Consider the following 72,089-nt stretch of genomic DNA (forward strand, 5'->3'; position numbering starts at 1 on the left):
ACTATCTAAATAAAAAAAAGTTCAGCATAATTTTTTTTTAAATTAATTATTGACCTAGAGAGTCCAGAGATTTGTACTAGACAACGCTTGTTGTGATTGAGAAAAAACTTAGGACTATTTCACAATAGTTTTTTTTTTTTTTTTTTTAATAATCACAAATATTTAATGATTTGCTTGCCACCAGGGGTTCTTGAGGCAAAATTGTTAAGTATTATGAGGTCTAATATATTATATGAGTAAGGTGTGTGTGAAACATTGCATAATATACAATAATTTATAGATATGTAACATGTGGTAGCGCCTCCCAGTGGCCAATTTAAAATACAGCATACACAATTCAAAATGTCCAATGTCCAAAATGACTGACATAGTAAAATTGGGTATAATTCAACTCGATATGCTTCCAGGAGTTTAGTGGTGCTGTTCCGAAGGTCATGGATGTTATAAGATACACCAAACTAGCTGTCAATAGACTAAAGCGTTGCAGAGATATAACATCATGGTCATTTTGGTCTATCAAAAATCTTTGAAATTAAATAGGAAATATATGTTTTGCTCGGGATTGCCAAGGATTCCAATGATATAAGACACTTGAATCTGTGACAAACGGTTCAAAAGTTATGACCGTTTTTGTAATTTATTTTGTTTTGATCACTGTAGTGCCATCGTGTGGCTGATCAGGGTTGTTATAGACTGGTGGAGTATTACCATCCCTCAAAGTTTCGAGTCTCTAGGCCTTACAGTTTGGTCTGAACAATCAGTTGTAGGGCAGGAAAAAATATTTTTCAGTAAAAATGAATAAAGAAAAAGATAAATAAATAAATATAGCCACAAGCAGCAATCATCAGGGTCCAAGCGGTATGGCAAAGTGGAGAAAATGTCTAAAACATTCTAATTTAAAAGAATTGTTGTGTATAGGGCATGAAATTACTTCTTGGGAATAACTTGGCATATAGAAGAGGCTACAATGAATAGGTTTATTAAAAGGATATGTCTGTTTTTTTTAGTTTAGATTTTTTTTCTGATCAACAATCAGAATCATTATATTAATTATATATGAGAATAGTCAGGGAAGACACCTGCACAGGCTGTTGTTATGAACCCAAGTTCTGATAGCCTGATTATTGCTATTGATAATAGCAGACGCAGGTGAGAAGTAGCAAAAGTGGATGATAACAACAGGATATGAGAGCAATATATGATAGTAACAATTGTAGAGAATTAATGAGTACAAACACAGGTAAGTATACCAAACTGGAGGAGACGAAGATGAGGAAGGACAGTTATGGAAGCAGTCTGAGCACAGAGGTAAGTGTGAGGTGATTATTTTTGGAGTCCTTGATGAACAGAATAATTGATGGGAGGTGTGTATGATTAGTAGTCCAGAGAGAGGGAGTGGAAAGTGGGAGGAGGCTGAGTCTGATGGAGGCTTGACAAGATTTACGTGGGTTATATGAGAATGGTCTCTCTGTACGAACACTTTTATTCTTGTACCTCAGCACATAAGTGTTCATTTTATTATTGCTATTGACACAATAAATAAGTGTGTCTACACAAATATGAATCTATATATTATATTAAAAATACAATAACATTGTATTTTTCATTATATTTACTGTCTTATATTGTCTTCATTATATTTACTCATGTCTGCTAATTTGACAGATGTGTTTTCAAAATTATGACATAAAAGATAATCAGCTTTAATTTAATTTAATCATCTCTGACCATTTCACACATTTGTTTGCAAACTAATTTTTTATAAAACTTATTTTTGGTTTAAAAATTGCAAAACAAAATACAAATAAAGACATGTTCATTAATTTTTTGTTTCAATATTGACAATTATATTACTAATGAACTATGTTTAAACCCATTTTTGCTCAAAAATGCAAAATATTTCAAATATGCCTCATTTATAGTTTCTTGAGTTCTTATTCTTTGAATTGGAGATATTTCTATTTAAGGCATGCTTGCAAAATGTTCTGACGCAGTATTACAGCACAAGTCGCATAAGGGACTGTCTGGCGATTCCACCCACTAAGTTAAAACATCGAAGTTAACACGCATTAGTTAAAATGACATACGTTGTAACATACAAAAGTCATTTAAAAACACACATTTTTACATTCTAAAGGCTGTAGCAATATCACAATGAGATTCACCTCACCTAAATGTTTTAGAGATATAATTCACATAAATGTTTTTTTTTTTTCACATTCCAAAAGTTGTAGAAGTTTCCTAGTGGCCAGAATGTACTACAGTTGAGATATTTCCAATACCTCCCTATATACAAATACAATATTCAATTATTTTAATAGGTCAGGCATCTCATTGTGAGTCTGCTACAGCCTTTAGAATGTAAAACATGTGTTTTAAATGACTTTTGTATGTTAATAGTTATAAGTCATTTTACTTAATGCATGGACAATGTCGACGTTTGGGGTTGGATCTGAGCCCACCCAAACGTCTGTCTTTTGGACAGAACATAGGCAAAGACAACATTAATCTTTTTTATGATTTGTATAGGCCTATTGATTAAAAGTAATCTGAGGTGGGCTGTGTGTTGAGAAGTTTCAGGAAGGGCAGTAGGCTACCACAACCAATCACAAAATAACGCAAGCAAATTGCAGTATTTTTCTATGTTTTTATTGGCTGAAAGCAACTGCGTGTTCTACACTCACGAGACGGCTTCAGTCTGCCCGCCTTCTTTAGCTGGCAAGAACTGGGCCTGTCGACGTTTTAACTCAGTGGGTGGAATTGCCAGGTCCCTTGTGCTGTGATATCGGGTCAGAACATTCTCAGGTCTAAATATGCAGCTCTAATAAGTGCTGGCATTTTTGACTAGATGTTTTATGTCCGTATATAATAATTGAATATTATTCAAACTAATGGTGGTATTGATATCTGTGTAAGACTTTTGCCTCTATAGAACAAGGGCAGGGGAAAGTGAATATCCAGCGAAAATCAAACCTCAAACTAACTTTATTGCTGTGAAAAATCCGGCTAATTTTCCCGGTGGACGTCATCCTCCCTTACAGTAACCCTCTTACACTGCGGTCCCTCTTACTGCCTTTGAAAAGCATGTTTAAACATGTTTGACGAAGCCACTGATGGATTCTGCACGTTTTTCAGTTAGTTACATCACTAAAAAAGGGTGGAAACACTTACGGAGATGCAGGAGGACTCTGGACAGGAAGCACCCCACAGTACAGGAGACCTCTTAGCATTTGTCCCACCCCGAGGCCACAGAAGGGATTGTACTGTTGCTACAGGGGCGGCTGTGGCTTAGGTTGGTAGAGCGGGCTGTCCACTAATCATAGGTTGGCGGTTCAATTCCTGGCCCACATGACTTGGGAAAGACACTGAACCCCAAGTTGCTCCTGATGGCAAGCTAGCGCCTTGCATGGCAGCTCTGCTACCATTGGTGTGTGAGTGTGTGTGTGAGTGAATGGGTGAATGAAAATCAGTGTAAAGCGCTTTGTAGAACCACTAAGATTAAAAAAGCGCTATATAAGTGCAGACCATTACCTTAGATACCCAACCTGCAGTGAAATGGCCCTCTGCAAATGGTAAGACACGATGGACCCAGCTAGATTAGGACCTAGATAGAGTTCTAGTAGGAACCGCTGAGCAGAAAATTGTTAGTATGACAAAAATCCTTTTCAGTGTGGCCAGAGAATGCTTTGGCACAGAGGAGAGAAAGGGAAATATTAATTCTGTGGAGGAATTAAGCTGCCTTTCGCCAGAGAGTGTGAACAGAGGGCATTGATAAATATTAATATGGCATGCTGTCTTACTTTAGCTCATGAGTTTATGTGACTTCTCTCTCTTTTTCTTATCCTCATCAATTTCATAATTTATATTTCCTACATCAAGATTTTCTAACAGTGCCATGTTGTGAGGATCCTGCTGCCTTTCTGTTAGTGAGTTTGAGGCAAGTGTTTAGATTTTCTGTCATTATTCTGAAAAAGCAGAACCATGGTAGGTCATCCCTGCTCCAACAAGAATTGCCATAGAAAATCACACCATCATTCAGGGAGAAAACTGGACAATGGAAAAACATGAAGGAAAGCTGGTTGAGGAGGTGACGAAAAAAATTATCAGCATTGTATACAACAAATACAAAATACTGTCCAAAAATGCCAATCAATATGGTTCGGCCATGTGAGTGTGAAAATGTGATTCTTAGATAAAGTTGTTACAGTTTGCTGTGCTCTGACAAACATATGTCCAAGTGTTGTGCAGTGATTACTAAAAATTGTGCTGCAGCCCTGTGGATTTGTTGTGATTTTACATTGGTCGATTTTCCCAATTTAACTCAATTTCAGTTTTGGAATTCTTGTTCAGTTCCTGTTATCCAGACACTACAAGCCAGTAAAGCCACGCTACATTACAGGAATCTAAATAAATTTATTTTGAGTGGTTTCAATGAACAGCTGTTGTTTAAGTTTGTACATGGCTTGTTTCTATGGTTCTATTCTATTATTATGTACGAACATAATAGACTTTAAACAACTTTCCTCTACTTCCACAAAGATCCTTTGTTAGAAGACATTACTTGATATTTATGATTAATTAAGCTTGTATTTCATCACAAGCCCAAAACTTTAACCTGTCAAAACACACATAAATAAATATAACTCAGGCCTGTGTCACGTTTCAAGGTTGGAGTTCGGAAGCAATTGCAGAATTTCAAATAGTTTATTAAACTAACAACAAAACAAAGACACCAAGACAACTTGGCATAGTACTGTGGCAAAACTAAACATAAACTAACAGGATCAAGAAACATGGTAACATGGAACATGGTCTAAGACAAACGAAGCACACACACACACACACACACACACACACACACACGAATCAGGTGCAGGTGATCATGTGACATGCAGTCCAGCGTTTCCTTGATATATGACAGAACCCCCCCCCAAGGGCACTTCTCCTGGACCGCCCAAAAATACACGCCCTCCATCTGGTGGTCCTGGCCCCCTGGGCAAAATGTCCCCAGCAAAACTAGGAGGCTGAGCGGCGTCCACGGTGGGACAGGAAAGCAGAGCGACATCCTTGGCGGGGCAGGACAGCGGGACAACTTCCTCCGTAGAACAGGAGAGCAGGAAAGCTTCCTCAGCAGGACAGGGCAGCAGGATAGCTTCCTCAGCAGAACAGGGAGCAGGATAGCTTCCTCAGCAGAACAGGGCAGCCAGACAGCTTCCTCAGTGGGACAGGAGAGGGGATCGATGTTCTCCGCGAGGACCGAGGGAAGCTCAAAGATTTCCGCGAGGCCATAGAGGGGAGTGAGGTTCTCCGCGAGGCCAGGGAGAGGAGCGAGGTTCTCCCCGAGGCCAAAGGGAGGGACGATGCTCTCCGTGGAGCATGAGGGGGAAAACGATGTCCTCCATGGAGCAGGAAGGGGGAGTGACATACGGTGCGCAGCAAAGAAGAGGAACGACATCTTCAGTGGAACATGGAGGCAGAGCGATGTCCTCCGTGAAGCAGAAAGGCAGAGCGACCTCCTCAGCCGAGCAGGGAGGCGGAGCGGCATACTCAGCGGTGCAGGCAAACAGAGCGGCATACTCAGCGTTGCAGGAAGGCAGAGCGACGACCTCAGCTGTACATGAAGGCAGAGCGACGTCCTCAGCTGAACATGAAGGCAGAGCGACGTCCTCAGCTGAACATGAAGGCAGAGCGACGTCCTCAGCTGAACATGAAGGCAGAGCGACGTCCTCAGCTGAACATGAAGGCAGAGCGACGTCCTCAGCTGAACATGAAGGCAGAGCGACGTCCTCAGCTGAACATGAAGGCAGAGCGACGTCCTCAGCTGAACATGAAGGCAGAGCGATGTCCTCAGCTGAACTGGCAAGCACAGTGGCGTTGAGTGCGGGGTTGTTGAACAGAGGGGAGTACTTGGGTATGTCAGGACACAGAGCAACGTCTTCAGCCAAACCAGGTGACTGAGCGGCGTCCTCAGCTGAAGCGAAAAGCTGAGCAGCGTCCTCAGACGAGCAGGGAGGCTGACTTTCGTCCTCCGCTGACTCAGTTTGCCGAACTAGATCCATTATAGGGGAGGGAGGGTGGGAGATGGTACTAGCCCCAACCACAGACTCCCCCTTGTACCCGGACTGCTCCTCCTGTTGGCGTGGCGTAGTCCTCTGTGAACATAGCAGGTAAGTTGAAGCCCAGATAATTCCTGGCGACCTGCTGCTTTTGAAGCGCCGCTTGGTACTCCTCCGCCTGTTGGCGTAGCGTAGCAAAGTATTCCACAATCATCGGTGGCATCCTGACGCCCCAGTCCATCCTGGTGATCTGCTGCTTCCGATTGTAAGTCTTTCGTTCTGTCACGTTTCAAGGTTGGGTTCAGAATTTCAAATAGTTTATTAAACGAACAACAAAACAAAGACACTAAGACAACTTGGCATAACACTGTGGCAAAACTAAACATAAACTAACAAGATCAAGAAACGTGGTAACATGGAACACAGTGATCTATGACAAACAAAAGACAGGGAAACAGTGCAGACAATGGCTATATATACACAAGTGTGCTCAATTAACAAACGTGAATCAGGTGCAGGTGGTGCAGGGGGGTTGTTTTTGTGTGTGCATTGTGCCATGTTTGTGTGCAGGTCCGAACTCCCTCCCAGCCTGCCTTGCTCCCGCCTTGCTCCCGCCTCCCATGATGACATCACTGAATGGCGACCATATTTAAAGAGGAATAGTACAAGTCAGAAGGAGGCTTTTGTTGGTGGTTACGGGTGATTTGGTGTTAGGAGATTGTGTTTGGTTCGTGTTGCTTGCCCTTGTGGCAAGTATTCTGTGTTCTGACTGCTGTTCTGGGTTTGACTTTTGCCTGATTCTGACTGTGAGTTTGGTTGTCCCTGTACCTGTTTATGTGTTTTATAATCACCACTGTATATATGTTTTACTTGATTACCGGCAGTAGGGGTGGGGCTGCCATTTCCTTTGGGAGAGGGGTCCTTTTGTCTCTGTTTTTGGCTTAGGGAGTTAGGGAAGTACATTTTGTATTTTTATTATTTTTCTTCTAGGTAAACTAGCTCTCTAACAAAGAATTCTTGTTTATTATTTTGGCCTTGGCCCATGTAGCAAGCCTAGACCGTGGTGAGCTGAGCACAGACACACAGGAGGCCGTTTAAGTGACAAATGTGGAGAGTTTTATTCACTGTTGTGAGCATGTGGGTGGAAAAGAGGTGCAGTGGGGTGAAGTGCTCAGGGGTTGGTGTAGTATTCAGGGCTGTAGAGGGCGTGCTGGGGTCTTCCAGTACAGCTGAGATCTCGTTTGGCGGTCAGGGCGCTCTGTGGGTGCAGCCAGGGAACGAAGTGCTCTGTCGTGTCTGAATCTTCTAGAAGAAACACAAAACATAGCATTAGTCATGTTTCGGGAGCCCTCTCTCTCCTTGCTAGTGGAGGTTGGCCCTTTTTATATGCTTTTATATGCTCCCACCGGCTGCTAGATGGTGGAGAGTGACTGCGCTGATAATTAGCCTCCATCCGTGTGTGTCTGTCCGGCTGTCCAAAACATTGGTGGCGCTGAAGCAGAGACGTCCTTTCAGCACCCTAGCAGCAGTCGCGGGAGGAACGCTGTTTCTCTTTTGTGCGCCGGCCGCCGGCCTGCCGTCACACCAACCCTGAAGATACACCTGGTGTTGTGTTCTATGTATGGTTGTGTATATACACTTGCGATTGTACAGTACAGTGTATATACACTTGCGATTTGTACACTATACCACAACTTTGTAGAAACCTGTTGGTGTTGTTCCTGCCTGGCTTCCTTTACTTAGAGATCATTTCCTTTGAATCATGAGCTGGTTACTCTGTGGGGCCTAACCTAGACTGGGCTGTAACAAGGTTAATGGAATATGGCTGTGTACCAACTTCCCCTGCCTTAAATCTTTCATGTTTACACTTCTCTTTTGTTTTACTTCATTAATTTCTTGTTTTGTATTTCTTTATTTCTTTTGCTTTGTCTCTTGAAACTGGCTTCCTGATATGCAGTGCTTTCATCCTACATTCCTCTGTCCACATCCTCCTAATATTCTGGCAGTTATTTGTTCCTGGCCATTTAAACCAGTTAAATATTTGCCTTTTTGCACAGTGGCATATGAGGAATATGGAATAAAATGTTCTTATTTATCTGCAGCGGGATGCAGATTTTTCTGGTGATGGCCCTGTCACCTGTTTGTAAGTGAAGTGGGTTCAATGAAGCGGCAGAGAGAATCAAGAATCATGATCTTCTTGCAGGACTTCATTCAAAGCATTGAAGACAAGGGTAACATGATTACCATGAATTCTCAAATACATTAAAAACCAGTTATATTTGACGCTTATCTTTTATTTATAGTTTACACAGCCACTGGCATGATGTCTCTAATTTTTTAAAACAATAATTACATGTGTTTATGCAGGCACAGTAATTTTTTATTATTATTATTATTATTATTATTATTATTATTATTATTATTTTAATGGTGTTTCAGAAGAAGCGGTCTCAGGAGATAAAGTTAGGTAGGGAGAGAATAGCTGAAGATGAAGACAATGACCAAAAGAGGGGAAAAAACAAAGGAGGGGAAAAACAAAGAAGGGGACAGATGGAGAGACAAGACAAGATCACTGTCAGTAGCATCATGCAATGGATTACTGGTCAGGCAGCAGAGCAAGAGAAATTTAAAATCTATGTAGAATTTGATCATGAGTGTCAGCTATACTATGGTGAACACTGCATATGCTATCCTCTTCTCACTGCATGTTCTTGTTCTGTGACCTTTACTGCACAGCACCTGGGGACTTGCACAGAATTCCTTTGCATAATGAGGCAGGCTATAAACAACAGCTGGGAATTTGGTCGTTCATGAGTCCTTCTATACTGTAGTTGTTACTGTTAGTGTACTATTGAAACATACTAACTCTACAGTTGTGTTGCAACTGGAACAATTTGGCAGCAGCATTGGCTTCATCAAAGTTCTAAAATTAAGATGTATTGTTAAAAATACAGCAAGCTACACTGCAAAATAAAATTCCATACTGGCTACACGCTTGATTTAAAAACAAATAAAAACAAATAAATAAATAAATCTTTCCAGAAACAAATTCCTGACAGAGCAAGTACAATTCTTTGAGATTGGGACCAGTTGAATCCAACAGGTTTTTAGCGAACTCTCGCTAGAACTTGAGGGAGTAGAGTGCTTGGGGGGGAAAGCATACAGATGTGACCTCGGCCACATGTGCACTTTGACTGAAGTAGATCCAATAGGGCTTCGCACCAGCGGTGCTCAGGCCCTAATAATAATAATAATCTTCTCGTGTCGAGGTTCCACTTCATAGTGGAACCATCATGGTGGAAGGATTAGCCACTCAGCAGTATGATACTGAACGTTGCCCAGGGTGCGCCAGGGGAGGCTCCTTCCATGCACACGCGTTCACACACCCATTCATACACTACGGACACTTTGGACATGCCAATCCAACTACCATACATGTCTTTGGACAGGGGGAGGAAACCAGAGTACCCGGTACACCAAAGATTCTCCTCCAAAATAAGCATGCCAAATTTGGTGAAGATATCTAATTTTTTTCATGAGTTATAGCCATTTATATAAAAGTGGCCATGCCTTCTTCCTGTGTTTTTGCATACCATAGCTACCTCAAGTGGAAAGTTCAAACTTTGTTTTTGATAACTTTTTATATTGAGACTCCAGAGAATCATTTGCCAGTGATTGGGTCCCAATCAGATGAATTTTAGGGCAGAATAATAATAATACATTTAAATAATTAAATTTTAAAAATCTTTACAATTACAATAGGGTTTCAGCCCTTCAGGCTTGAACCCCTAATAATAAATAAGACAATTAACGATTACAATAGGTGCCTACACACCTTTGGTGCTTGGCCCTTAATAATAATAAGAAGAAGAAGAAGAAGAAGAAGAAGGTGACTTTCAATGTTGGCAGAACACTATGCTGTTCACACTACACGACTGGCTGTTTTGTAATCGTGAGTCATGAAGTTGGTGGGGTGTTCACACTACGTGATTGCTTGGCACCAGGGGGTCACACACTACACGATCTGACAACGACAGTCATCCGATGATGCTATCTGGTGTCCAAACTACGTTTTGTCATGAAAACACACGCAATAATTGACGGATATATGATGTGAAAACCACACGCAAAACAGCAATTGTTTATTTGAAGATGGACGTAGGACAGAAACAAGTGGTGCGAGCTGTTTGCACGATGATTTGTGCTGAAGAAACCCCAAAAAAGAAAAGACAAAGAAAGCAGGTGAAAGAATGGATTAACACACGCAGCCAGGATTGTTTGTGCTACAGAGAGAATTGGAGGTGAGTAAAAAGGTTTCGTGGGTTCAGTGCTTGGCCCCTAACAAGAAAACTAACAAAAACAATGGGGAACGTCACCCCTTCGGGCCTAATAATTGGATGCCAATCTGTTAATACGTCTTACTTTAAAAATGGCTAGACGAGTCAGTTGATGAAGAAAACCTTGTTTAGGTTAAAGCATGAACATTTAAGCATGTGATCTACACATGTACAGTGGTGATTGAAAGTTTGTGAACCATTTAAAATGTTCTATATATCTGAATAAATAGGACCCAAGACAATCAGATTTTCACACAAGTCGTAAAAGTAGACCAAGAGACCCCAATTTAAGAAATGAGACAAAAATATTATACTTGGTCATTTATTTATTGAGGAAAATGATCCAATGTTACATATCTGTGAGTGGCAAAAGTATGTGAACGTCTAGGATTAGCAGTTAATTTGAAGGTGAAATTAGAGTCAGGTGTTTTCAATCAATGGGATGATAATCAGGGGTGAGTGAGTGACGTCCTGTTTTATTTAAAGAACAGAGATCTATCAGAGTCTGATCTTCACAACACATGTTTGTGGAAGTGCATCATGGCATGAACATAGGAGATTTTTGAGGACCTCTGAAAAAGTTGCTGATGCTCATCAGGCTGGCAAAGGTTACAAAAGCATCTCTAAAGAGTTTGGACTCCACAAATCCAGTCAGACAGACTGTGTACAAACGGAAGAAATTGAAGACCACTGTAACCCTCCCCAGGAGTGGAGACCAACAAAGATCTCTCAAAAAGCAAGACATGTAATAGTCTGTGAGGTCATAAAGGAAGCCAGGGTAACTTCTAAGCAACTAATAGCCTCTCTCACATTGGCTAATGTTAATGTTCATGAGTCCATGATCAGGAGAACACTGAACAACCATGGTGTGGTTGCAAGGAGTAAACCACCACTCTCCAAAAAGAACATTGCTGCCCTTCTGTAGTTTGCTAAAGATCACATGGACAAGCCAGAACGCTACTGGAAAAATGTTTTGTGGATAGATGAGACCAAAATAGAATTTTTGTTTTAAATGAGAAGCGTTATATTTGGAGAAAGGAAAACACTGCATTCCAGCATAAGAACCTCATTCCATCTGTGAAACACGGTGGTGGTAGTATTATGGTTTTGGCCCATTTTGACCTGTTCTGGTCCAGGACGACTCGCAATCATAGATGGAACAATGAATTCTGAATTATACCAGCGAATTCTAAAAGAAAATATGAGGACATCTGTCCATGAACTGAATCTCAAGAGAAAGTCGGTCATGCAGCAAGATGATGCAAAGTCACACAAAACACACGTTATTCTACCAAAGAATGCTTAAAGAATAATAAAGTTAATGTTTTGGAATGGCCAAGTCAAAATCCTGACCTTTATCCAACAGAAATGTTGTGGAAAGTCCTGAAGCAAGCAGTTCATGTGAGAAAGCCCACCAACATCCCAGAGTTGAAGCTGTTCTGTACTGAGGAACGGCTAAAACTCCTCCAAGCCGATGTGCAGGACTGATCAACAGTTACTGGGTACGTTTAGTTGCTGCACAAGAGGGTCACACTGGATACTGAACGCAAAGGTTCACATACTTTTGCCACTCACGTATGTAATATTCAATCATTTTCTGCAATAAATAAATGACCACGTATAATATTTTTGTCTCATTTGTTTATTTGGATTCTCTTTATCTACTTTTAGGACTTGAATTGAAAATCTGAATATTTTAAGTCATATTTATGCAGAAATATAGAAAACTACAAATCCATTGTCTGTTTTCAGTTTTTTAACAAAGGTGAAATGGCTAAAAGAAAAAATGATGACTAGTATCTTTCTTCCAGTCCGAATGCCGCAAACTTTTTTTTTTAAGTACCTAGAACAATGAAGTCTAAATTGGAACTGTCTGCTAGTTTGTTGGGGGACTCAGACACAGATTCAAGTCTAGTTTGGAAATCTCTTTGTTTAGTAATGATTTTTGATAATAGCTTTTCTCTTACGTAAAGACAGATCTTGAGGGTAGTTGGCACAAAGTTCTAATAAACCAAGATCTTGTGATGCTGTTGCTCCACTTGTGCCTTACATTTTTGTGAAAAATGTAACCTTAAACAAAATATTTAGTGTAACAGATTCTTATTGATACAGATATATACTCGCATGAGAATTGCTTACCGAAGGAATGTTATCAGATTTTTTTTAAACATTAAATTTCTTACAATATGATTTATTAAATAATAACTTGGTTACATGTTCAAATTACTTCTGCACAAAGCTTAAAAAAGATGAACATTACTAAAAAAAAAATCTGTAATATAGAAATTTTTAGAAATGTGTCACATTGTACCAGTTATTTTTAACATACAAAAGTTATCATCTGGCCAATAAAAACATGTGTTGCTGTCTGCAGTGCATGCACTTTGCATTCTAAAATCTCTGCCCTGAGAAGAGTAGGAACACTAAAATCCACAACAGGCATCTAATATTGAAGTGTTACAGGTACAATATGTGTGACTTCAATATACAGTAGTGTCATTTGTCAAACCAACCCTGGAACATATCTTTGCTGAATAAAACGCAGAAGACTTTTTTTTTTTAATTGATCCAAAACCACTAGCATATCATTAGGCAAGATACAGAAGAATGTTTCTTGGTGAAAGAAGTATAAAAATGCTAACATGAACATGCCTCGCAGCAATTTAAGCCCATTCAGCACAGCCTATTTTCTTGAATTGACTGCTGGTCAACAAAGCAAACAAACTTTCCATGGAAGAAACACTGTTTTGTTTTCACTGCATCAAATAATTCTTTGAACCCAAACGCAAAACAATAACTGAACACAAATGGTCTTATTTGCCTGGTCTCTTTAGATGACCCAAACTATGCTGTGGGGAAAAACTGTCACACAATTCGTGCATATCTTCTGTAGTATTAGACAGTCTTGGACAGAAAGGGTAATAGTCCAAATTAAAACTAATTAATTCATATGTACCTCATTAGAAAATGTTATGAGCAATCAATACAGTATTATTTTGAATGGAACGGTCTTGGAATGGAACTATCAAGGCTGTGCAGTCCGCACTGCATGTGCATTCTGTGCAGCATAGTGCTAGTAGCACAATTCATTATCACTGGGCAAACTCAATTCTTTAAGAAATACAGCATCAATTCTACCAACTATTAGGATTTTGAAATGTCCATTGCTCCAGGATTGCTCCATTGATCCTGATGCTAGTTAAACACTGATCCGAGTGTCCTGTAGTCAATCAGTTATGCATGTTCAGCGTTTCTGTTGTGCACTCTTACACTTGGCACAGCACTGAGTCTCTGGCACCACAAGGAACTCACAGGTGGCTGCCCGAACCTGGACAACAGGCTCAGAGCCAAAAGGAGGCTCACTCTTAAAGCCTCGGCACACAGAGTAACGCTCTAGGTCTTCCAGCAGAGTGGCAACCTGTGCCACTGAGGTGAGTCGGGCTGGGTGAGCATGGTACAGCCAGTGTGTAGGCAGCAGAGGCTGTCCCTGAACACTGATGTGGTAACGAAAGGTTGGTTCAATCTGCACTGTTGTGTCTGCCATGGCTGAGAGCTTGGAGCACTGAAGGAGCTGCAGGCGCGGACCCTCGGCCAGCACGGCACACCATAGCACAGGTAATGGAGCGTCGCGCAGGGATGCCAAGAGCTCCAGCAGCTCCAGGTCCAGGCCATCATCATCAACACTGTCGCCCCCCAGGCTAAAAATTTGTGTGATCTGTAAAAAAAGTTTATTACTCGATAGGTAAATACAAGGATGAGTCAAATGAAAACCTTATTTTTTATTTTGCATTGTTTACTGCAAATAGGTGTTGTAAATGTTTTCTGCATAATTGTGTTCAATGTTCACTGAGTGCAGTGTTTCAACTCATTCAAACTAATCAGAAGCACTGTCAAATTACACACAGAAAAAACCCCAAAAGGCTATAAAATGTGTGGTTGCTACATTTTGTTATTAACACCATTAACACTGCTGTGTCTGCTGGAACGCTTGCCTTCATGTAAATATATGAGGACGCACATGTACATATGGGGGAGGGGTAGTTGTATTTTCTCACAAAACTGTATTTTAAATTTGAAGTCACGGACAAAAAAGCTCGCATTAGCAAACTAACACTAAACTGCATACAAAAATATTTATTTGTACATGAATTCATTTTTGATGCTACAACCTCGAACATGACCTCACATCATAACCTCTTTTGACTGGTCACGGATTATGTCTCATCCCCACTGCCCCTGCCCACAGTTCTGATTCTTCAGTGAAGCAATGCACACATCTACACAAAAAAAGTGCACAAATAGTTGCAAGAATTAATTAATGTACAAATAAATAGTTTTGTATGTATCTTTGTATTAGCTCACAAATTTTGAGCCTTTTTGTCTGTGACTTCAAATTTAAAATACAGCTGTCGGAATATTTTCTACAGGGTTCATACAGATGCTTCATAATAAAATTCCAGGACTTTCATGCACTATCTTTTGTTTTTATGGACTATACAATAGATGTCATTCAAACATACTGTTTATTTCTTCTTTTAAAATTCCAAAACAAAATTAATAATAATAATAATAATAAACAAGCAATTTTCATATAGCACCTTTTCCACCCATGCTGAACTAAATTTGCATTTCCCATGCATTGCTTTGTCTTCACCATAACATCAATATACCAACAATTTTCAATGGAAAGTCACTAAATGTCGCTAGATTATGGCATGCGCTAATTAGCATATCATTACGTCATCATATCGTATTTGCATTCTGCCCAGAGTCAGCCATTTACATCTGTTTGCTTCTTTCCTACTCTTTGTGCTCGCATACGGTATTTTAAAACAGTCGAATTCCCAAAAAGCTGTTCTCATTTACATATTTTCTGTTTCTGTTGTCAGACAGCAGAATGAGAATGAAATAGTGACTGAAACACGTCACATTAAGACTACATGTTAACCAGCAGTTACTTCCAAGCTGCTGCTCTGCACTACTAAAATCCTTATTTTATAGCCACAATATCATCTGACAAAATCATCATACACAAGTTAAAGACAACAGCTGTGCTGTGATTTAGGCGGTGTTGGAGAAGGTACCTTGAAACTGTAGCTTTTCAAGCTACAAGCTACTCATAGTTTGAAGTAGTTAAGCTACAGTCAAGCAAAAAGTAACTAACTACATTGAAGCTACTTAAAAGGGCAACATTTTTAACTGTGTCATGATTGCGAATCAGCTTATGAATCACTGTATAATTCGGCATAAAGAAATTAAACAATTTAAAAATAATTCAGAACAATTATGAATTTATAATGTGCACATTAGGCTACTGATTAATTTCATGACAATCATGTTCATTTATATATGTGTCCTTAGATTTGTGCCTGAACTCTTTGATGCCATATTATAATCGAAGTATTGGACAAAGTATTTTAATCTTTGATTTGCAAAGATTACATATAAAAGGTGTAAGATTTATTATTTGATTCCTTAAGGCACATGAACTTCGATATGAGTCATCATCTCCCGCTCCATTATAGATAATAAGGATGAATAAGCTTTACTTCCGATAGGGCAATAATAATACATGCAACGATAAATCATCATCATCATCGTTTTTTAACCACTGATTAATTAATGAATCATGGAAATAATAATAAATAAATAATAAATAAGATAGGAACTTTCTCTCTTGCAGCTCCCTTAGACAAGATGCTATGAAATACAATCAGACTGTTGTTTTCAGAGCATACAATAAATCCTGCAGCATTCACTAATAAACTTATTGAATTATTTTATTTATAAGTAAAAAACAAACAAACATTGTGTTATGTTGCCCATTAACAACAAAGCGCCAGTAATATTCTCTATCAGAGAGAGAATTTTTAAGTGTTAATTTATTATGGTATTATCATTTACCTGCCCCATACATCATGTAACAAACTGTGGTTGGTCACTTTACGTGTCCATCAGACGGTCACTTCTTGTCCATGCGAGCTAATTCCTGTGAAGCAAGCAGGCACCGCAGCTATGCAGTGAAGAGCACCGCTATAACCGGACAAAAAAAGTAACGATTGGTTGCTACATCGCTACTCGTTTGAAAAACTCGTCACTGGAAAAGCTACATTATTTTTAAAGTAGTGGGGCTACTGTCACAATACTGAAAACTGTAGTTAAGTTAGTAGGTCAGCCATATTTACATAAAATAATCACTCAGAAAAAAATAAGAAAGACTGTCACTTTTCACACTGAATGTGCTCGTGCTCTCTCTCTCTCTGGCACCCACTGAACAGAGTAGCCACAGAGAGAGGTGTACCTGTAGCGGGAAAGCAGGACCTCGCACTCACGGGGCAGTACTGGTGAAAAAACTACATTTGAAAAAACAAAATTCAATACTTGGAGCACCCTGTACGAACCCTGTTTCTATGAGTGAAAAATGAAACATGCAAGGTTCTCATTCTAATGAAATTAAATAAGAAAAAGTGGAACTTTCATATATTCTAGATTCATTAGACATAAAGTGAAATATTTCAAGCCTTTTTTTGTTTTAATCTTGATGATTAAGGCTTACAGCTCATGTAAATCAAAAATCCAGTATCTCAAAATATTAGAATAAAGAATTTATAATACAGAAATGCCGACCTGAGAAGACTCCAAATCAGTTAATTAACTCAAAACACCTGTGAAGGTTTCCTGAGGCTTTAATCTCTCAGTCTTGTTCAGTACACAATCACAATCATGGGGAGGATGAAAGTAAATGTTCCATTTCATTTGGAAATCAAGGTCCCAGTCTGGAGTCTGGAGGAAGAGTGGAGAGGAACAGAATCCAAGCTGCTTGAAGTCCAGTGTGAAGTTTCCACAGTCAGTGATGATTTGGGTTGCCATGTCATCTGCTGGTGTTGGTCCATTGTGTTTTCTCAAGTCGAGAGTCGATGCAGCGTCTACCAGGAGATTTTAGAGCACTTCATGCTTCCATCTGCTGACGAGCTTTATGGAGATGCTGATTTCCTTTTCCAGCAGGATTCGGCCCCTGCCCACAGTGCCAAAACGTCTAGTAACTGGTTTACTGACCGTGGTGTTACTGTGCTTGATTGTCCAGCCGACTCGCCTGACCCGAACCCCATAGAGAATCTCTGAGAGACACCAGAGCCAACAATACAGACGAGCTGAAGGCCGCTATCAAAGCAACCTGGGCTTCCAGAACACCTCAGCAGTGCCACAGGCTCTGCCTCCATTCCACACCACGTTGATGCAGTAATTCGTGCAAAAGGAGCCCCGACCAAGGACTGAGTGCATAAATTAACGTACTTTTCAGAAGGTCGACATTTCTGTATTATAAATTCTTTATTCTAATATTTTGCGATACTGGATTTTTGATTTCCATGAGCTATAAGCTGTAATCATCAAGATTGAAACAAAAAAAAGGCTTGAAATATTTCACTTTATGTAATGAATCTAGAATATATGAAAGTTCCACTTTTTTAATTAAATGATGGAAAAAATTAACTTTTCCGTAATATTCTAATTTTTTGAGATGCTCCTGTATGGGTGTAACAAATTCTGTAATTACACAATGTACATTTAAATATAGCATTATACTACACAGCCCACATGTGCATATCCATGGCTTTGTAGTCTGTGAACAACTAGTAACTCCGACAGTTAGGAGCTAATTTTAGCCTCTTTGAGTATATAGCCATAACCACTGTATTTTTCCCCTCAGACAACCCACTACCTACAATGAAATTAAATATCATATATGCTACACAGTGTATCCGTTTAATTTCCATGTCCCAGGTTTAAATGTTTGCTTACACGTACATTTATTTTTATGGCATTTGGCAGATGCCCTTATCTCATTTATACAACTTGAGCCTTGCTCGAGGGCCCAGCAGTGGCAGCATGGCGGTGCTGGGATTTGAACTCACATCCTTACGATCAAAAAGCAAAAATGTCATCTCCTTCCCCATGCATTTTTTTTTTATTATTTGTTGTGAATTTTTAATATCAACATCCAGTCAGATTGCATATAGGAAAAAAAAATCCTTATAGCCAGAGTAACATGAAGTGGATCACTGAATCTGATACGTTGGGGATGTTTTGTGGCTACTAGAAAGAATTCCACCAAGTATCAGGACATTTTAAGGCATTTAGGATCTTTTAACATAATTTCCCCAGACATTGCACTGGTCATTCAAGCCACTTTGAAAGTTTGAAATAGACTGAAATCCACATGCATACACCCAAATATGCTTGGTGTGTTCTGTGCTCACCGTTGGCTCCATTTCATCCTCATCTGGCTCCTCTGCATGTTCAGTTGCTGGGGACTGCCGCCACTTCCTGTCCTTTACTATAGTCCACTCATCACAGAACAGATGCAAAAGATGATCATCAGAAAGTGCCTGGCTTGCCTCAATTTCTGCATCCTATAAAAATAAATAGGATACAATTGCTTATACTAAAGCAATAGGCCAATAACACTGTGCAGACAGAGAACAGCTATTAACCAAACAGCCTGAACAGCTCACTAGTCACAAACTTCCACGTCCAGTGATAAGTGAAATATACGGATCCAAGAAAGCAATCCGATTTACTTTCTAGGTGATTTGACAACTTAGTAGTAGGCATGGCTCAGCTGAAATCAATGATTTAGAAGCTGAGACCATGCAACTCAGAGGCTCATGTCCTTAATCAGATCCCTCCTAACAGTCTAGTGACTGGGCATGCTCTCTGTTCAGAGGAATTTGACAGAGTCTGTCTACAGCTACTTCCAGGAGAGTCTTTCTGGCTGATAACAACATCAATTATAGTTGAACATTCAACTACTGCCTCAGCAACATCAGTACATGAGTCAGAGTTTGTCTCTAAACTGACAGACATGTCAGGAGATTGCAAGTTTAAATCACATTTGACCCAAACTGGCCAGGAGCCAAGGAAGCAAATGCTCTCTGGGTTGGAAGGATGGCATACTTTCTATCCCCCGGCAATCACAGAGACACTAGCCAATCGTGGGCATCTGTGAGCTCATGTATGCAACCCCCCAATTGGGAAGTTTAGAATACAGCTGAGACACATAAACTGATGCAGAATTCGCATTGCTCAGTAGACTCTCCTGACATACCTGTCCATTGTATTCTGAGATGCAATGCTTCTCTCTCTCCACATAGCGCACACCAACAACAGAACCTTTTGCTATTCTTTCCTTCTCGCATTCATTGTCAGAGAACTCAAAATCCCACTTTTCTCTGTTCCCTCGCAGAACTTTATGGCTGTAAGCATAATGCGGTCTTGGTCTGCCAGGTGTAGTCCAGCCCTGAGGAACATGGATTGTAGAATCAGCCAAAAATAATAGCACCGCTGAAAAAAGGTCAAACTATCTACCATCTAGAAAATAATCAATAATGAAGCACATTAAATAAAGCAACTTACAGCATTACAAAAACATGTAAAATTTGTGAAAAAAGATTATTAAACTTCCAGGATGAGCTGGTTTACAGACTTGCTGAGGGAGAAGACCTACCTTTGCTTCTCTCTGACATTGACGCTGACGGCACTTCTGCCTTTTTTTATTGCTGCCACCAAATTTGGGTTTGTCTATGCAATAATCACAGGTTCCACAGTCAGCTTTGGCCACACAGCCTTTACATCGTCCACAGGAACGCCGAAACTTCCTTAAGAATCCCTGCAGAAGAACCAACAGATGCAATGTCCTAACCTCCTCAGATATTAGCAGTGTAGGACTGTTTTTTTGTTATTTTTGTTTATTTGCAAAAGCAAACATTGGCCACTTTGACCTCTTGTGCTATTTTCTACCAAATTACAGTATAAATAATTAAAAAGTTATAAATTATATACACCTTGTTATGTGGTGTTTTCTACATGATCAATGAAAAAAAATGATTTCATTTGCCACATCTGGGCTACTCAATTCATAAGGTCTTACAAATAAATGTTGTCTGAATAAATATTCAAATAACTTGAATGAAAAATTTCGGTCATATTTATGATTTAGGTCATATTTATGCAGACATATAGAAATCTATATTTATCCATCATCTCATACGCATCTTCTGATATAAAACACAAATGTATTCAGTGTATAACAAAAACAAAGAATTGGTCTTGCCATTCCAATATTTTCAGAGGGGACTATATTTAGATCATTAGTCTGTCTGATGAGCATGCCCAAGTAAGTTTGAAAGAATAGCATACATTGTTCAAAGTACAGACAGATTGTTCGCTGTTGAGCATAAATCTTACCTCACTGTCGTTTTCTTCATAAAATGGTGACTGATCATCAGAGTCACTGTACTGTGGAATAAAATTTGATTATAGAACAAATATTCATACATTTCATTTGTGAAGAGTAGAAATGTCAATAATAAACTGTTAATATCACCTGTGATTCCTTAAAGTCTGGCAGTGATTGCTGAAAAAGAATTGCAAGACAACTGTAATGATCTTTGTACAAAATGTATACATATTTTCCTAAATTCTAAATCTGTAGCAGAAGCCAGTTTCGAAATTCTGGCTAAAGCACTGTTTGTATTGTCACTTTTCAAATAAGCTAGGGGAATTATGGGTTTTTAACAGAAAATAATGTGATACAGCAATCAGAGGTTTTACAAATTTTAGAGATGACCATTTAGCAAACTCCATTCCTCCATTCCTGTCAGCTAGGTAGATGATATGAGGCTATGGCTATAGCTTAACTAACATGGGAGAATAATATTTTGTACACTACATGAGCAATTTTTTCTTTCAGTGGATACTATGGAAAAACCTGACTTCATACATGCCAAGATTATGCATTGTAATTCTACAGCCCAATGTGCATTTGATTAACATAATTAACAGGTTTCAGTATTCTTGACTTTGTATACTTGACTTTGTCCAGCTAATGAATTAATAAACTGCAATTACTAATAATCCGTTACTTAAAAGGTGCTATCGTTATTTAATCTATTTTTAGAGATCACAAATTCTGTGATTTACCTCAAAATCTGAAATGACATGAAAACTGCAGATGGGGAAGAGTTAGAAATGTGAATACCATGGTGTGGAGAAAACTGTTAGTCTTTGCTAACTAAACATCAAGGCTGCATACAATTTCACAAGATTATAACTTGAAATGTGAAAAAATGTTTTAACTTAGCATACCCGATGAGCTATATCCAGAGTCGAATTGTACTAGTGCACCCAGAAAAACAAACAGAACGCCAGCATAAAGATGTACAAAAGAGTCAGTGGCTGTTGCCTTTTTAAGACTCATAAATAGGTGCAGGACAAATCTAGAGATGAAAGGTTTGCTTACCTTGGAAATCGTGTTAATAGTTTCTAATCTTTCTTGTCTCTGCAGAAAACAACAACGTTTAAGTTACACACAGTGACTTTTCACATATTTTTTTAAAAATATTCAAAATCAATAGTGCTACAAAGATCAGATAATTCATATGTAATTTCTTACTAAAAATGTAAAATACTACTTGGAAAAAAAAAACAGTTTTCATATTATTAAAAAACTTTCAAATTTAAAACTTAAACTCAGAAAAGTCATACATACATGGCCTACTGAACCACACTGTGCCAGAGGAAGCACATCATCCGCTCGCCTCTGGAAAAGACAGAGAGGTTAAGGTGAAAAAGAAGACCAACAAAAATACAAAAAATAAAATAAATCAAATCATCTTTTATATATTCTTTCAGCAATCCTCATCACCTTGAGGGATGGACACAAGCACTTCCGCTTACGGCACCTAATAGGTCTTCGGTAGTGAGGGTTCAGTTTTCCATTCCTGCAGCTGGCACAAACCCCACAGTCCTCAGTGAGCTGACATGCTCGACAAAACCCACAGGGAAGCCACTGAGAACAGAATCACAGTTTACATCTGCATCTTTAAAAATACTGATGACAATTAGTATGCTAAGGACTTAGCATTACTTACTTTTCTAAATGTAATGTTGCGGTTATCTTTAGCTACATAAAGGAAGTGGGAGACAAACAAAATGCAGTCTAAATGTTAAAAATACATCGTAAACAATGGCAAAGGCTTTTATAATAGCTTTCACTTTTTTTGCGCTAACTTGCACTAGCATATGGACGTATTTTATTAAGCACTTTTCTGCATAAAAATGCTGTCATGTAAATGACTACTTGTTGCACTTTTATAATTAACAACAAACATTTAGTTACTTACAGGCATTGCATGCTTTGTTGCATTTTTCACACATAGTCAGTCCCTCTACACTTGTAAATGAGTTCCTACATCTTGCACAGGTACTGAGAGAAAAGAATGCAAAGAGAGAATCATGTGGTTTGCACTGTTTTCTTCAATATTCCAAAAAAACCAAAAAATCCACATATAATATACTAGGAGTGTAAACCTCAGGCTTCCACATAATACAATATGGTTTCGATTCATAAGGTAGCAACTTGAAATCTGACTATGCTAGAGTTGCAACAACTAAATGATAAAATAGATAATAACTGATTATGAAAATTGTTGTCAATGAATCTCATTATGGATTAGTTGGTCTGCACGCGGTACATTTACTCATTACATTACTTCTGTTCCGAAAACACGCTTCAGAGAGTAAATACTAAAGTTGTGTCCCAAATGACGTACTGTACACTTACACTATGCACTGTACACTACTGTCTAGTGCAGTGTTTGTCAGCTGGGGGGGGGGGGGGGGGGGGGGGCAGTGGTGTAATTACAGGGGGTCCATAGGAAAGTTTAAATAATATATATTTTTTGTTAAATGTACCAAAACATATTCAAATGAGATGTTTTAAAATGAATCAATTTGGTTATTCTCGTGCATTCACAAATATCATGTTAGCTGAGCTGACAATTGTTCATTGATGGATTTATTTTTAATTTATTTACAAATGAAATGATAATTTGCAAAATCCTATGAGTGGTAAACAACTTCAAGTGTTGCACTGATGGATAAAATAAACAAAAGAGTCAAATTAAATGTCACCAACAATAAAAACAAAACAAAAAAAAATAAATAAAATCTTGAAATTTTTGTTATGGAGTGAGGGGGGAACTTGTGGATTGTTTGAAATATGCTAGGGGTCCAGAGCTCACAAAAGGTTTGGAAACACTGGTCTAGTGTATGAATTTTAGAAAGGTAATATCATCTCAAATGGAACACATTAGTTTTTTACTAACCGGAAGTATAAGCCGCTTCCTAGTCAGTGGCATATGACATCATACGCACGTAATGTGACGCTGCTAGCTTTAGCAGATACCCGAAGTCACCGAAAATGACTTTCTTCAGTTTACTGTTTATGTCAACGTTACCTTTTATTCCCAACAGGACCTCAGTCACCATAATATGGAGGCGTAATCGTCAAGTGTGCAACCTCCAAGTCCTCTAAGGCATAGGGGCATTTTATATTACACACTGCGGAGAAGATAAAACTTTATAAAGCGGTATTTTTGTAGCACTGAAGCATGACAGTGATGTACGAGCACAAACTTGTGTTTGTATCCAAAATGCTCCGCTGTATACAGGGGTGGGGGAAACTGGAGCCAGTTGCTAAGAGGTTTAGTTTAATTTAGGTCTGCACAATTAATCGAACATTGATCTCAGTTACGATTTTGACTCCCCACGATTACATGATCAACTGCAATAGTGACGTTTAAAGATCGTCCTCCGCTCATAGAAAACTCAGCTGTAGATCAAATCAAGCGCTCCGTAAACTTACAGCCAATCACATAGAGTGGCGCAGAGATGACGTCATTTTGTAACGCCAAAACCCGGAAACAAGTTAGCATTTTAGCCCTTCGGTTCCATCGTCCCAAAACAATGGGTTTTTTTAAACGGGATTTTGGTTAAAACCCTGAAATAAGGTCTGTGGTGAACACAAGCTCAAAATATTTTCACATTTTAGTCTACAACATAAAATACGCCAATAAAACCCCACTCATAATTTAAAAAAAAAAAAAAAAAAGGTTTTATGTGTATTGATAAAGGTGGTTGCTAACTGTCACGTAATGAGGGTTTAGGACTGACGAAAGTGCAGATAAGAGCTTTATTGAAGAGAGGCAGACAAATCCAAAACGTGAGACAATAGTGTGGTTGAAAACCAGCAAAAGGTCAGGGGTTCAGCAAACAGGCGTAAACAAGGCTAAACTAGAATCAAACAGCGAGGTCAAGAACAGGACCAAAACTATGAGACCTGAAACTATGAACAAACGCTTGGTACACAGAAAACTCGCGCAATACTTCACGTCGAACAATGAGACACGAGGGGTTTAAATGACAAACGTAATTAAGGGTGAACACAAAACAGCTGAGACTAATGATGACACATAAGGGAACAACCAATGACATTACAGGGGCGGAGACAGGACAGAAATCATAACAGAGGCACATGTAGAAAGTAAACAAAGTCAACATCACTAAAAGAGCGTGCTGCGAGCTCCAGTGCTTACGCAAGGGGAAATCACGACATTAACATGTTGCTAAATGGGACTACAGACGTTGTCGGGGACATTAAACGTCATCACGCTGAACAGGAAAAAACTTTGCAGATAAACTGGTTCAGGTCTGCTGTGCCAAAACATGTAGATGAAGATTCATCCACAGAGTAAATCCGTATTCTGGAAAAGGTTTTAAATAAAGTTTGGAGAAGTTGTGGGAAGCTCGGTGATGGTAATGATGAAGTCGAGTGACCGTGGTGCAGATTGTTTATAGCGTACGGTTAGATGTTTATTTCTGGAGATTGTATTTAGGCTTCAAACTTTATAAAAGTTGTGTTCATTTGTGAAAATGATCTTGATGGACAGAACGTGTTAGTGTTGTAAACTTTTGTTGATCACAGAGTTTATTATTATTTTTAAATAATCCAAAAGCCTATGTGAAAATCCTATTGGTGCTGCCCTAGTTTAATTTAAGTTTATTGTCATTATATGCTGTATTTGCGCGCTTGCAGTGTAACTTCTGTTGTTTATTATAACGGAAGTGATCTATTAGTAACGAGGCCATGTTGCTCCTCACTCGCAGTGAGAGCGCAAGTAAAATCTGAAATGTCTAAAGTAGGGCTGCAACTAACGATTATTTTCATAATCGATTAGTTGGCCGATTATTTTTTCAATTAATTGGATGGGGGTGGGGCGAACTTTCAGTACCTTTTTTTATTATTATTTATTTAACATTAAATCCACAAACTGAGTGTTACAAATATAAATTCAGACTAAAACTTTACACAACTGTTTGTCCAAAACAGAAAAGAACCCAATACACACACACACGAATATATTTTATTAATTTAGGACTGTAGTTTAATTCAGTGCTTTTTGTGAATCCATAAAAAAATCCACACAAAAAAAGTACTTATACATAATATAAATATAAGCTAAATAAATAAGATAAATAAATAAATAAATAAATAAATAAATAGTATTTATGCATTACTTTTTATGGATGCACAAAAAGCACCGAATTAAACTCCAGTCCAAAATGAATAATAAAAACTCACTTTCACTGCACCTTGTGGTTTCTGTTACTCGCTGTCTTTAGACATATTATTTTACTTGTGTTTACTTTGATTATAATGTTTTAATTAGACATTACAGATCTTACTCATGCTCCTACTGCACGTCTACACTGTGCATGATCAGTAACATGGCCTCTAGGGATGCACCGAAATGAAAATTCTTGGCCGAAGCCGAAACCGAATATAATGAAAAACTTGGCCAAAGGTCGAATACCGAACACGTTTTTCCATTTATTTTGCCATTTTTTTCACCATTGCATTAATTAAATAGTCAAAATGTGCTATTTACTATTTTGTCTTGCTTTTCAAAGAAAAAAATCAATTACAAAAACTACAATTTCAAAATATTTAACACTGAACATTTTTTTTGTCATTCCAGCAGGCATAGGCTACCAACAAGGTACAATATAATTTCAAATAAATAAACGAGTAAAATAAAAATATTTTGATGTGGTCATCTTCGAGCCCCCCTTGAATAGCCGATGTTAGGCCTATAACTGACTGCTGAAAGAATGGAACACTCTGTAGCCTACAACTAAAAAGTGCATTAAAAAGTGCATTGACAAGAGTGCAGAAAATGGTTCTATTGGGTTCTATACGGCTGATTATATTGGGGATATGTACCGCTCACGTCCCTGTACACCTCGCCGAGTATTATAGTAGATATAGTATAGTTAGATATGTTGTTAATGTTATGTTCCATTAAATAAATACGTCTTTACCTGCTTCCGTACTCTACTCCCTTACGTCTCGCGACGTGACAGAATACTCCGGAACAGAAACAAAACAAACGCACATGTCCACAGTAACAATGTCACAGTTGTCAACATCCGAAGAGCATGCGCTCGTGCACGTAGCTCGTGCATGCGCGTGCCCCCCCATTGCTCTGAGTGCGCTGCCGGAAGTGGAGGTCGTGACATTCACGCGTCTCACTCTGGTTTCTAGGCTATTCGGCGCGTCATCAAACACGTCATTGTTCGGTCAAATTTATTCGGCCTGTTCACTTATTATAATTTCGTTGCCGAACATTCGGTGCATCCCTAATGGCCTCGTTACTAATAGATCACTTCCATTATAATAAACGACAGAATTTACACTGCAAGTTTTTTTTTATTTTATCGATTAGTTGTTGCAGCTCTAGTCTAATTAAAACACTATGATCAAAAGTAAAATAATATGTCCAAAGGCAGTGAATAACAAAGCATAAGGTGTAGTGAAAGTGAGTTTTTATTATTCATTTAGGACTGTAGTTTAATTCAATGCTTTTTGTGCAGCCATAAAAAATAATGCATAAATACTATTTTTTATAACGTATTTATATTTATTTAGATGCAAAAAAGCACTGAATTAAACTGCAGTCCTAAATTAATAATATATATTCTGGTTTGTGTCTGTATGTACTGGGATCCCCCCCAATCCGATTGAATAATCGGTCAACTAATCGATTAGGAAAATAATCGTTAGTTGCTGCCCTAGACTATACCACTGAATCTCCTATGATACAGTTTGATTTAGCAGCCTCCAATCGATATCTGAACAACTTTGTTCATAATCTAGGGCCTATGCTTAACTTGCAAATAATGACGACATAGAGAAGGACTATTTTAAAAGTATCAGAGTTAGGGGCAAATCAACTTTAACTTGTTTTTACATGCACAAACACACTGTTTGATAACAGTCAATCTATGATTGATGCATCAATTCATTTCAGACATTGCCTTTTAAGTAGTCAGATCGTTACACCCCTAAAGTACACCAATCAAAATAAGAAAACAAATACATGTATATAATCTGGAAGAAACATACCTAAGACAGGCGTTAGATGGAATATAGGTAGGTCCATCCTCCAGGTTAGTGGGCATTTTTAAAGTCTGTGAAAGGAAGCCTGCATTAGAAGGGACATTCTGCCTTGTGGGGGCTGCTGGTTGGATTACGAGAGCCTGATTGCGGTTCTCATTAGATGTGCCAGGACTGGGAACACTAGGAACATCCTTTTGACTTGAGGAAGGAGTTAGCCTCTGCTGAGCAAAGTGACTGAGGCTATATGGAGGGCCTGGACTGTAGGTCCTGTCATAAGCCTCAGTTGCCTCATTGTGAAAACTGGACTCTGAGGAGAAACCACAGTCAGCTGGGGAAGAGTGGTCCATCTTCCTCTTCTATATGGTAAATATGAAAAGAGAAGTAGTATTATTTTCAAATTAAAATTCAAGTATCAAAACATTTATAGTATTTTAATGCATTAGAAATTTACTAACTCAATTAATTATTCAAGTAACAGTAACAGCTCTATTAGTACTACAGTGTTCCCCTAATACAGGGGTTCCCAAACTAAAGGTCATGACCCCACATCTAGTCTTTTGTTTCATTAAATTATTTTTTACAGATTATTATAATAATAATAATAATAATAATAATAATAATTATTATTATTATTATTATTATTATTATTATTATATCTGTATACACATTCGAAATACAGAAGACATATTTTCTGTGTTGATATTTTGAAATGTTACTTGGAGTCCAAGTCAAATTGAAATGAATGTGCACTATTTTAGTCTTTTCACTATCCTGACACGGTGCAGTAATGACGTTCAACAATAAAAATGGACACAATTTCCTGTCCCTCTAACTCTGCTAAACAACTTAACATAATGTTTCAAATCACACACTTATGTTCTATTCCAGACCATAAATGAGTACTAACACTAACCGGATTATAGTTAGTGTTTGAATAAAAACAAAAAACAAACAATAAAAACAAACAAACAAAAACTGTCATGTAGCCTTCAAAGCTACCGAAGTGTCCGTTTTGTATACCAATCCTCAGGATTTTCTAGATTAGTAAATAGTTTTAAATGTAAGGTCAGAGTTTTGATTTGAATCATCAAGGCAATAGCAGAAAGTTTAAAAAAAAAAAAAAACAGAGCTTGTCATTGTGTAACATCTCTATGCATTAAACCACTAAAGATTTTACTTAACATCTAAACTTTGAAACTTTACAGACAGGGCTGTTTTCTAATGAATGGCACTTTAACATTTTCCGGATGTACTGTACGTAAGATACGCAGTATGTGAACGTTGATGCCAAGTATAACGCACATGCTACGTATAAAACAGACCCCTCCGATTCATGTCATGCCACCCCAGTGTGGATTATTTCCCTATAACACAACACTTCCCACTAGACTGGTAAGCAACTGCAAGGAATATTCCTTTGGCTTTTAGCCACTTATATAAACATATACATGTTACTAGTGTAATAAATTTTTTCAAATGTTACAGTAGTCCTAAATTGTTAATTTGGAATTTAAAAATGTAGAGAGGTGAAGGCTTGGGGTCACAAAAAAATTGTAATGTTAATTTGCCCAAAACATTTGAGAACCCCTGCCCTAATGTTTACACTTACATTCTACGACCTGCCCGGACGTTAAATTTCACATACATTGTTTTAATTTTTTTTGGATTTAACACTGTTTTAACACTGTTTTTAGTTTTATTGAGTCTCACAATCAGATTTTTAACACAGCTAGGTACCTTTCTCCAAGCAAATTTACACACATGCACACAAACACACACACAGTAGATAGTTAAACCTAACTAGCAGGCCTAATGTATCAATAACTAGATAAGAATCAGGAATATTGAGGAATATTTGCAGTAGTAGTACTAGGACACTGATGGGTAAAAACAATCAACAATACACAAAAAAATCTATTCTGTTTAAATTCTGAGATAAAATGCTATATAATAAAATATCAAATACTGTTATGCCAGAAAGCTTCTTTAACAAAATCTGGAGTGCTAAATAAAGATACAATCCTGGTCAGAATTATTGGCGCCTCTGAATTGTAAGTACAGAATTTAGAAAATCTTCAGAAATAAATGTAAATTAAGCAATTTTGTATCAGAATATTTAAATAGTACATCCAAAGTTATTGAACAACAACAAAGGCTTTCATATAATGTAATTAAAAATAGACAAAATGTACGCTGGACACTATTATTGGCACCCTTTTGATGAATTTAAATAAGTTCCTCAACAAAGTAAAAAAAAAAACATAAGACTCACCTGTGCTTAATTTTCAGTGTTCGCATAACCTGATTTAACCCATGAATGCCTGTAATAATGCATAAAAAGGGGCTGATTGTTCCCAGTTTCTTTTTCCACAATGGCAAAGACAAGGGAGCTGTCTGAGAGCATCAGAAATGCTAATATCCAACAACATAATTCCAAAGGTTACAGAGCAATTGCCAAAGAATTTCTTAATGTTATCAAGAATTTTCACAGTCACACTTCCAGGATATGGCGCAAAGAAGAAATTCAATGAGAGAAGTCTGCGAAGGTTGGTGCAGACTGTGGGAAAAACACCACACAAGACATCTAAAGAGCTTCAGGTTGACCTGGAGAAATCTAGAGTGATGGTTTCAGCCAGTACCATATGCTGTACACTGAACCAAGTAGGGCTCCATGGGCGAAGGCAAAGGAGCAAACCAAAAAGGCAAGACTAATGTTTGCAAAGGTCACAGTCTTTCTGGGATAATGTTCTACGGACAAATGAAATCAAAGTAGAGCTTTTTGGGAATGCAGTGCATCAGTTTGCTTACATCAGTTTGCTTTTTGTGACGAAATGAAGCCCATAAAGAAAAGAACACCCCAACTACAGTACAAAATGGTAGAGGTTCTATCATGCTGTGGGGCTGCTTTGAAGCCTCTGGTACTGAAGGCATTGAATGTATCGAAGGAATGATGAAATCAAAAGATCAAGTAATTTAAAAGTGAAATGTGTTACCCAGTGCCAGAAAACTAGGTTTGAGGTGAAGGTTTGGGTCTTTCAGAACAACGATCCGAAGCACACATCTACCAGCACAAAAGAATGGCTGAAAAGGAAATGAGTCCTGACCTAAATCCCATTGAAAACCTTCGGAGTGAGCTGAAATCTGCCAGTGCAAAAATGAATCCTGTAAACTTAAGAGCTTGAACACATAGCAATGGAAGAGTGGAAGAAAATAACAGCAGACAGGTGCAATAAGCTTCTAGATGGCTACAAGAAATGTTTAGAGGCTGTCATTGTTGCCAAAGGTTCTGCAACCAAATATATGCAAATGGGTCCCAATAATTGTGTCCAGCGTACACCTTTTGACTGTATTTTTAATTTCACTATATGAAAGCCTTTTTTTGCTGTTGTTCAATAACTTTGGACAGGTTATTAAAATATCCTGTACTTACAATTCAGGGGTGCCAATAATTCTGACCAGGATTTGTGTAAACCAAACCATCTAAATCACTCAATTTACCAATCACATGCACATGTTTGTTTGTTTTTTTTTTTATTCTAAATGAACTAATAGGGTAAAGGCTGAAAGACATAAGTTATGTTGACTCACTTCTATGCCAATAAAATATATTTAATAATATATAATATTAATAATAAAAAGCAAGTGTTAAATCCTCTATCACCTGCATTACAGCTATGCACAGACAGACCAGAACACCCTCCATCTATATGGCACCATTTCTCTTGTCATAATTGAATTATTACTTTTACCTGTCTTTTTATTCTTTCTTTTTCTTCATATTCTATTTAATTAATGCCAATAATATAAATTTAAATGTTCTTCATGGTATTCTTAGTCCCTGACCTAATGAACTAGCATCAAGTAAAGGTTTACATTAGTCTTTAGTCTTCTCAGGCATAAGTTTACACACAAACTCAGGAGCAGATATGAACATTTTTCAGAATTTACGGTATTTTCACGAATACCAAATTTCTTGGGTAAATGCTCATACTTGTGATTTACACATAAATCTATTCATTTCCAGCTTAATTAGAGAGGCCCATTGGTAATGTGAATGAAATAATACATAGAATACATTCGAGTAAGCATACATTACTGCAAATCAATTAAATATTTTGAAAAGAGTCATTTTTGTTTAGCACAGTGAATATTAGCAGACTGGTTTTAAGATATATTTAATTAATTGCTTGCTTCCATATTTTTGACCTGTTTTGTATCAAAACATATCTTCAGATTGTTTCCTCACCTTTATCCCTCTTTTTGTAGGTTCACCATCAAGAAATAGCCCTGTTTTGAAGTCAAAGTTGGTAAGGTCCACAGTATTCCCAATGGATTTGAGTAGTTCAATCTTACTTCTTACTCTATCACCTTTAGGGCTTCAAAAGGACATTACTGGTTAACAGTAGCACACAGATTTATAAAAGTAAACAGTGAAGAACACAGGAAGGTTACTGGTAAATAAAACTGTCAAACATACCTTAAGTAGTAGATATCTCTCTGCCCCACACTCATACCAGAACGACGCAGAACCACTTTGCGTTTCCAGCCCTCTCCCAGAACAGGACAATCCTCCCAGCCATCATCGGAGCCGAACCGCCACTTCCTTTTCCTTTTCCTTAAAAAATTGGGCATATATATTTATTTGCCATAATCTGCTTGTTAAGTCTGACATCACGCATGATGTAAAGCCATTTCCCGGTTCAAGAGCTCCTTCAGATCCCAAAAGTGAACAGCAAAAGTTGATATTTAAAGGTGATATGCCACGATCTGGCTGAAGTATTTCTATAAAAAATAAATTAAAAAAAAAAAAAAAAAAAAACGTACAGGACTGCTATAACTTTGGACACAAACAAAGATGAAAAACTAAAAGGTGTACCAGCCAGGTTTTGGGGGGATAATGAAGTTAGGCTAGTTGGCATATAATGATCTGCCCCCCCCCCCGGCTAGCTAGAGATGTGTTGTTGGGCTGATATAAACACAGCACTGGCAATGTCATTTAGAAGTGTTAGGGTGAGAGTTAAATGGTTTTCAATACAGGTGCACGTTGAGGGTCAGAGGGTCAGATACAGCACCTGCGAGTGCCCAACAGGCAGAGACAAGTGCCATCATATCACATGGCTGCAGAAGAATGTGTGTGGAAGAGGACGAGGACACCGAAAACGAACGAAATTGCAGCCAAAGAGTGTTTCATGGCACATTTTTTCAGTCGATGCTCATTTTGTTGCGTGGTTTGAATTATTTGCTTAACGTTATGTGGTTTAAAGCCATTGAATTACGTGAAAATGAATCGTATTTGCAAAAGAGTGCTAAAATACACTCACTGTGTGCTGTAGTACTGCCACAAAATCCTGATCCTAAGCTGTATAGTTTTTTGGACTCAGGTCTATTCAGACAACAAGGAACAGCACTGCAGCATGTTGAACATACGAGGGTCAGAAGAAGCTTGGACCAGGAAACAGTAATACCAGAAGCTCGTTACGTCACGACTTAACAAGAGAATAAACTGAACTGATAACTCAGCAATACATTCACATACAATTCCACTTTACATTAGACACAAAATTCATCGTAAACCAACATGAACATACCCCACAGCACCTCCTCCTCCTCGGTAGTTTCTCTCACTCCCAGCTACACTGCCGCTCCTCTCACTCTCTCCAGCCAGACTGTCCATCTCAGCGTCCCTGACCCCATCTATATCCCAGCTCTGTGCATCATAGTCGTCGTCTTCGTCCTCCTCCCAGTCCTCCTCCAGAGGCTCAAACCAGTCCACGGGAGGCTCATCTAGGCTTTTCACGGGCTCAATTCCACTTCCGGCTTGTCCAACACTGGTGTCAGTAATGTGTCTGGTCTCTGTGCTGCTGAACAGCGGCTTCTCTTCCTCCCCTGCTCTCTCCATCACTGAACAGTACTCTCCGAAGTTGGTCTAGCCCACAAAAGGCTTTAAAAATAAAACCATTTATAAACGTCCAGCTCTCTCGACAGATACCTAATATTCGCTTTAATAATGTTAGCAGCCATTAAAGGTTTGATAATATGAAGTTAAGCCGAGCCATAACAGAGTTCGGTTGCATCCTTTTCCTCTGCTCCTGCTGAGAACATGTACGACTAGAAGGAGAAGCGTGAAGTGAACGCTGGAGCTGGATAACTACTCGGGCAACTGTATGCACACAGCCGGGTCGTTCCGCTGACTGGCTGTTCAATTAAACAACGTAGTTTTAACCCTTACCACTTCAGTAACACTTTCCAGAACAGCCGTGCAATCCTACCTCACGGTTTACCTGTGACAGGTTTCTAACGAGATGCTTAGAACGCGTTTATCACAGTGCCATGCTCAGGTTAACAGCTTATTGACCGAAGCGTCGCTTTAGCATTAGCTAGCTAATAGTCCGAAGGTGAGCCTGGAGATGTTTAAAGCAGGAACAAAGTGAAAAGTTATCGGACACGCTAAGGCGTTAAAATTGCACTGTTACGATATAGCACAATACGGGATGGAATCACAGTTAAAACATCAGATTGCATTATATAGCAGTTCACGCATTTCACCAACACATCCGGTAATAATTCAAACAGACCGGAAGCGGAAGTTTGAACTCCAGGTGCCCGGTTTCTTTATCCCGCCCTCGTTGGCTGCTGCTGCGTTCTGTTTCATTTCGAAAATGAGAACACACTGCAATACAAAATAAAACTATACCCAGATCAGCCATAACATAAAGCTGCTGACAGGTGAAGTGAATAACATGGATTATCTGCTTACAAGGGCACCTGTAAAATAGTGGATATCTTAGGCAGCAAGTGAACAGTCAGTTCTAGAAGTTGATGTGTAGGAGGAAAAATGGGCAAGGGTCAGGATCTCAGCCACTATGACATGGGCGAAATTGTGATGGCTAGAGGACTAGGTCAGAGGGGTGTATGCAGTGGTTAGTACATACCAAAAGTGGTCCAAGGAAGGACAGCTGGTAAACTGGTGACAGAGTTATGGGTTTATAATATTTATATTGCACTTTCACATTTAAATAAACAGACCGCTGCTTTCACCTCCATGTTGTGCTACATTCCTGATAATGTACAAATCTTTGCATCAAATTAGACTGGTCCTTAAAGTGCATCACCTTGTAGAAGCAAAATATAAATAAAATTGTACCCAAAATATAGGATAAGTAAAAATAAAAATACCATCAACCAAATGAAAATATGCATCAAATATAACAATATTCAACCAAATGAAAACACTTCAGGCGAATGCAGAAAAGGCTGTTAATCCTGTTTTGAACTCACCTTTCTCAATTCTCATCTAAGCCCAGTTTATGTTGTTTGCCGATTGCCTGACCATCGCCTGTTTTGTGACCGTGAAATTGCCCTACGTTTTGGATTTGTCTGCATATCTTTTTAAATAAAAGCTTTAACTGCATTTGCATCTGTCTCCAACTCCATTACATTACAGAATACTTCACCTACAACACAGATGCAGCAGGAAAGCGGAGGAGATGTCACGCCACTGTAACAAAAAAAAAACCATGGAGCGTCTAGTCAGTACAGGATCCAGTGGATTTAGCAGTTTAACTCAGTTTGTAATTTGTAATTTGTTCAGGAGTACAGAGTACACCCCCAACCTGGGGGGACCACTATGACAAGTGATCCTGCTCTGCTATTCATCACGTATTTTGAGCGGGGTGGCCTCCACAGCCCAGCTCCAGCCCCAGCCCGATGGGGCGGCCTCCAGAGCCCGGTTCCAGCCCCAGGCCGACGGGGCGGCCTCCACATCCAAGCTTCCTTCAGAGGCTGAGAGGGTGGCCTCCACAACTCCAGAACTGAGTGGTGATCTCATCTCCAGAGCTCCAGCCTGAGACCCATGAGGTGGTCTCCCCTGCAGAGCTCCAGCCAGAGGTCAACATGGTGACCTCATTTCCTGAGCCCCAGTGTGAGACCGGTGAAGTGGTCTATCCAGCCATGATCCTGATAGAGGTCAACGAGGCAACCTCCCAGGTTCAGATCCGGTTAGAGGTTGACAGCACAGCCTGCCAAGTCCCGTTCCTGCCCGAAGACGAAGAGACAGCCTAGCAAGTTCTGTTCACACCCGAGGCCAACGAGACGGTTTCCCAAGCCATGTTCCTGCCGGAAGCCAACAGGATGGCCTCCCAAGCCATGTTCCTGCCAGAGGCTGATGGCACAGCCTCCCGTGCCATGTTTCTGTCTGAGGTCGATGGCACGGCCTCCCATGCCATGTTCCAGTCAGAGGTTGACGAGATGGCCTGCCGCGCCATGTTCCTGCCAGAGGTTGACGAGACGGCCTCCTAAGCTATGTTCCTGCCAGAGGCCGATGAGACGGCCTCCTAAGCCATGTTCCTGCCAGAGGCTGATGAGACGGCGTACCAAGACCTGTTCACGCCTGAGGCCAACGAGACTGCGCACCAAGTCCTGTTCATGCCTGAGGCCGACAAGATGCCCAACCAAGCCATGTTCCAGCCAGATGCAAACGAGACACCCCACCAAGCCATGTTCCAGCCAGAGGCCGACAAGACGCCCCACCAGGGCAAGCTCCAGCCAGAGGCTGATGAGACGCCCCACCAAGCCATGTTCCAGTCAGAGGCCGACGAGACGCCCCATCAAGCCATGTTCCAGCCAGATGCAGACGAGACGTCCCATCAAGCCATGTTCCAGCCAGATGCAGACGAGACGCCCCAGCAAGCCATGTTCCAGCAAGAGGCCGACAAGACGCCCCACCAGGGCAAGTTCCAGCCAGAGGCCGGCGAGACGCCCCACCAAGCGATGTGCCAGCCAGCGGCTGACAAGACGCCCCACCAAGCCATGTTCCAGCCAGATGCAGACGAGATGCCCCACCAAGCCATGTTCCAGCCAGATGCAGACGAGATGCCCCACCAAGCCATTGTTGTATCAAAATTTGCCTATTACCCAAAGACAATTAATATTTAACATAGAAACAGATACTCACATACATTAACCAGTTGAAGGACAAAAGTAAGACACCGGGCCCGTGAGTGAGGAGAGGCAAGGGTCCAAATTTATTGTTGCATGAGATCACACAGTTGAGACGTCCCAAGGATGATCTAAAAAACCAGAGCTGAAGCTCTTCTATTTATACAGTTTTCTTAGGGTCAGGATGACCCAGACATCAATAGCTGTCCCGACATCAATAGCTGTCCCGGAACACCATTACTTACATCAATTGGCACTGTTGAGCGACCCTTATCACGCAGGTGCAGTTCCAGCTCCAAAATATATTTTGTCTTGTTTCACTCTTTAAAAATAACTTGACCGTGTCTGTGTCACTGTGACTGGATTTTCGTTGAGAAAGGACACTTTCAAACTTTCATCTATCATCTTTCAGTTTCATCTCTACATTATGAGTAAATTATATGGTTGTTCTACATTTCTTTTCTTTTTTTATAGTGCTTGCATGTACATTACCCTATAATAGTCTTTTATGAAACAGAATACGAAACAAATTAATTTCTGTTTTCTGCATACACACCAGGCCTCTGTGTGTGTGTGTCTCTTAGTTGACCTTCTGCCTGCGTGCAGACGTAATCCACCTACGCTCTGAGACCTGCCGCACTAAATCAAATACATGTATTGTTATCCCCCTGCTCCTTGCTTATCTGTGTGTTGTGTCTTAGGTGAACATCTGTTCATATAGTCCACCAGCCCAGTGAATTCTCAATAAGATTACATATTACTCATACTAGGTCTCCCTCATGTTTATTTCATGTATATTTTATATACAATACCATGTTGCAGCCAGAGGCAGATGGGACGCCCCAGCAAGCCAAGTTGCAGCCAGAGGCAGACGAGACGCCCCAACAGGCCATGTTCCAGCCGGAGGCCGGCGAGACGCCCCACCAAGCCATGTTCCAACCAGAGGCCGACAAGACGCCCCACCAAGCCATGTTCCAGCCAGAGGCTGACAAGATGGCCCACCAAGCGATGTTCCAGCCAGAGACTGACGAGACGGCCCACCAATTTCGGCTCACGCCTGAGGCTGATGACACAACTTCCCAAGCCTGGTTCCTGCCTAATAATTATGGCGAATATGTCCCGGCCCAGCCATCTGACCCCGACAAGCCTGTTGCCGACTCACCACCTGCATTCCACCTGTATGCTCTGGGGGGGGGGGGGGGGGAGCTCTGGAACGGATTTCCCCTCCCTGCACATGAATTGTCTGAAGCGTGACAGCTTGATCCTGGTTCCGCCTTTCATGGTTTTGATCCTGTTTTGTCCTCACGTTTCTTGATTTTTGTCTAAGCCTAGTTTATGTTGTTTGCTGATCACCTCACCCCTCACCTCTTTTGCAACCGTGATATTGCCCTCCGTTTTGGATTTGTCTGCTTGTTGCTTTTAAATAAAAGCTTTAACTGCATTTGCATCTGTCTCCAACCCCATTCCATGACACTGTGTAATACCTACATTTTTTGGGTCAACTTGTCTTCATAATATCTTTTTAAAAAAGTGTACTGGCACTTTAATTCAGCACAGCAAAAATAGACGCCAAAACTCTGCTCAACGCCAAAACTCTGCTTCTGGTGTAAATGTACTCATTTGTTAACACACCTGCAGAAAAAAAACATGCACTGCTTCTGCTCTGCTTCTGTGTGTGGTGTTTATTCACCCTCAAGCTAACCAAAATGTCCTGACATTGAGTAGATTAACAGCAAAGTTTCATTTGAGTGAACTAATCTTTTAATGCTGGCCATGATAGAAAGGTCTCAGAACACTGGGCATTGCAGCCACAGACCAGTCAGAGTACCCATGCTGACAACTGAAAGTACCTACAATCGGCATGTGAGCATCAGAACTGGAAGAAGGTGGAGGAATTGTGATGCTCTGGGGTCCTGACATTGGCCTCCAAATATCCAAGAATCCAATCCAATCGAGCATCTGTGGGATGTGCTGGAAAAAAGAAGTCTGATCCATGGACGCCCTACCTTAGAACTTACAGGACTTAAAGGATATCGGTGCCAGATGGTACAGGAAACCTTCAGAAGACTTGTAAAGTCCATGACGTGATGGCTCAGAGCTCTCTTGGGACCTACACAATATTAGGTATAATTTCAAAATGAATGTAATCATGTCATAAACTTTTCAAATAATGTAACAAGCTAAGAACCTATTATTGTATTAGGTCCACATAAAGTACTGTGCAAAACTCTAAGGCAAATGACATATTCCACAAAAAGATATACCTTAATACTGTTATTTTATATATTCTGCTTTTAGTGAATCAGTGGAGATATCCCACTTAGATTATTTTTCTTTGTAAATAGAATAAAAAAGAATAAGTGCCTTTTTAAATCCTACAGGGTCTGATGTTTTCAATGTTTTAATCCAGTGACAGTGAATCTGAGAAAGAACCAGTTTCAGAACACACGTCAAGCGCATTTCTACATACAAGTGCATTAATGGACCTTGTTAGTATAAATCAGCTTCATATATATAGAGTATTAAAGGAGTTAATATTTCAGGAATTACAGACACCACAGAAAGACAAACACCACAATGTGTTAAGCTCTCCATGTGCTAGAGTCCGGAGATGGCTGGATGAACTCAAGCAGGTAACATGTCAGTGAGCAAACTTCTTTTTATCTTTGGTAAACGTGTTTTAATGACTATTTTGTTTCTTTGACAGTATTAAAATATTGTATGTTGCCACAAATTATAACTTATTGACAAGAATTTATGGCATTTATGACCATTTCAAATCCTCTTCCTCATAACTAAGTAAAAAGTTCTCAATGCACCCCTCCTGATAATTGTATGATTTCTGACCCACAAACCATCAGGTTCATCTGCACATGAGCCCTTATGAAGAAGCGCAACCCCCTAAAAAATTCTAACACAGTTTTATGCTTCAACCACTAGAGGGCCAAAATGTACATAGTAGATCTTAAAAGGAGATGTCCAGCAGAAGACTGATGCAACTCTGGTAGTTAATGTTTTGTGTTAGGTTGTTGTAAAAGCATTTTTTCCCTCTCTTTAACCACTAAGCATCTTGCAAATTGTCAGCAATACAGCCACGGGCTTTGATGTTATGTGTTTCTGCAACTATTATTATTACTATTATCAGTATTAGTGCGATTGCTGTTTTCATTACCTTAGGCATAACATAAATTTACAGATTGTTGTGTTACTATTTCTTAGTATTAGTTACCGGTTTTATTCATTTAAAAAAATCATTTTGTTTGTATAAAGATACACATTTTTTTCATTTGTATTTAAATTTTAAAATCCACTCTAGAACAAATTTCTCTGGTTTTATTTGCAAAATTATGTCAATAGTTGGTTAATGGTTAAACTAGGGATGTTAATAATTTAATTGATTAATAGTATCGATTGTAATTTTTCAAATCCATGGACATCACCAAATGCTGAGTTTCCTCCCTTGAGATGATTTGCCAGGCCTTTACTGCAGCTACCTTTAGTTGCCTTTAGTTGCTGCTTGTTTGTGGTTCTTTTTGACTTCAATTTTGTCTTCAGTATGTGAAAAGCATGCTCAATTGGGTTGACATCATTGAACATTTAAGATCATTTAATTTCTTTGCCTGAAGAAGCTCATCAGTTGCTTTCACATTGCATTTTGGCTCATTATCTATCTGTACTGTGAAGTGCCATCCAATCGGTTTTGCAGCATTTCAGACTCTGAACAGAAAGTATAGCCTTATACACTTCAGAATTTATCCTGCTACTTCTGTTTGCAGTCAGATCATCATTAAACACCAGTGACCCAGTTCCATTGGCAGCCATACATGCCCATGCCATAAGAATGCCTCCACATGTTTGACAGATGATGTGGTATGCTTTGGAACATAAGCCCTATCTTTCCTTCTCCAAACTCTTCTCTTCCCATCATTCTGGTACAAGTTAATCTTGCAACAGAACTAGCCAGTCTGTTTTATTTATTTATTTTCACAAAGTCTAATCTGGTCTTGATGTTCTTATCAGTGGTTTGCATCTTGAGGTAAACATTCATGAAGGTGTCTCTTGATTGTATACCTTGACAATCATACACCTACCTCCTCCAGAGTGCTCTTGACTTGGCTAGATGTTGTGTATGGGTTTTTTTTTTTTTTTTTTGGTACTAAACATGGACTAGATTTCCACTGAGAACTATTTTTTCAGCATTTAGCAGAGAACCCACTCCTGTTTTGTGAAATCATCCAACAAACATCCAATAATCCACTCCTATAGTAGACTTTTTTAAGGTTTGAATGAATTCATACCTGCAATCCAACCACCTAGACCATGTGTTCATAAGCATCTATCCATCTATCCATCTCCAATTAAAAGCCAATCTTTGAATTTCTGGAGTTTTGCGATCTCTTGACTTGTTGAAAGGTGTCTTTGAACTATGGCCATGGCCACTTTCAAGAGTATTGGAGACAAAGGCAGATTCAAATGGTTTGGTCCAATCAGTTAAACTTCAGACAAAAATAAGCATCATAGACTGTCCAATCATGAAACTGTGCCTGCTATTTGAAGAAAACTAGCAGTAACCAGATTAAAGATAACAGAAATGGATTATGTATGTTTTTCTCTATTACTTATTGGTTCCAAGTTATGAGGGAGGGTCTCCGTCCGGCCCGGCTCCTCAGTCTCCTGGCATGACACCAGACTGGATTGAGACCGTGTTGCGCGGATTGTATACAGTTACATATTTAGATTGTGTACACGGCTGGTCAGAAGCATGCGTGCTGGAGCTCCAAATCATTCTTTTGACTTTAGTTTGAATTCTGTGTGATTCCCTGTTTGTAAACTGAATGAAAGTGTTTTAAGTTCCAGGATAACGTTTTGTCTAAAACACCGAGCGCGCGGGAAAGGGAGAGAGCGCGTGCGAGAGATTTCTTTTTCTTCCCCTTTTTCCAATCCTTTAGTTATCTCACACTCTACATTAAAGTCAAGGTGACTCAATATATATATATATATATATATATATATATATATATATATATATATATATATATATATATATATGAGCGTAAATATATTCCTGAAAAAATTAAAATCATTCAGTATTTCTTGATGTTATCAGTCCGGAGAGAACTATAATAGTAGTTTATGTGTTGTGCCACGTAGTTTCTTCTGCACAAGCATATCGACATCTTTGCCTGACTAATGATAAAATTGATCAGCTGACATTTGAACCTGTTCCTTGCGAGTGATGTACTTAACAAATTAATAAAAAAAAACCCTGAAAAGTAAAACAGACCCGAGGTTACAGTCTCTGCCTGATCACAAGGACCAATGTGGTCCGTATCAGGCTAGGTCACATCCTCCCTGTTGAGATAATGTCGAGCCTAAACATTTGGTTTTAGAGAGCACTGTACCTTCATGAACTGACTCGCTAACAAGAGCTGGAATAACCATAACTAATTTGTGTATCGGTGATTCCTATACGGGTACGTGTCTATACATTGTTAAGCAGTGTAAGTGTGAATTCTTCTGGCGTGTGGTATTCATGTTGCATAATGATGAATAATTTCTGCATGTTTTCTCTTTAAATGCTGGTTATGTCCAGTGATGAATAAGATCAGATCAGATGGCAGTAGTAGTCTGCACATTTTATATTATATGCAACCTCTGTATAAACTCTCAGATGTTACAGATGTGATATCTGAGTCCGTAACATTAGAATAAGGTGGTGATTACTTAAGGTGGAATTCGGGTTTTGCAGGGAGTACGAGTATCTGGATTAGGCAGCCTTGCATAATGGTTCCTTTTGCTGACATGTTGTGCTGATATGAGTTTGGGAGTTAGTTTAAGTACAGTCTCTTTACAACAGTATAGTTTGAAGTGATTTGTTTCTCTTCTGAACCGTAGATTGGTGAATAGAATAAAGTAGTTGTGTAAATATGCAAATATATATATATGTGTGGGTGTGTATATGTATGTGTATGTGTGTGCACATGTACATATGTGCTATACGGTGTGCTGTGGATATGTCATACGAAGTATACGAGTTAGTATACTAGTTGCAGTATTTAAATGATACAAAGCAGTGGTCACAAACTCGAGGAACGGAGCATATACTGCACAATCTGTGAAGTGAATTGATAAGTCGTTATACGGTAGCTGAGAACCGGATGCAGGTGTGTGTGATCTGGGAATTGCAGTCCATGGCAGCCAGCCATGTGTGTGGACCGCAGTGCAGGATGGGAAATGTGGTTTGTGACATGAGTAGATTTAACACTACCTTAATATGGTCAAATACAGTTTGAATGAAATGGATACATTTATAGGACAAATCTTATGCCTTTCACAATTGGGCGCTCAGCCAAGGTAACAACTTGGTGGTAAATTGAAACAAAGCTCATAGATGATAAATTTTATTTTAGACTAAGTTAAATACATATTCACATTCCTCCAAAGTAAGCAACATTTAAATTTAAGAAGGATCTGAGTGATATTTTGAGTGTGGTACAGTTATAAGTTAATAAGAGACAAAGGGGTACATGCATGTCTACCATTTAGACTAAACACTATTGTGGTACACATGAAACCAAATTCACTAGGTTGGTTTGAATGAAAATTAGGGGGATAAAAGTGACTAGAGGACTATAAATGCATATCTAGATCTCAACCTTTTGGAGTTCCACAGGGTTCTGTTTTAGGCCCACTGCTCTTTACTTTATATATGCTACCCCTAGGTCAAATTATTCGTAAACATGGAATTAGCTTCCACTGTTATGCTGATGATACACAGTTGTATGTTTCAGCGAAGCCAGAGGACAGACAGAAGCTTAGTAAAGCTGAGGATTGTGTAAAGGACATTAGACATTGGATGTTAACTAACTTCCTTCTACTTAATTCTGATAAAACAGAAATACTTTTATTAGGCCCACGTGTAGCTAGAAGTAATCTTTCTGATCACATGGTTACTCTGGATGGTCTTTCTGTTTCATCATGTGCAGCAGTTAAAGACCTTGGAGTGATTATTGACTCCAGCCTATCATTTGATGCTCATGTAGATAATATTACTAGGATAGCCTTCTTTCATCTCAGAAATATTTCTAAAATAAGAAACATATTGTCACTACATGATGCGGAAATACTAGTTCATGCATTCGTCACCTCTAGATTAGATTACTGTAATGCCTTACTGTCTGGATGTTCCAGTAGGAATATAAATAAGCTCCAGTTAGTCCAGAATGCAGCTGCTAGAGTCCTAACTAGAACTAGAAGGTACGACCATATCACACCGATATTATCAATACTGCATTGGCTCCCAGTAAAATCTCGCATTAACTATAAAATACTTTTATTAACCTATAAAGCACTAAATGGTCTCGCGCCACAATATCTAAGCGACCTTTTGGTTTTATATAATCCGCCACGCCTACTTAGATCAAAAGATGCAGGCTATTTGACGGTACCTCGAATAGTGAAGGCTACAGCAGGGGGAAGAGCTTTCTCTTATAGAGCCCCACAGTTATGGAACAGTCTTCCTATTAGTGTTCGGGACTCAGACACAGTCTCAGTGTTTAAGTCTAGGCTTAAAACGTATTTGTTTACTCAAGCCTACCCTGACTAGATTCTGTTCTACTACTTCGCAGTCATAATAATCTTTTTTCTCCCTCTCTCCTTTCGCCGAGCCCCACATGAATTTATGGAGATACTAGAGATCCAGATCCTTTCTGCCTCTGGATGGAGCTCAAATCTTCTCTAATTCCAGACTGCTGGGACTACGGCTGCTCCTAAGGCCATACAGACTTCATATAAATCCATAATGAACTTTTCCACACTATCTGTTGTTACCCAGATTAGGATGGGTTCCCTTCTGAGTCGGGTTCCTCTCAAGGTTTCTTCCTCTTAAAACATCTTAGGGAGTTTTTCCTTGCCACCGTCGCCACTCAGTGGCTTGCTCAGTTGGGATAAATTTGCACCTTTAATATCTGTATACCATGTTGATATTTCTGTAAAGCTGCTTTGAGACAATGTCTATTGTAAAAAGCGCTATACAAATAAAATAAATAAATAAATAAATAAATAAACCTCATTTACTCTATTTTAGTTCTATATTATTGGGATTATCACTCGTTAGCACAGATGGGATATTAATATGTTAGGTTAGTGTACACCACAAATTTTTAGACTAAAAGGATTTTTGTTTTCCTTTCTCAATATCTTTCTGGTAAATGAAAATCAGGAAGGGATAAGAATGTATCTTTGCCAATTGGGTTTGTATTTTTAAAGTCAACAGACTAGAACTATTTTACAGGTTAATTATACATGAGAGTGGAAGACCCCATTAAGAGAGGTGTTATTCGTTTGATTAGAGCAGTAGAGATTACTTTAGTAAATTTTTTAAATGATTTGATAGACCAACATTATTTAATCTCTGCAGCAATATTTCCTGATCCACTGTGTCGAGAGCCTTTTATAAATCGACAGACAGGGAAGTGCAGAAGGTACATTGACATTGTTTTAGGACTTTCAAAACAGCGGTTGTGCTGATATGTTTATATGACCTTAGACTTTTTGCAGACTGATAACATGTCTTTGCAAACTGATAACATAGAAATGTCTTTCTAAAAGGGACATAGGACAGGACTTTGGGATTGGACTGTAATGATCTAATATAGTGGGATTTCCCTGGTTTAATAAGAAAAAAGTTGATTTCCAAATTTCTGGTATAACCCCGTTGTCTAATGAAAGATTAAAATGATAAGTTAAAAGAGATGAAATAATATCAACTGCTAAGTTTAGAAATACAGACTGCACACAATCAGGGCCTTGTGATTTGTTCATATCGAACAATTTGAGTGCTCTGTAAACATCAGAAGTCTTAATACGTTAAAAACTGAACTCCTCATTTTGAATTGTTTTTGAAAGGCTTTCTGCATTATTGAAATCAGTGTACAGTAAATTACTTGTTGAATATTCACCGTTTTAATAGGCCTAGATCTGGGGCATAAATTAAACATTTAATGATGGGTTTTGCAGTTGTGTGTTCCCAGTTGTCTGTCTCCAGTTTCCAATGTGGACAGTGATGATGGCACCCCTCATCCTGAACTCGCTAACATACCTGGCACATTGTGGGCTACATAAGGTTGAAGCACGGCGAGTAACATGTACACTGTAATAAGCTAAAGTGAAGTATAGTCATCCTGTTTCCTGTAAACAATATCTTCAATCCTCAGAAAAAGATGAAGGGCCATGCCCACTTAGTCTAGCATTATTACAGCAAGCTGTGATAACAAATGCGATAAGTTCTGCAATACAACCAACCCACCCAGTAACCATTATTTATAGTATTATGTATATAGAATATATATATATATATATATATATATATATATATATATATATATATATATAAGATGTCCCAACTGTAACCCATTCCATTCCACATGATATTATTATTGATCAGCGCTTTTTCCAAGTGACTGCATGTGAGAGCTCAAGGCCGTTACTCCCCTTAACGTTCCTAGATCAGTAGTACACCTGGAAGTGTCTCCTTCGGGGGCTGTGGGCTCCCTTGTGGTGTACTCCTCTGTGGTCATAGACTCCCTTGCACGCTCACAAGGCCGACAGGACATGATTGGGGTCATCCTCCGCCCCATAAAAGCACAACAAATGTTCCTGGACGATATCAAGTATGGTCTGCAGTGGATCACTGATTGCTCTCTACAGGACAAAAATCCTGAGATCTGGGTAGTCTTTGGACAAGCCTGACATTGGATGGATTTATGCTTTGCACCTGTACTATGGCTGGCAAACTACAACAAAGACTGTGTCTTACATGTGACTGAAAGGGTTGGGCGCTGCTGGAGGGGGTCCCGGGTCAGGAGAGTGGGGCGCTTACAGGGTAGTTTATGTATTGAAAACATTGGATTTGGTGGCACAAGGATGGCCAGGGGTGCGTGCCGCGGCTGGAGATGCTCTCTTAGTGCAGATCACTGGGAAAATTGCTCTCTCACACATCTCACACCGATCTTACATTCATCACACCAGGTCATTTCTATTTTGAAAGAACAGGATATGGGGATATGGGGTTAATCTATGTGCCACCCAAAATGAAATTCTTAAACCTATTAGTGTGCCTAACACACCAGCTGTAGTGTTGTAGTGCCTAATTAATTCTGTGGAGCCAGTCACTGAGAACACTCACGATTGCCCAGCCGAAATTTATATTTCCTCGAGCTTACAAGTTTCGGGTCTGAAATTTCACAAACATTATGAACACCCTGATCTGCCCAATGGGCTGAATTAAAAGCTATCACTACAGAGTGCAACCCGGTTAAGGGTAGAAGTGTTATATAAATATATAGATAAATACTGACGTTTAGGCCCACGGATTGTATCGTCTGTTTGGAGTTGTTTGAATGCAGGTTCTAGAAAAAACGTTGGAACGCCACTTATCGAGCAAATAGTTTAATTGAATTCTGATTCTGACTGCACTTCTCGCTGTATGTATTACAGATGCCCATGATCTTAGCCAGTGTGCGAGGGAGAAGGTAGAGGAATGATCTCTCTACTTGCAGGCAACGGTGGAGGATAATCTAAGTGTGATATTTGTGCTCGAAAATTTCTTCCTTGACCAGGGATAGATCCTAGATCTGGCATATCATCTCAAGTTAACGTAATTTGTGCTGATACTAAACGTATTTCGGTAGATGTTCTACCTCTTGCACTAATGACCTATCACATGCAGACTAACAGCAATATGTATCTAACACCGCATGAAATGCTTACGGGTCGACCCATGTCTGTGTCTGTTCCACATGATGGACTGCCACTGGAGTAATTGCAGATGAATCAAAAACATATATGAGACCACTAACTATTATGTATGAAGCTATCTGTTCACAGGAAAAGAGCTGGGTGCATTGTTATGGGTGAGGCGTCACCGCCTCAACGGGGGGAGGTGTTCACCCGGAGGTAGGAGACCCGGAGCAGCGAGAGAATGCTGACTACAAGGCAGCAGCGGACTACAAGAACATGCGACCCCCGATCCCCGGAGGATGCTCGATCCTCCAATGATGAGATGGTGGGGAACATGTGAAGGTCCGGTACGAAGCTGCTGTGTACGAAGCTGCTGTCAACGGGGGGTCTGCTATCGTAGAACTCTCAAGTCAGTAACAGGATGAGAAGATGTGAAGATCCATACCCTGGGTGTACGTGCTAGCCTAACCTCTCCCCAAAGGGTGGCTCTCTACAGTACGAAAAGTGCTTGAGCTGAAGACAACCAGCATACAGAGAGATACTGCATACAACAGAGACTGTCAAGTTGTATTGGTATTGTTATAAAATGTTATAAAATGTTTGTGATATGATGCACTCAGGCACGAGAAAAGTATAATGGTGCTGTCGAGCACATAGTGCTGGCAGGGTGGGAATTTTTCCTCATAGGAGGTTTTTTCGCCCACCCCTGACTGCGCAGGATTGGGGTTTGTTTTTTTGGGGGAAGCAAGACTCTGCAAGTCCCGACAAATACAAAACTGTGGGCTGACAGGCCTAGTTGAGAAAAATAGGGACGTGTAGATCCAAGTAGTTACTGTAGTAACTAGCGACGGCAGTAGTAGTAGTAATGAATGATTAGGGGAACTCAGTTAAGGGTTAAGGGTTAATTTTAAGAGAGAACCATGAGGAGCCATTTATAAGGGCAGCTGTGTCAAGCTGCCCCCCCCTCCCACCCCCCCCCCCCACGAGATAATAGTAAGACCAAGGTCACTCTAGATTGTTTTGTCTCTCCACTTTTGATTCTATGGGTAATTCAAATCCCTTGGTTTTGATTATATGTGTAATTCGAAATCCCTTGGTTTTGATTCTATGGGTTATTCGAAATCCCTTGGTTTTGATTCTATGTGTGATTTGAAAACCCCTGGTTTTGATTCTATGTGTAAGTGGAATAGCCCTTTTTTTTGAACATAATAGTAAGGTAGATGAGCTCTTTTTTAACCCTATTGGTAGTGACATCATAGTCTTCTTGAAACATATGGGTTATTTACTGTGTAAATACAGTATAAATACTGGAGCTTAAGCTCAGGGTATCAGATCACTTCTGAGAATTCTCATCGGTGTGGATCTCGTGTGGTGGAACGGAACCAATAAAGCTGGACCCTTGCTTCTTCTCACTCATGGCTGGTGTCTTTTTTCTATCTCCAACTGGGCTCAGAGGTAGATGTGAGTATTGGCTTCTATGTTGAATTTTAAGTGTTTTTGGGTAATAGGCTAAATTTGAGCCAGCATTCCTTTGTGTATGCATTAAGTAATTGTTTTATGTTATGCTTGAAACATTTAGGAGCCAGTTATAAAGGAGCCAAAATGGTGCAATAAAAGACTGCTGGGATAAAAGACAGGTGAGTCGATGTTACCTGGTGAGTATGTCCACAACAGGGAGACTTTGACCTCACATCGTGACTCCATGTGGCTGTCTACTACTGTGCAGAAAATCCAGCAGATATCTTGTCAATCTTTATTTAAATTTTGTTTGAACTACAAAGTTTGTTTATTTTATTTTTAATTTTAATTTAAACAGAACTTCAGTTTTGGACAGCCACCATAGTGGTTATCAATAATAAATATGATATAAAATAAAATGATAATAAGAAAAGAAAAAAAGAAATAACAACACACACACACACACACACACACACACACACACACAAAGCGTATATACTATATATACACACAGTGGTGCTTGAATGTTTGTGAATTTTATAGAATTTTCTATATTTCTGCATATATATATATATATATATATATATATATATATATATATATATATATATATGACAATCATAAGTCCTTAAAGTAGATAAGGAGAACCCAATTAAACAAGTGAGACAAAAATATTATAACTGGTCATTTATTTGTTGAGGAAAATGATCTAATCTTACATATCTGTGAGTGGCAAAAGTATGTGAACCTTTACATTCAGTATCCAGTGTGACCCCTTGTACAGCAATAACTGCAACTAAATGTTTCCGGTAACTGTTGATCAGTTCTGCACATCGGCTTAGAGGAATTTTTTCCCCAGATGCAGCAGAAACAGGCCCAAACTATGACACTACCACCATCATGTTTCACAGATGGGATACGGTTCTTATGCTGGAATGCAGTGTTTTCCTTTCATACACCATTTCAAACATAACGCTTCTCATTTAAACCAAAAATTCTATTTTCATTTCATCTATCCACAAAAATGTTTCCAATAGCCTTCTGGCTTGTCCATGTGATCTTTATCAACTACAGATTGGCAGCAATGTCCTTTTTGGACAGCAGTGGCTTTTTTCTTGCAACCCTGCCAACACCATTGTTGTTCAGTGTACTCCTGATGGTGGATTTCTGAACATTAACATTAGCAAATGTGAGAGTGATTTTAGGTGCCTAGAAGTTACCCTGGGTTCCTTTGTGACCTTGCAGACTATTACACGTCTTGTTCTTGGAGTGATCGTTGTTGGTCTCCACTCCTGAGGAGGGTAACAATAGTCTTAAGTTTCCTCCATTTGTACACAGTCTGTCTAACTCTGGATTGGTGGAGTCCAAACTGTTTAGAGATGGTTTTGTAACCTTTTTGAAACCTGTTGTGCAACATTTCTTTTTCTGAGGTCCTCAGAAATCTCCTTTGCTAATGCCATGATACACTTCCACAAACGTGTGTGAATATGATACTTTGATAGATCCCTGTTCTTTAAATAAGACAGGGTGCTCACTCACACCTGATTATCATCCCATTGATTGAAAACACCACTCCAAGTTCACCTTCAAATTAACTGTTAATCCTAGAAGTTCACATACTTTTGCCACTCACAGATATGTAACATTGGATCATTTTCCTCAATAAACAAATGACCAAGTATAATATTTTTGTATAATATATAATATCTATAACATTACTGGGTTCTCTTTGTCTACTTTTAGGACTGAAAATCTGCTGATGTTTTAGGCCATATTTATGTAAGAATATAGAAAATTCAAAAGGGTTCACAAACTTTCATGCACCACTGTATTGTAGCAACTTGCAGCACTGGTAGGCAGAACACAGACACAGGCAGAGACTGGACTGGTGTAAAAGAAGGTGTTTATTTCTTAAAGTGAGGCTGAAATGGGAGGATGGGAGTGGAAAAGGTGCTTGAGGTACTGTTTCCAGGGCCTGTGGGCTGTGTTGGGAGGACTAGGAAAGCGCATGGCAGTGGTGGTGAGATTTCTATGGCTTTCCTGTGGGTGCCAATGAGGAGCTCTCTTGGTGTGTCACAGGAGGTGGGCATTGCTGTTATTGGTATCTGTAACAAAAAGCAGAAGAGGGATCAGTGTGGTCTGGGAGACAGAAACTGCTCACCCCCACTAAGGCTGCAGTGGTCTTTTAAACTCTCCCATCTTCTCCAGGAGGGTGAGGAGCTGCATTCATTATCAGTCATCAGCCATGCTGTATTCCTCCACCCTGCCCTGTGGCCATGTGCTTTCCCGCAGTCCACAAAAGTGGTGGTGAGTTGCCACTGTCCTTTCAGCACCCAGGCAGCAGTCGTGTGAGGAGTGTACAGTGGATTGTGCATGTGGTGTGGAGGCCTGCCGTTACAACAACTATCCAAAAGAAGTAACCTCAAAATGACACCATTTGAAACACACTATTTCTCAAAGCGCCAATTTATTTTTGGTCTGAGTTTGCCATAGTATAGTCACACTTTGCATAATAAATATAAATGGAGCACCAGACACAAAGGATAAATGAGATCTACAACTTGTAGAAAATGCTTTTAGTATGGTCAGTTCCATCCACATGATATTAATAAACACCACAAAATAAACTCCATTAATTACAAGACAGTGGATAGAGAGGAAATATAACACGGTGCATCACTATCTGTCTTTGTTGCTGCGTAAATCAGTGGTCAGAGGATCATGCTGAATGGTTTGGTGCAACATGAGGGCCAGCAGCCCTGCTCTGTTAGTCATCGCTGTTCTTACGTTACGCTCCTGTTCAAATAGCTCATCCAACTTGTACCACTGTTAAAAGACACACAGACACATTAAAAAGAGAAAATGGTGCTATTTTTGAAAGCAATACACAGGTTATTTAATACATGCACAGGCAGAGTATAATCAAGTAGGTGTAACATTTGACCCACCACTCGAACACGCTCTAGGTCTACTTCTGCTCGTCGGAGTTTCTCCCAGCAGTAGTGTCTGTTGCATTTGCGCTTAGACATTCTGCAGTACTCTCCTGTTGGCTCAAATACATTACGCACTAGAGGACATCCACACACTTCATCCACTGGCACCTGCAAGAGAGACAGAAAACAAGGAAATGATGCAAGGCTTGTTTTTTTGGGGGACATTCCAGCCAATATCCAGAATTTAACCACTGATACATATTTTGTAAACATCCAATCTTGCGTCTTACAGCAATGGTGCAGCTGGCTCTGTAGCAAGATTTCCTAGTTTGAATACTGGAGACACCCCCTCCTAATTGCGTATCTTGGAAGTGAGGGATGCACCGAAATGAAAATTCTTGGCCGAAGCCGAATATAATGAAAAACTTAGCATTTTTTTTCACCACTGCATAAATTAAAGTCAAAATGTGCGTTTTACTATTTTGTCTTGCTTTTCAAAGAAAAAAGTCAATTACAAAAACTACAATTTCAAAATATTTATTTAACACTGAAAATTTTTCTTCATTCCAGCAGGCATAGGCTACCAACAAGGCACAATATAACTTTAAATAAATAAATGAGTAAAATAAAAATATTTTGATGTGGTCATCTTTGAGCCCATATCTTTTGAGGTATTATATTGGGGATATATACCGCTCGCGTCCCTGTACACCTCGCAGAGTATTATAGTAGATATAGTATAGTTAGATACATTGTTAATGTTATGTTCCTTGATGGATTTAGTTAGTTTAAACTATAGATTAGTTCATTTAGTCCCCGCTGGTTTTTCCGCTCCCAGTCCATAGTACTAGTTCTTGTTTTGTGTTTTGACCCTGTTTTCTGTGACCGCGACTTTGATTCCTGCTTTGCCCCGTTTATGCCTGTTTGCCGCTCGCCCGACCCTGTTTTGACTATGCTTTTTGGATTACGATTTGGATTTGTCTGCCTGCCCTTAAATAAATACGTCTTTACCTGCACCTGCTTCCGTGCTCTACTCCCTTACGTCTCGCGACGTGACAATACTCCGCGAGGTGTACAGGGACGCGAGCTGTATATATCACGAATATAATCAGCACTAAGCACTGGCAGCTGAAAACAATAAAGCCACACCCCCGAAAAACAACCAATGACAAAACAGGGAGGAGACAGAACAGAAACAAAACAAACGCACGTGTCCACAGTAAACAGTGTCACGGTTGTCAACATCCGAAGAGCACGTGCTCGCTGTGCACTCGTGCACGTAGCTCACGCATGCGCGTGCCCCCTCATCTCTCCTCATCGTGACATTCGCGCATCTCACTCTGGTGGCTAGTCTATTTGGTCGCGTCATCAAACACGTCATTGTTCGGTCAAATTTATTCGGCCTTTTCACTTATTGGTTGGATGTCACAATGTAACTAGGAATGCACTGAATGTTTGGCAACCGAAATAATTTTCGGTGCATCTCTAGTTACACTGTGACATCCAACCATACATGTTCAAGCGAAAAATATACAGAATAAATCCTGTGCCAGAGAATAGAGCAACAGGAGGCAAGCAGAGAGCAACTGTAGATCTTTCAAAATTACACTGAGCCAAATAAATGAAGTTCACAATAGCATGAGTTAGCGGACAACTGTCTCTCCTATCTCAGTTCAGCTCCTTTTTCCCCCAGGCATGGTGCTTCTCTTCTCTTTGTTTTGTACTAAATACAGACAAAACAGCTGTTTATCATATTCTTGGGAGAAAACCTAGTAACTCTGCTTTAAAATCTGGTTCACAGTCCTGTGGTTTGAAGTGCTACCTGCACACTCAAATATCCAGAACTTGCTGTTCTGGATACGGTGGTGTAGAAACCTTGTTTATAAAGAAAAGGATGTGATTTGCACAGCATTTTGATTAGCACAATGCTAACGGGATATTCTTCCTTCAACCATTTTCTATTGAATCAGATACCTTTCCAAGCCAATAGTATGCAAGAAAACGAATGTACAGTTGAAAATCAGGTTTACTGTCAAAATTTACAGACTTTCAGCTGTTTGCAATGAACAAATCAAACAAAAGCAATTTAAATAGTTCAACAAAATGAATGCTTCAAGTGGTTTCCCCAAATACAACTGAAAATGCAACTTATAATAAGAATTTATTATAAGTTGCATTTTTAGTCTCAACATTATTCAACCCCTGAATAGAATCCCAAATAGAACAGAATCCAAAACTTTAAGAGAAGAGATCATCGCCCTTCACAAACAAGGAACAGGATACAAAAAGATAGCAAAGGCACTGAATGCTCCTAAAGACACCGTTGGAAGCATAGTTCACAAGTTCAAAGTTAAGGGAACAGTGGTTACACTACCTGCACGGGGCAGAAAAATGAAGCCATCAATGGCTGCAAGCAGATTTCTGAGAAGGCAGGTTGTGAAATAAAAGTGACTGCAAAAGACCTGCAGCAAGACTTGGTGTAACAGGCACTGAGGTTTCAGTGAGCACAGTAAGGTGCGTACTAAACGCAGAAGGTTTCCATGCCAGAACTCCAAGACGTTCACCACTACTGACCCAAAAGCACAAGAAAAGTGGCTCAAAATCATATAAATAATCCACAGTAGTTTTGGGATTCTGTTCTGTGGAGCGATGAAGCAAAACTGGAACTTTTTGGCACGATGGATCAGCGGTGTGTCTGGAGGAAGAAGAATGAAGAAAGAACACTCTGTCCACAGTCGAGCATGGTGGAGGCTCCGTGATGCTCTGGGGCTGCTTTGCATCCTCTGGCACTGGAAACCTGCAGCGTGTGGAAGGCGAGATGGATTCATTGACGTATCAGGAAATCCTTGGAGAAAATGTCATGCCGTCTGTGAGGAAGCTGAAGCTTGGGCATCACTGGACCTTCCAACAGGACAATGATCCCAGCATACCTCAAATTACACCAAGGCTTGGCTGCAGAAGAAATCCTGGAAGATTCTACAGTGGCCATCACAGTCACCTGACTTGGACCCAGTAGAAAATCTCTGGTGGGATTTGAAGAAGGCGGTTGCAGTACGCAAACCCAAGAATATTACTGAACTGGAGGCCATTGCTCATGAGGAACGGGAGAAGATTCCTCAGGAACGCTGCCAGAAGCTGGTGTCTGGCTGTGCATCTCATTTGCAGCAGGTCATAACAGCAAAAAGTTGCTCTACTAAGTACTTAATAGATGCTTGCCATGAAGGGGTGAATAATTTTGAAACTGGAGAAGTCATTATAAGTTGTATTTTCAGTTGAATTTGGGGAAACCACTTGAAGTATTCGTTGTGTTGAGCTATTTTAATTGCTTTTGTTTGATTTGTAAATTCTGACAATAAACCTGATTTGCAATGGGTGTCATTTTGATTAATTTAAAATTTTTTGGAATAATTTTGATTACAACTGTATGTATGAACACATTTCTGATTCTGACAACCTACAGCACAAAGTGACATTTTAGAAAACAAAATTGCGCTTGCTGTGCTTATTTTTGCAAGTGAGGCAGGCTCTTCCTGTTTTAGGAGCATCAGAGTGCTGCGTAAGAGCGAAGGCTTATTGCTAATGGTTACAATCCCTTCCTCTGGTCACAGACAGACAGTGAGACAGACAGGTACACAAAAACAATTACTCTAGATTACGGGACTAGGTTTTCACCTTGGGGTCTCTGGAATGTTCTGGACACAAAACCTGAAGCCTCTTGCAGTAGGTTTTACTCTGAGGATTATACACATCACAGAAGAGTCTTGTTGCCCTGGTAACACAATAGACAGGATATTTGTAAACATTCCGTTCAAGTGTATTTCTTTAAAATACATTATTAATGCTTAAATAATTGTTCTTACCCTTCTATTCGTGTTGGGAATATAGAACCAAAGGATGTCTGGCTTTCGTACTGCCCATGTGAAGAAAAAAAAAGTTGTAAAACATCTAGCATGCTTTTAACATTTGAGTAACACAAGTTACGGTGTCTGAGACTCTCATTAACTGGAGAGCTACAGAAACAGAAGGCTGAGGTGAAGGAACATCTGAGCAGATTGAAAACCTCTATATTCACCTTAGCATAACACCTCTCCATGTGTCTCATTGCCACCTTAGGGTTAATGGGGTGACTGCAAGATACACAAAAGATCTGGAGATCCGTGTCCTCGCTTTCTGTTTCATTCACCTGCAGAGGGACACAGAATACAAGCACCATTCCTAATACTTTCTTAACCAAAGAAATGCTTGTGCAGGGCCACTGGGCCAGTGACTTCCCACCTCCTCATCCTGCTGAACCACTTGCTGCTTGGCTTTAGCAATGATCCCCTCCAGCTCATGAAAACGGCACTCCATTTCAGCAAGGCGCATGCGAGCTGCCTGCTGTTCCCTACGAATTCGTTCCAGTTGCTTCCTGCCCTGCTCCTCAGCGATGCACGGACTCTGCTGCCATTGCTGGATACGCTGTGGAAGAATCTCGTAGATCCGGCTGCCAAACCAGCAAGTATAGCAAATTTATTTTGCAGTTATGTGGAAGGTACATTTAGAGACGATGAAGGGTGTCTTTAAAAGACTCGAATTTAAACATGCATAAGTAAAAAATGGGGACAGGACCCACTTGGTTGCTAGCTTCATGCCACAGTCTTCTGAGCAATATTTTGAGTTAGGACGTGCCACTTCAACACAGCTAGGGCCCAAGCACTGGTGCAAGTCTCCGGTGTAACGACCATCACTTCTGTCACTGTGCCTGATACGGTCTTTATGCTTCTGTTTTTGCTTGTGCCTGCGAGACTCCTTCTGAAAAGGGACAACACCAATGCACCGAAGACAATGACCAAGAATAAAGTTATAACACATGCATGTTCAGTATCACAACACTTGTTTTTTGTACCTTTTTGTCAAGTTTCTTCTCTCGACGCTTAACATGCTTGACTTTTATAGCTTTCTTGCACTGAGCAGGGCTGTAAACTGGACCTTCTTCATCACTGCCCCAAGGCTACACAAGAGTGACAAAAGCAGCAAGCTAAAAACGGTTACATAATGCACCACTGTGTTGTTAAAAAAAAAAAGATTGGTTTAATCACTGACTCAGAATAACTTGAATTTTGCCATTGTATTACCATATTCTGGTCCTTGTATCGTGAGTACAGCTCCATCTCATCTTCATTATAATCATCTGAATATTGTCCGTCTCTGTGCATCCTATTTTCTGTCCTCTCATGCAAGAAAAACTCCTCATCTCGAACACGCAGCATTTTCTTAAGACATTACATTTAAAGAAACACAGGATTTAAGACATACAAGTACAAACATGGTAACTGATGTGAAGCACCACTTTTACAAGGCACTCCTGCTGTTTTTCCTGTGGTCATCAAGCTCACATTACCTACAGCCAGGTGACAAATTAAAGAAAAATCCTGAATAAATGAGTGGAATTGCAGATGCTTCAACACAGATGTGCTACATTATACAAGTAATAATATCTTCCTACCATGCTAGCTATCTTCCTACCAAGCAAGTTCGAATCCTGAAGGTGCCCAAAAAGGTCTGTGTCCGAGAACCATGGGAGCAAAACTGGCTTTGATCTGGGTGGGTGCTGTGCCAGGTACTCGAGGTGCTTCACATCGTACAACACCACAATCAACTTACTCATAACAATTTACGCAATTACCCTTGCACGAACTACACACTGCCGCAGTCGACATTTTTGCCGGATTTTATTTGGGCCCCCAAATTTTTTCATGTCCTTGCAGAAGTCACACTGTGCACAGTCTTCAGTACGTCTGCAGGGTTCACACTCACCACACATGCGTGCAGAACGTTTCACCTGTAACAGAAACTTTCTACTGTTATTTATATAATTATAAATAACATACAGCATGGGTATTTAACGGGTATTTGAATGTCAGTATACGCCAGAAAAACTTCAATATAGTGTCACAATACTGGAATATCTAACTTCAATACAATATCTTTGAAAATAATCGATATTCAATACCACGGGAGAAATTGCCACAACATTAAGGGCATAACATTGTAGGTTTTTATTAAAAGAAATATACAGTGGGGGAAATGAGTATTGGACGCATCAACATTTTTTTCAATAAATATATTTCCAGTGAGGTTATTCACATGAAATTTTCACCAGACATCAGTATTAACTTAACTAATCCACAAATATAATGAATTCACAACATTAAAGTCCATAAATAAAGTTATGTGTAATAAAGTGGAATGACAGGAAAAAAGTATTGGACACACTAAGAAAAAGCAGTTCTCCAAGGTAAAGTAAGGTAAGGAAAGGAACCAGCTGAAATCTGTAAGTAATTATACCCCCTATCTGTGCATATTAATATCATCTGGGTTAGTAAATTGATGGTCTATAAAAAGGCTTTTCATTACCAAGGTGTCACACAAGAAACATCTCATGATGGGTAAAAGCAAAGAGCTCTTCCAAGACCTTCACAACCTTATTGTTGTGAAACATGTTGATGGAATCGGATACAGACGTATTTCAAACCTTCTGAATCCTCCAGTAGGCACCATTGGAGTCATTATCCAAAAGTGGAAGCAACATCACTCCGTTATCAACCAACCACGCACAGGAGCTCCTCACAAGATTTCTGACCAGGGAGTCAGAAGAATAGACAGAAGAGTAGCCCAAGAGCCAAGGATCACTCGGAAAGAGCTCCAGAAACACTTGGAGGCAGCAGGTACCATCGTCACAGAGAAAACAATAGGCAATGCACTCCACTGCTCACGCTCACCCGCAAGACTTCATTACTAAAGAAAAGGCATGTCGAAGCTCATTTAACCCTCTTACCCCTAAGTTCCCACAGTATTATGTCCCATAACCCTATATTCCCCAGAGAAACAGCACGCCAACCCTGAGTTCCTGGGCCAAAATCAACATTTTAATTTTAACATTTTTAGGCCTTGAAACAACTTATAATAATGTATTTGTGTAATATTACTTTGAAAATGAAGCAGTTCAGTGTTTTTACTCCATTTAGAGCACAATTCTTAACTAGAGAAATTACGAAAAATGCTCGCTAAAATCCTTCTACTCATTTAGAAGTACCATACGAGCATCAGTGTGGTCAATGCCTTTTAATAAATTCAAGTAAATAATAAATAAATAAATGCATTTTAGCGCCAAAAGTCAAGTTTCTGGTGATAATCAGACCAGCAGGTAGTGTTTTCACGAATGCACAGAGATGGTCAGGTTATGACTCCAGACCCCTGCAGTGTCAGTCACACTGGTTGATGCTGAAGATGAAGACGGATCAGGGTCTGAATCAGGAGAGTTTGCGTCTCTATCAGTTTCGGTTTCAAAATCGCCTGAACTTTCACTGCTGTCACTATCTAGAATCCTCGCTCTCGCCTGTGTAACTGTGTATGTTTTTTCTTTTTTTCACTGTTTTAGATGTACCTGTGTTCACTGTAGGTGTAACTTTAGCTGGAACACGATTAGCTTTTCGCTTTGGCATTTTTAGTTCACTTCTACTATTACACCAATATTCACGCTTGGATCTTCATCGTAATGCCGGCGTAATAACGTAATCACGTCATGACGTCATTAACCTTCCGGGTCAAAAAATAATAATTAATTAAGTAAGGAATCATAGCAGAGTAATGCCGGTACACCGGCCTTACGGGGATAACGTTTACACTGTAAATCCTCTATATCGGCCTTACGGGGATTTGGCATAGACGACCAAGCCAGTATATTCTCCTTATGGGAATAGATCAAAGACGGGCAAGCCAGTTTTTCGGCCATACGGGGTAAGAGGGTTAAAGTTTGCTACAACTCATTTGGACAAGCCTGTGAAATACTGGGAGAGTGTAGTCTGGTCAGACGAGAGCAAAATTAAACTTTTTGGCTGTCATACTAAACACCATGTTTGGAGAAGAAATGTCACTGCACATCACCCTAAAAACACTACACCAACAGTGAAGTCTGGAGGTGAAGCATCATGGTGTGTTGTTTTTCATCACATGGTACTGGAAGACTTCATATAATTGAAGGAACGGTGAATGGAGCCCTTTACCGGGAGATTCTTGAGAAGAATCTGCTGCCATCCACCAGGATGATGAAGATGAGATGTGGGTGGAGCTTCCAGCAGGACAACGATCCAAAACATACAGCAAAGGAAACTCTCAATTGGTTTCAGAGAAATAAATCAAGGTGTTAGAATGGCCCAGTAAGTCACCTGACTCGAATCCAACTGAACAAGATTTAAAGACAATATGTTTAGAAGAACGGACTAAAATCACAACTGAATACTGCGGAACATTAATTTCTTCATACAGGAAGTGTCTTGATGGGTCATTACAAACAAAGACTTCTCCACTAAGTATTAAATACATTTCAGTTAGCGTGTTCAGTACTTTTTTCCTGTCATTCAACTTTATTACACATAACTTTATTTATGGTCTTTAATGTTGTGAATTCTTTATATTTGTGGATTTCTTCAGTTAATACTGATATCTGGTGAAAATTTCATGTGAATAACCTCATTGGAAATATATTTACTGAAAAAAAAAAAATGTTGATGCATACAATTCTTATTTCCCCCAGTGTATACAAGGCTATAACATGACAATGTATACTTTTACATTAATGAAAACTTCCTGAGGTAGTGCTACTCTTTGCAACTAGCTTAGCTTTGGGATTTACAACGGGACAAGACACTTATCAACAACAGTTTACTGGGCCATCTTGTTTATTCCTTCACTGACGGTGAAATGGGAGCTGTTTCCAACTGTGTCAGTCCTCCAGGTGCTTTGTTAAATTAGTGGTTTGTTAGCACTGCTCTGTAGCATCGCTTGCATATTGGCTTGTGTCCTTCGCCTTTCAGTGTTAATTTGCCTCAAATCCGAAATATTTTCAAATAACACTCCTGCTGTTTTCTTTATCCACCAAAATGGGCAGCAGCTCTGCACTTGCCATCTTTCTAAGGCCATAACAAAATGCTATTCAACCGATGCGAATGAGATAAGTGAGACAAGAAGACAGCACTGTGAGTAAATGAGAGGAGGCAGGGCCATTTCGGCACTGCGGTGTCTCAACTTGCTGTCAGTGAGAAAAGAGAGCGAGAAAGCACAGCTGGTATCAGCGTTTCGATACTGCAGAAAATGAGTATTGAAACCGTTTCAAATATTCAGAATTGATATGCATTGAAGAAAAAAAAAATCTATATTTTTGACAACACTACTTCAATAATAGACAGGTCACAAGGACAAGGATGTGTAGTTTAAAAAAAAAAAAAAAAAAAGAAAGAAAGAAAAACAGGAAAATGCTGTAACTACTCACTTTAGATCCACGGCGCTTATCCAGTTTGAAGTCTGGCACACTAGATCGTTTCTGAACTCTCTCTGGTTCCATCTCTCTCTCACATGATTTTTTTGACCGGTATTTTAATTCAAGAGAGGGATCCATTTCTGTCAGATAAAGAAACACTAATTATGAATGTAGTTCTATTAACCCTGGATAATCCCCATGGACTGTGGAAAATTAAGAAGTTTCGTATGACATAGTATTTGCAAGAAATACTGCAGTCATATAGCCATCTTTCACTAGGACCTGTTTACCTAGCAGGTGCAGAAAGACAACGAACCCTAGTGGTTTTCTAATACACATAACTAACCTTCCATTTCACCCATTCAACATGCTGGGACAATGAGTATCACATGAGCACCATATTGTATAAAATGCCACAGTATGAGAAAAGCTTGACAGGTGTTGGACGTGACTGCAACACTCATGGAGGTATGGACCAGCACTGGGAGGGGTGACATTAACCTTTAGAACCTGGAGAATGCACACAGTGCCATCCAGGTAGCGGGAGAGTTCCCACAGCTGCATGTCTATAATGCTCAAGACAATAAGCCCCTCCTCATAGAGTGGTGCACAGTTGCCATTTGGTGTAAGTAGCACCTCAGAGCAGCCAATGGGCACAACAAGAGAACACTCTGAAGGTTTGCCTTTGTGGAAAGCTGCAAGGTCAAGCGATTGGTTTATACAACTGGGTCATTTCAGAGCCACCAACACATACAAGGTGAGGCATATATAATATAATACAGTGATTGCTAGCAAAAAAAGCAGGTTTTAGGGGCATGCATTTCAGGTAAGCATAATGAATAGGCTTGTAAGGCGAGGCTGTAAAAGAGTCCAGCACTAGGGGTTTAACTAATAGACTTGCTCACAGACAGGCAGATACAGCTGTGAAAAACTTTATATTATATTTATTTACAGTCAGGTCCATGCATATTTGGACAATTGCAATTTTGCCATTGACCATCACTATAGTGGATTTGAAATTAAGCAATCAAGATGTAATTGAAGTGTAGACTTTCAGCTTTAATTCAAGGGGTTTAACAAAAATATTGTATTAACCACTTAGGAATTACAGCCATTTATTTTTAAGATTCCCTCCGTTTTCACAGGCTGAAAAGTAATTGGACAAACTAACAATCATATATATTAGGATTGTTTTTAATACTTGGTTGCGAATCCTTTGCAGTCAATGACTGCTAAAATCTGGTACCCATGGACATCAAATGTTGAATTTCTGCCTTCAGTTTTGTCTTCAGAATGTGAAACATATGCACAATTAGGTTGAGGTCTCTAGACATTTAAGAACATTCAATTTCTTTGCCTTAAGAAGCCCTTGGGTTGCTTAAGAGTTATGTTTTGTGTTATCCGTCTGTTCTGTGAAGCACCTTCCCATCAGTATTGCAGCATTTGACTGAATCTGAGCAGAAAGTAAAGCTAGGTCTGTTTTGTTTTTTCAGCCTAATGATGGCCTCCTTTTCTTGCATCACCACCTCTCTGAACCGCATATAGAGAGTTCCCATGAACAGCTTGGAATCAAGTCCAGACCATTTATCTCCTTAATTTTTCATGAAATAATGAGGATACACTGGCCATGAAACTGCTTATCAGTCAACTGTCCAATTACTTTTCAGCCTGTGAAAATGGAGGTACTCTTATGGCAAATAATAATAATAAATTAAAGAGCTAGTTCACCCAAAAATTAAAATTCTGTTATCAATTACACACCCCATGTCGTTCCAAACCCACAAGACTTTCGATCATCTTTGGAACACAAATAAATACATTTTAATCAAACCTGGGTGATTTCTGTCCCTCTGTTTCTAGTCGAAGTAACCAAAACTTTCAAGCTCCAAAACATTCATAAAGGCATCGTAAAAGTAATCCATGTGACTCCAGTGGTTTAATACCAATTTTATGAAGCAATATGAATGCTTTCTGTGTGCAAGAAAAACAAAAAAGCCTTTATTCACAAAATATCGACTTCAGATCTCCAACATGCGTTCACGAGAGAGCCACAATGCAAGCTTGTTGTGTTTACAGGAAAGCGGACATAAAAATATCCATGAGAGCTGGCAAAAAAAATGCAAGTCCTCCTTGCTTACAATCTCGCAATACAAGGAGGACTTGCATTTTTTCTCTGCTCTTGCATGTAGTGTGGTGGTGTACAGAGGCAAAATTATGAAACCTGTGTCATTTATAATACTCAGGGACCTGACTGTGTATTAAGAAATGGATTACTCTCTGATACTTGATCATAAAACTAAGCTGATGATGTTTTTGAAGGGGAAGTACTTTTGTTTTAAATTATGTCTCTCTCTCTCTCCTGGGCGATAAATTGTTCCTAAACTATAAAACAAATAACAAAACGCTCACTAAATTGAGTTTATTGGGTTTGAAGCGTTAAAGTTTTTGATAAAATCATTGCACTGTGGCATATTGAATTTCCTCACACTCGGACACTATCAAGGCTAGGGTTTAATGTCGTGGTTCTTTTGACAACTTTTGGCTAAAACACAAATCCCATATCATTGGAGAAAACTCTCAACGGGAACAAAAAAAAACCCTGACAGAACACAACGCAGCAGAGAAAATGAGGGGTGAAAAAGGATAACCCGACTTCAGCCCCAGTGGCGTATATTAGGGAATCCACACAACGCTGCAGAGATCAACGCATGGTACAGCCAGGGAACCCATCGCCTGCCAGTGTGTACATGTACACGAGGTGAGAAGGTTTGAGAGATAGAGATGGCTGTATGACCGAACACAATATTTGAATTACATACATCCGAGTCAGTTTTGGAGTGTCTTGGCATGAACACACGAGACAATTATTGTTAGAGCCCCTCACAATTAGAAGGGTCAGAAAAGAACCTCATCTCAGCTTTATGTGGAGTTTCTCCAGCCATTCTAAAATGTAGCAAACATCTTGCAAATGACTATGTTGCGATCCTTTTGACTGAACAGAAGAGGATGGGCTACTTACCCTGACACTGCTGGCAATACCACTCTCTGATACCCTTTGCCATTTTCTCAGTCATGTTTATGCAATGTCCATGGAACCACTCGTTACAGTTATCACAGCCACTGTGGACACAAGACCGAGTAAACTAGTACAAAAGACAAAATACACATACAGGTGCATCTCATAAAAAAAGTTCATTTTTCCCCATAATTTATTTCAAAAAGTGGAACTTTCATGTATTCTAGATTCATCACACAAAGTGAAATATTTCAAGCCTTTTTTTTGTTTTAATCTTGATTATGGTTCACAGCTCATGGAAATCAAAAATCCAGTATCTCAAAATGTTACAATAAAAAGAGTGCATAAAATTTATGCACTCAATCCTTGGTCGGAGCTATTTTGCCCAAATTACTGCATCACTGCGGCGTGTCATTGATGTAATCAGCCTGTGGCACTGCTGAGGTGTTCTGGAAGCCCAGGTTGCTTTGATAGCGGCCTTCAGCTCGTCTGTATTGTTGGGTCTGGTGTCTCTCGTAGATTCTCTATGGGGTTCGGGTCAGGCGAGTCGGCTGGACAATCAAGCACAGTAACACCATGGTCAGTAAACCGGTTACTAGAAGTTTTGGCACTGTGGGCAGGTGCAGAGTCCTGCTGGAAAAGGAAATCTGCATCTCCATAAAGCTCGTCAGCAGATGGAAGCATGAAGTGCTCCAAAATCTCCTGGTAGACGCTGCATCGACTCTCGACATGAGAAAACACAGTGGACCAACACCAGCAGATGACATGGCACCTCAAATCATCACTGACTGTGGAAACTTCACACTGGACTTCAAGCAGCTTGGATTCTGTTCCTCTCCACTCTTCCTCCAGACTCTGGAACCTTGATTTCCAAATTAAATGCAACATTTACTTTCATCTGAAAAGAGGACTTTGGACCACTGAGCAATGGTCCAGTTCTTTTTCTCCTTAGCCCAGGTAAGACACTTCTGACATTGTCTCTGGTTCAGGAGTGGGTTGACACTAGAAATGTGACATTTCTGATTATAAATGCTTTATTCTCATATTTTGAGATACTGGATTTTTTTTTTATTTCCATGAGCTGTAAGCCATAACTGTCAAGATTAAAACAAAAAAAAGCTTAAAATGTTTCACTTTATATGTAATGAATCTAGATTATATGAAAGTTCCACTTTTTGAATTAAATTACAGGAAAAAAAAAAAAGTACTTTTCCACGATATTCTATTTTTTTTGAGATGCCCCTATACACACAGGCTGCAAACGGCACTAAAGAAAACTGCACATTGATCTCACATCATGAAACAGTTGATGTCTGGTTTCCGGCAGATGCAGTACAGAGGTGGTTTCTCATCTTCTACACTGCTGTTGTCCACTGCTGGCACTTGGTCCATATCGGAAATCTCACTTTCCTTAAGGTAGTGAAACAAACATGTGGTGATTATTAATGAACTAGTCCATTACAAAAACAAGATAACTCATTTCTTTCTTGCTGTGCCTTAACTATGTTTTCCAAAGCAAAGCCATCAGCTTATTTAGGGTGCTAAATACTATACACAAAATGTATGATATTTACACTCTGCACATAATTAAGCAAACAGAAAAACAACACCTCATTGGCTGAGGATTGTATCAGGCTGAAAACGTCCTTACAAAGCTTTCATTCACTGGGAGGAAAGGCAGCGATGTAGACTGCTGTTAAGGACGCAGTGTTTAAATGTCTGTTATCATTTCCTTATACAGATTTTTACATGTAAAATCACTGAGACGCAAATGACACCACAATAATAGCCACCCTGCCTGGAGCATTCCTCCTGAGGAGAGAGTGTATAAAATATTTCATTTGGTGCTGAGACTTCTGCTAAATAATTAGAAACTGCATAATAATTAATCCATTTTATTTACATTCCTGTTAATTATCAGGGCTGGTTATATTAGCTAAAATATCCGAGTTACACTCGACTAGCTGACAATCAAACTGACAAGACAAATCGTCTAGTCAGTTATGAACAAACGCCAAAATTACTTCTTATTATACAACAAGGCAATGACTCAAAACTATACACTAATTCACGCCGAAGTTTACTTGTGTTTTTTTTGTAGAACTTGTCCTGTTAGCTCTGGTTAGCACACTCACCATCGGCGCAAGTTAGCTGGGATTTACGCAGTTCGTTTTATTCGATTAAAACACTCTTCAACAGACGGTCGTCTTCTAGCTTTAATTTGGTTGTAATCTTAAAACCTGTTCAGCTCTTCTTTATACGTAAGCATGGGAGTATGAATAACAAAAATTAAACATTTTCCCCCCCTTCCTATTCTTCTTCTTCTTCTTCTTGTTTTACGCCGGTTGGCAAACCAGCTTTTGGTGCATTTCCGCCACCTACTGGTTCGGAGTGTGGAGCATCAATGTGAAGGCAAAAAAAGGGGGAAAAAAACTAAAATAAATAAATAAATAAATACACCTAACCGACTATATCCTTCTTACGACGGCGTTTTAGTCCCACGTAAAAAATAAATAAATTAAGATTACGAGATTAAAGTCGTAATATTGTGAGAATAATGTCAATATTACACCACAGTAAAGTTAGTTTTATAGTGGACATTCGCAGATTCGAGATTCGCTCTTCAATTTCCCAATAAATAAATATACAAAAAGGACAACATGTGTATTAAATTCAGTTATACTTTATTTTCTGTCCATTCCAGAGCAAGGAGATGCACATTTTGTCATTTTTATATTTCCTGAGAAATCGAAGAGCGAATCTCGAATATGCACCGAATGTCCAATCCAAATTGACTGCATTGGTCCACCGTTAAACTAATCTAAATTCACTGGCGCAGACCTACTTGTACACGACATCACTTCAAACACATTCACGTCAAAATTACGACTTTATTCTCGTATTACTACGAGTCTATTCTCGTAATTTTGATTTAATTCGCGAAATATTACGACTTTAATCTAACAATGCTACGACTTTATTCTCGTAATTGTTTTCACTTGGCAGTAAAACGCCGTCATACCTTCTAGAGACAGCTTTGTTCTCTTAAGATAATTTAAGAGAGCTTTGTACACTTTTGAGGAATTGTTTAGAAGATTCTTAATAGACACATTTTAATACCCATTGACTTTAATGCTTCTATTAACGGAAATCTTTGTCTGTCATACGCAACACAATTTAACAACACGTTTAACTATCTCAGCTAGACCACATTTATTGCAACGATCAGATTCAAGTTTTCCAATGTTATACAGAAGCCAGAGTAAATAAATCCGAAGTCTAGTTGATACTTTGTCATCCCTTAATTAATTAATTAGTAATTTGTAATTATAATTCCTTAGTTTTATATAGGCCTAGCGCTTTTCTTGGCACTCAAAGCTCTTTACATTGTATGGGGAGATCTCCTCAACCACCACCAGTGTGTAGCATCCACCTGGATGATATGATGGCAGCCATAGTGCGCCAGAACGCCCACCACACACCTATTGGTGGAGAGGAGAGGAGACAGTGATGTAGCCAATTTAGGGATGGAGATTATTAGGGGCCATGATAGAGAAGGGCCAGTGGAGGAATTTCGCCAGGACACAGTGGTTATACCCCTACTCTTTTACAAGAAGTGTCCTGGGATTTTTAATGACCACAGAGAGTCAGGACCTAGGCTTAACAGCTCATCTGAAAGACGTATTGTATTTCCAAATGCAATCCTCTGTTATCCAACTTGACTTTGAATATTGTACTGATGTCATCCCTTAACTTCCTTATACCATTTTTCTTGCCACATCTCTTTTACCACCCCTTTAAGTATTCCTTTAATTTCTGATTCACTCAGCGGGACATTAACCTCTATTCTTGAGTGTTTCAGGGCCTGCTTAGTCATTCCATCCACCTCCTCGTTGCCCGCTACACCAACATGCACCGGTACCCACAAGAAGGTATTATCTGCTATTTGGCGTATCCCGTATAGACAAATAAACTATCTTGCCTCAACGAGGACTTCCCACTTATTAAACTAGTTAGCACTGAATGAGTCTGAGCATATGACAGCATTTTGAAGGAATTTTCATCAATCCATTGTAGAGCCAAATTAATATTTGATCTGTTGCATAGAATAATAAATTATCATATGTCCTTTTTGCAATTCTGTGCTTAAAATTTGGAATGTACACTGCAGCTGCTGTACTCCCATTATCAGGATCTTTTGAACCATCCATGTATCTGCATAACAGAATAATATTTCTGATCCAAATACTATTGAACTACTGTATTTTTTGGAACATTCCTACGTTTATTATTGATACTGTCTTTCAGCTGGAGGTCTACTAACGGCATTCAAAATAGCCAAGGGGGTATTACAGGTATAGCCACAGTTGGGCTCCTTCTCCTTCTTCGAATTGAGGGAATATTATAACGTCATGGTATATTACCTACACCTTTAGGTCCATATTATTAAAACAAAATCCCCAACACAAGATACATTTCTGAAATCACCCATGTGTAAACTACATTTAAAGGAAAAATCATATTCTGAAGAAACGTAGCTTACCTATTGTCAAAACTGACTGCCATTTTTAATTACATATTTTTTAAAGTGGGATACACATTTTCATTGGTTTAGGCCTTTATTTTAATCCTCTGTGACATGTTTAAAACAATATATTTTTTGCACAATTATTCATGGAATCAATAAATCTCATTTCACTAACAAGTCTTGAAAAAAATCTTCTTTTATAGTTAAATAGTTTCTCGCAAAGCCGGAGTGCGCATGCGTGCATGAGGCAGGTGCGTGAGAGCTCAGCGAATGCACGCTTTTCGATTGTTGATGACTATGACTTTGTTTACTATGGACACGTGCATTTGTTTTGATTATGTTCTGTCTCCGCCCCCGTTTAGTCATTGGTTGTTGTCCGAAGGTGTGTCTACATGGGTTTCAGCTGTCCATATTTACCCATGATTACGTTTCTGATATAAACCCCTCGTTCCCTGTGCACTTTGTGCTGTATTGAGAATAGCTCTTTACCTAGCTCTCATTTCTCGTTTCTCATTGCCTCGATTCATGGTTCATGTTTATGACCTTGTTTCTCGTTTCCTCATTTTGAATCCCGCCTAGCCCAGTTAATGCCTGTTTGCCAATCGCCCGACCCATTGCCTGTTTTTGACTACATCTCTGTATCATGATTTGGATTTGTCTGCCTGCCTCCTTAATAAAACGTCTTTATCTGCATTTGCATCCGTCCTAATCTCAATTACGTGAGTAACATTACAAGAACACTAAGTAAAAATCTCTTCATACTCAGTAGTTGGCCTGAGCAATGTTCTTGTTTTCACTGTCGACCTTTTTCAACTAATTATTAAGATGCTTCATGAAGAAACATATAATGCATATAAAATCTATCAATGATCGATCACATACTTGTGGGTTTCAGGCATCCATGATATCCTTTTGCCTCGCTCCACTATCTTGAAAATGATTCAATTCTAAACGTCTGTAAATGATTTGGATTAACTTTATGTTTACTTTGTCACAGTAGTACATCTTATATGCATAATAAATATGTGTAATATATTATGCATGATCATTTTAGAACGTTAAAAAAAATCTAGCCAAATCATGTCATTTTTTTTTTACCTCACAGTTTTTGAGATAGGTAGACCTAAAAGTCTTAGGTAAAGGTAAAGGTAGAGGTAGACCAAAGTCTTCTGGAGGTTTGTACAGTCCACTTGAAGCTAAAGTCCCACCCATTTGGAGCTGGCTCTGATTATAATCAGAGCCAGCTCCAAATGGGTGGGACTTTAGCTTCAAGTGGACTGTACAAACCTCCAGAAGACTTTGGTTACTGTAGTGTCTGTCATGTAAATTAAGCTGTCGGGGTTTTTTCCCCATGGGCAATACGGCGGCTTGACGGAGTTAAACGGATCAACTTGCAGTTTTTAAATTTTAAATATTAACACATACATATTGATTATGTAGAATCAACAAAAGGAAGTGTGTTTTATTTGTTAAATGAATTTTTTTTAATCCGTTTTATAATATGCATTTTGTGTATCCCCCAGGATATGCTGGTAAGGGAAGACGAGGCAAGCTCCAGGGCATTCTACCCAGGATTTTTCAGTTTGTCATACATGCAGTCCAACTGTGCTAATGAGTAATGTCATTGTATACCCTATGCAGAGAAAATGCATGACACCTTCTATCACTATGGACTGTAAATATATGTAAAATTTAGTTTTTATTTCTTGTAACTTGTACGTATATTGTAGTAGATTTTGTTGTTAAAGAATAGTTCTCCTACAAACAAAATCATTGAGCAATAAAACATTGTTCGTTATAATGTTGTTTTACATTCACCTCACTGAGTGCAGTTATATCTCGCTTTAGGTTTGTTTTCATCTTTTGATACTGTTGAATTTTAAAATTAATATTTAATATTAGACAACTATTATATCAACTTCAATCTTCAAATAGAATGGCACTGGACATGCATACAATAACGACAAAGCTATAAGAAATTAAATTAAACTACAAGAACAATTGTTAATATTTAGTTTTAAATGTTGTTTTCCACTAGTGTCGCTACTTCCTGTAATCATTTATCACCGCACACCTCAGAGAGATTGGGGACTTCCGCATACTTGCCATCACTTCTGTATTTTCCCCTAAATTCTTCTCATTTCTGAAACCCCGCCTACTTGCGGCATAAGTACCTCCCACTTGGCGGTAAGGACCTCCCACTTGGAGGTCTTCGGGCTGCTCCTGTTTAATGATGGCCACACCCCCTTATACGATGTCACATGAATTGAGTCGTTTTATTTCTTTCAAGCAGTTCCACTGTTACTGTCCCAATTTACCGGAATTTACAATAATAATAAATAATAAATAATTACACATCTTCTGACACTGCGGTCAGTAATCATGAATTATGAGCATTATTTAACAATTCTGTTATCATGTGTTAAGAAATGAAACACACCCATCATGCGGTAGAGTAAGTTGTGCGCATGCGCAGCGGAAATCGCAGAGAAAGAGGACAGGAGCAACGCGTCAACAGAAACGTCGCCGGTACAGCTTCTTCATAAACCATTATTTTGTTTAGAATGCGATCCTGATACCTTTTACCCTAAAGATGGCTTTCCTAGACAGTAAGTTGACTAAACTAATTTACATGTGAGGTTTAAAAAAAAGTCTCTGTGTTAGGTATGAGGTACGTTAGCTAGATAGCTAACTTGTTAGCCTGTGAAGGTGTGGAGAGAATCTGTTGCTCTTAATTTTAATCAATGAGATAAAAGTTAACAGTGGTTTGTACACTGGATGAGATGTTTTCTGTATTTCAGTATTCTATATCTACTATAGATCTCGTTTGTCACTTATATACCTGTCAGTAGGATGTATATAGATTAACTGTCACTGAAGGTGCATGTAGATTGCCATTCTTAACTCAGATTTTTTTCCTTGCCAGCTTTACTAGATTCTGAATTTAAAAGCATTTGCTAAGAAATATTTCTCCTTCGTTTCCTCAGTACATGTTATGTTGACATGAATAAGGGGGATTCTAGTGAATATGAATGAGATGGAGACGATGGACTCACCTGTTATCACATCTTTACATCAGAGTGATGAAAATGAAATGCAGTCTGAAAATGATCTAGACAGTATTACAGAGGTGGAAGATCTCGTCACTCTCCCAAGAATTGAAAGAGGCAAAGAGAGAAAGCTTCTAGACCTTCCCTCAGAAGACAATTTAAACCCAAAACATCTTCCTGTGGACATTCAAAAAGAAGACGCTGTTGTGTTTGATGCGTCAGAAACTGTTAACGCGTCAGAGGACAATGGCCATGAAGACTCTGGTGAATTTGTTGTAGCCATGTTAGCTCGAGGAACGCTGGAAGAGCAGGGTGTGTGCACAAAGAGAATTTCGTCCCCTCTCTCAGAAACTCCCCTAGAGGCTTCCTCTCACTGGGACGAGGATGTGACTGCAGAGAGCTGGAGACAGCACCGGAAGCATGTATTTGTTCTGAGC

At 39.3% G+C, this 72,089-nt stretch overlaps 3 protein-coding genes across 8 annotated transcripts in view; 1 reads left to right on the forward strand and 2 right to left on the reverse strand.

The window, feature by feature from the left end:
* Positions 1 to 10,357: 10,357 nt before the first annotated feature.
* On the reverse strand, positions 10,358 to 35,278 carry mbd1b (methyl-CpG binding domain protein 1b). 5 transcript variants are annotated; one of them, XM_053653560.1, is made up of 16 exons: positions 33,281 to 35,276; positions 32,170 to 32,307; positions 31,939 to 32,068; positions 27,699 to 28,048; positions 22,576 to 22,658; positions 22,324 to 22,355; positions 22,098 to 22,241; positions 21,942 to 21,992; positions 21,693 to 21,731; positions 21,539 to 21,568; positions 20,778 to 20,807; positions 20,639 to 20,689; positions 19,899 to 20,060; positions 19,500 to 19,691; positions 18,652 to 18,804; positions 10,358 to 14,108 (listed from the first exon to the last, which is right to left on the reverse strand). In XM_053653560.1, the coding sequence occupies exons 1-16, from the start codon at positions 33,589 to 33,591 to the stop codon at positions 13,638 to 13,640; spliced, it is 2,367 nt and encodes a 788-aa protein (XP_053509535.1). In that variant the 5' UTR covers positions 33,592 to 35,276; the 3' UTR covers positions 10,358 to 13,637. The 5 variants fall into 5 exon arrangements, with proteins under 5 accessions (XP_053509535.1, XP_053509538.1, XP_053509537.1 ...); XM_053653563.1 differs by having other exon boundaries at positions 33,014 to 33,409; XM_053653564.1 differs by lacking the exon at positions 10,358 to 14,108 and adding an exon at positions 16,302 to 16,426 and having other exon boundaries at positions 33,281 to 35,278.
* Positions 35,279 to 51,277: 15,999 nt separating this feature from the next.
* cxxc1b (CXXC finger protein 1b) lies at positions 51,278 to 66,600 on the reverse strand. Its single transcript, XM_053653247.1, has 14 exons — positions 66,210 to 66,600; positions 65,369 to 65,484; positions 64,078 to 64,178; positions 61,071 to 61,198; positions 57,426 to 57,581; positions 56,875 to 57,012; positions 56,646 to 56,750; positions 56,373 to 56,551; positions 56,036 to 56,243; positions 55,833 to 55,943; positions 55,621 to 55,670; positions 55,433 to 55,529; positions 51,776 to 51,928; positions 51,278 to 51,653 (listed from the first exon to the last, which is right to left on the reverse strand). The coding sequence occupies exons 1-14, from the start codon at positions 66,210 to 66,212 to the stop codon at positions 51,507 to 51,509; spliced, it is 1,692 nt and encodes a 563-aa protein (XP_053509222.1). The 5' UTR covers positions 66,213 to 66,600; the 3' UTR covers positions 51,278 to 51,506.
* Positions 66,601 to 71,057: 4,457 nt separating this feature from the next.
* Positions 71,058 to 72,089, forward strand: part of mon1bb (MON1 secretory trafficking family member Bb) — a 13,815-nt gene continuing 12,783 nt past the window's right edge. The window contains exons 1-2 of one of the 2 annotated variants that reach the window (XM_053653312.1): positions 71,058 to 71,131; positions 71,590 to 72,089. The exon at positions 71,590 to 72,089 is cut by the window's right edge and continues 127 nt beyond it. In XM_053653312.1, coding sequence (XP_053509287.1) covers positions 71,631 to 72,089 — 459 coding nt within the window. In that variant the 5' untranslated portion in view covers positions 71,058 to 71,131; positions 71,590 to 71,630. Of the gene's footprint in view, positions 71,212 to 71,589 lie in introns of both variants that reach the window. The other variant, XM_053653313.1, reaches the window with a different exon arrangement.

This window comes from Ictalurus furcatus, chromosome 21, assembly GCF_023375685.1.
Source record: "Ictalurus furcatus strain D&B chromosome 21, Billie_1.0, whole genome shotgun sequence".
Classification (NCBI taxonomy): Eukaryota; Metazoa; Chordata; class Actinopteri; order Siluriformes; family Ictaluridae; genus Ictalurus; species Ictalurus furcatus.

Excerpts from the sequence above, each read along its gene's own strand:
- mbd1b (XM_053653560.1), bottom strand. The coding sequence starts at position 33,591 with ATGGAGAGAGCAGGGGAGGAAGAGAAGCCGCTGTTCAGCAGCACAGAG. Across the intron at positions 21,993-22,097 it reads GCTTGTGTCCATCCCTCAAG|AGGCGAGCGGATGATGTGCT; the intron begins GTGATGAGGATT and ends TGTCTTTTCCAG. Across the intron at positions 14,109-18,651 it reads AGGATGAAATGGAGCCAACG|ATCACACAAATTTTTAGCCT; the intron begins GTGAGCACAGAA and ends CTTTTTTTACAG.
- cxxc1b (XM_053653247.1), bottom strand. Across the intron at positions 57,582-61,070 it reads ATAAGCGCCGTGGATCTAAA|GTGAAACGTTCTGCACGCAT; the intron begins GTGAGTAGTTAC and ends TTTCTGTTACAG. Across the intron at positions 51,654-51,775 it reads ACCTAGAGCGTGTTCGAGTG|TGGTACAAGTTGGATGAGCT; the intron begins GTGGGTCAAATG and ends GTCTTTTAACAG.